The 60,948-nt window shown below is 40.3% G+C and overlaps 1 protein-coding gene across 1 annotated transcript; it reads right to left on the bottom strand.

Annotated features, from left to right (window-relative positions):
• Nucleotides 1-1,272: 1,272 nt before the first annotated feature.
• On the bottom strand, nt 1,273-26,714 carry LOC118896153 (placenta-specific gene 8 protein-like). Its single transcript, XM_036853990.1, has 5 exons — nt 26,639-26,714; nt 10,605-10,733; nt 8,911-9,035; nt 3,542-3,656; nt 1,273-1,482 (listed from the first exon to the last, which is right to left on the bottom strand). Exons 2-4 carry the CDS (start codon nt 10,702-10,704, stop codon nt 3,552-3,554), a joined length of 330 nt encoding a protein of 109 aa, XP_036709885.1. The 5' UTR covers nt 10,705-10,733; nt 26,639-26,714; the 3' UTR covers nt 1,273-1,482; nt 3,542-3,551.
• Nucleotides 26,715-60,948: the final 34,234 nt, after the last annotated feature.

Genomic DNA, 60,948 nt, shown 5'->3' with positions numbered 1-60,948 from the left:
CCGTAAAACAAAACAAGCAATTTAGAAAATGGTATGGACAATATCATCACATAGTTTCATAAGGAAAATGACTAGAAAAAATACCTCCAAATAGTTTCATTTTGCACAAATGTCTTATCTGATTACTCTTCTTGCCACCTTTTATACTTTTGAAATTCATCTACTGACCTCTTAACCACAATATCTTCCATGTGCTGGGGGAGTAAAAAGGAAATTAGAACAAATATGATCTGTCCCCGCTTTCATGATGCTTATCAGTTACCATCGATGCAGGTGTTAAACAAACCAAAAAATAGAAAAATGAAGACTGCTAGGAAGGCAACAGACAGGGTATTCTATAAATTTATAATAGCAATCCTTGGAATCCTAAACCCTAGGGTTAATTTTTATAAGACAATAAATAAATAAAAAACACTTCTGTGTACTGTCATGAACAATGAAATAGGACCTGCTTTCTAGACTCAGCACTGCCATTCTCTATACATTGGTGACCTTGTAATGCCATTTAAGTTTTCTGTCTTGCATATTTGAAAGTTGCCAAGAGAGTAAATCTTAAAAGTTCTCATCACAAGAAGAAAAAATCTTGTAACTGTGCAGTGATGGATGTGAACTAGAATTATTGTGGTGGTCATTTTGCAATATATACATATATCAAATCATTACATTGTACACCTAAAACGAGTGCAATATTATACGTCAATTATATCTCAATTAAAAAAATGAAATAAAATGCCAAGTTAACCTAGAAAAAAAAGGAAAAATAAAGGTATGTGGAGCCCCTGTGGCTGGCTTGCTGCAGGGGATGACTTTGGGGAGGACAGAGATGGGTGATGGGAATGTTAATTAGGTGGTTTGCTACATGGCTTATGACAGAAATCCTCCCTTTGTGTATAAAATCTACAGTAAACTCTGCATTGCTAGGCAATTAACTCCTGGAGTAGATTTACTTTATGGGGCTGTGAAGACGTGCCAAAAGACATTCAGGCTCCCTGAGGGAGGAAACCACACTTTCCTGGGGTGAAGGGCCGTGCAGGGTAACACCTAGTCTCCCAGTGCACGGAAAATCCAAAATAACAGAAGGCTTTTACTTGACAAAATTTAAAAAAACTTCTTATTCTGGACATTTTCAAACTTACGTAAAGGTAGAAAAGTAGAATGAAGAATCTCTACGAACCCATCATTCAACTTTGACATTTTGACAAGCTTGGGCTCATTTTTAAAAGAAGCATATTGTAATTTTCCATGAAGCAGTATTTGAAGACACAAGAATCGTTGAGGAAATTCATTTTTTAATGGCATTCATCTTAGAGAACAGCAGTGGAAATATATTTCTTTCAAAATAAACCAAAAATTAAAAATGTTTTGAAGCCATTTGAAACCATATGATTAGCTGAATTAATTTCTAAGACTTGAGGTGAGATAGCACTGAATAGATGCAGTATTTCATTCCAGCATTTTCTTTCACTACTATGTGAATTTGACCTGTAGAAATCAGAAAAAGAAAAGGAAAGAAAGACTAAATCGATGAATGAATTAGGACTTATCAATTCTATCTTTACATTATCTTGTTCCAAGTATCAAAACTTTCATTCCACTGCTACCCTACTGCCAAATTGCTGCATATTTAAAATCTATATCAAATAATGGCCCGTGGTTCAGTACAACCTATTTGGAAGAGTCACAATCACTACTTAAGATTAGATGAGTCTTCTAGGTTGGAGCCTCATTATGTTTCCTTGCTTGAAAGTTGCATTTATTTATTCATCCACATTAGTTATTAAGTGCCTACTATGGATCAGACACCATTGCTAGGTGGTTGGGTAAACCAACAGAATGCTCTGTAGATTGCCAGAGCTAACCTCTCTTATCAAATGGCAATGACTCATCAAACATGCTAAGGTAAGAGACTCCTAAAGGCAGAGACCCCAAAACAATTTTTTTCATTAACTGGATGACTAGACCAGTAAACTGCCACATTCTAAGTAGGGGACTAGGGCTACTCCGGCAAAATTCTGAGCCACATTGGTAACAAAGGGCTTTAAAGAAACATCAATGCTAGGGAAGAGAAACAACAGCCAATTCTCAGGAGGTAGGGTACAAGGAGGAAAAAGAATAAGAAAACTCACCATCTTGACTGCTTGTAAATGAGTAAAGCACATTGAAGAAAGCAATCAGAAGACAAATACTAGGATACTAAAATGGTACTAGGGGCTTCCCTGGTGGTGCAGTGGTTGAGAATCCGCCTGCCCATTCAGGGGACACAGGTTTGATCCCTGGTCTGGGAAGATCCCACATGCCATGGAGCAACTAAGCCTGTGCTCTAGAGCCCGTGAGCCACAACTACTGAGTCCGCGTGCCGCAACCACTGAAGCCCGCATGCCTAGAGTCCGTGCTCCGCAACAAGAGAAGCCACCGCAATGAGAAGCCCGCGCACCACAACGAAGAGTAGCCCCTCCTCACCGCAACTAGAGAAAAGCCCGCGTGCAGCAGCGAAGACCCAACATGGCCAAAAATAAGTAAAATAAATAAATTTATAAAAAATAATAATAACAAAATAAAATGGTACTAAAATGCAACATGAAATGAGCTAAGATGTTCATGAAGAGGACATCATTTGGTGCTGCATGTGGGCAAAATAAGTAAGAGGGAGACAGACTGTGCCAGTGCCAACCAGTCATACTCATGAAGGCACCATCCTGACCAAACACTTTTGAAGACTTTTTGGGAGATAAGACTTTGTAGACAATAGCTATTTCCAGGTGAAAATAAAACTTTGATAACAAATTCAATGGGATTGGCAGTAAGTGATGGAAAGGCAGGACTGAGTAAGCCTTTGCCCTCTGGCCTGAGAAAAATATGAAGAACTGAGAGGATTAAAAATGTGACCAGGAGAGCTTAGGAAACCAGGTAAATGAGTAGCTGCCCAACTTTGACCATACTGCCACCAAAAAGTCAGTACTCTTCTTCCTAAACAGGAGCTTTGGGCATTTTGGATAACTGGGTGAATTGTCCACACTTAATTTATAGAGACTAAGATAGCTTTCTACCACTTTGGAGAATGAATTATTATTTCAATATTGTGGAGTTGACAAGAACATATAACTAGATATGTTACCCAGTCACACTTAGTGTAACATCTCAATGGGTTACTGTTGGCAGCAGTGGACCTGTGATCTAGGCTTAGGGAAATGAATGTTCTGTCATACACGTATCTCTACTACCTTAAATCATGATGTAGTTAAGATAGGTATGGATGAGATGTGGTATGTTTATTTGTTACATCACACGGCCACTCCACCTGTGGCAGACATCCTAACAAATCACAGAATTCTTTCCCATCCAATCAGGGTTAGCCCTCCCTATCCAGGCTCTGGGAAGCTGACTCCCAACTGATTGGTGTAGGCTGGCCATTGAAAGTCATTTACCCCCCATTTGGTAAGGGATATCTCATGTATCTGTGAGACAGAGTGCCAAAGAAATCAAAGATGTCTTTGAGAATTTGTTTTGATACTCACAAATCAAAGAATTCCCACCAACTTACCAAGCATCTTTTACAAAGCATTCATTGCTTTTCTTTTTTCAATATCTCGCTTGAGTTGACAAAGGGTGCAATTAGGGAAACATGCCAGCCACAGGAAATCATTACAAATAGACCCCTGTTAAAAAACAAACAAACGGATCAACATGTAGCCTATAAATACAGTCATACAATTCCTTGCATTTGTTTAACTTTTCATACCTCTTTAAAACATACATTTTATGTCACTTGTTTATCATGAGAATTCTGTGACGTTATCCCTATTTTTCTGATGACCAAGTGAAGTTAACTGACTTGCTAAGATCACATAAATTGGTAGCAGTGATTGGTCTTTCTCTTCTCAAGCCAGTGCCCTTTTCATAATAACATACCATTTCAAATGATCTGCAGGTTACAATTATAGCCCCAGTTCTCTATCATCTGTTGTCTCTTTTTTTTCCTTTTTAAGAAAACTTTGGTTTATTTATTATTTTTATTAACGTGGAATGGTTCCCTTTAAAGCCAGTTGTGTAATGCACCAATTTTTCCAATTGCTTGTGAGTATAGTGCCAGATGAGGCCTCACCTTGTATCCCTCTAGCCATTTCCATTGACATCCCTCATGCTATTCTGCAAGGGAGGAAGTCCATAGTGAGGGAGGGATATATAAATTATGGGGAAAAGAAGAAAGAAGATAATGAATAGTGTCTGGAAAAGCCACTATTCATTCATAGAATGGGCTGCTTTGCAAAGTTTTTTTTTAAATAAATTTATTTATTTATTATATTTATTTTTGGCTGCGTTGGGTCTTTGTTGCTGTGCGTGGGCTTTCTCTAGATGAGGCGAGCAGGGGCTACTCTCCGTTGCGGTGCATGGGTTTCTCACTGCGGTGGCTTCTCTTGCTGCGGAGCGCGGGCTTCAGTAGTTGTGGCTCGCGGGCCCTAGAGCGCAGGCTCAGTAGTTGTGGCGCACGGGCTCAGTTGCTCCGCAGCATGTGGGATCTTCCTGGACCAGGGCTCAAACCCGTATCCCCTGCATTGGCAGGCGGATTCTTAACCACTGCGCCACCAGGGAAGCCCTTTGCAAAGTTTTGAGGGCCCTCTCCATGGTAGGTCTAGTTGGGTCTTAATGACCCTTGGGTAGAGATGCCCTTGAAGGGACTCCTGCTCTGTGTAGTCGGCACTGAGTGATCTGAGGGTTCTAGTCTGACAACCAGATTCTATGACTGTGTGTCTTGACTGATTGAAATAATTTTGAACTCCATTTTTGGAGAGCACTTATTCTTTAAAATGTTGCATTTAATACAACTCCCAATTTACAGTGTGAGCAGAGACAGAGAGAAACAGAGAGAGAGAGCAGGAAAGAGAGAGAGAGATCTATAGTAGATTTAGTTTATAAGGGTTGGGAGCTCCTAAATGGTGAGATTATAAGTGATTTATTTTTCATAAAATCTTTTTTCTTTGCTACAGTGGTTTTGATTTTCATCTAACAGAGAAAGCATGTGGGACAAAGAGTGGACAACTAGATAACAATGTTAGAAATCTTCTAATGTTGTGACCTTCATCAGATGGAGGAATGGATATTCAGCTTGAAGACAATTCAGTCTCTTGGCCTTCTCTTTTTCCCTGATAAAGCATCCAAATCCTCTAACCCTTCCTCAAAGTACTTGTTTTTTTCATTCTTTAGTTCATTGTTTATTTTTATTCTTTTTATCTTTTAAACCTTCGTTAAACCAACACTTGCTGAATACATATTATACGCTACAAAGAAGAAAATATTCAACAAGGATGTAACCACTTTTCTGTTCCAGCATGTCTGTGCCTGTCTTTGACCTCAGGAAGTTTTTAGGGGGGAAAAGTCCCACTATTATTTGCTGAGAGACCTAGGGAAACCTTTAGAAAACACACCCTAATTCTAAGTCTGTTTCATAATACAGATACAGAGAATATAAAAAAGAAAAAAACATTCCTTTTTCAAATGAGAGGAAATGAACTGCAGGTTTATACCATGCTGAAGTTAATAAGGGACATAAACGCCTTGACCAGAACAGCTTCTTGGGAAATGGGTGCCAGAAGCAAAGATTTTGCATTCATCATTCTGTTTGGGAAAGGGGACTGGTGCTTCATTTTTTTGGAAGCCGTTAAAAAAAGAAGTCTCGTTATGAGCACTATTTGCAGAATCGTTGAGCAAATAAACGAATGGATTGTGGTACATGGCTGAATACACTTGGATTTGGGAAGACAAGATGGTCAAGTGGGAAAAACCAGACCTGACTCCAAGTCAGAATAAACTTGAGCCCGAATTTCAGCATTTACATGTTCTGTGACCTTAAGCCTTTCTCAGTCCTGGTTTTCATGTCTATAAAGTGGAGATAACAGTCCCTGCACCGTAAAGAGTTTGTAAGTAGTAAATGAGCACATATATGTTAAGGTAGTATCCCAGCACCTAGGCGTTCAATCAGTGGTTGTTTTTTTTCTTTCTCCTCTGCTGCAGAGGTTGTGGCCCTAGCCAAAGGGATGCTGTCTTGACTGTGTCCTGCCTCTGTGTCCAGGGTCAGGTCAGAGAGGCTGTATTGGAGCAGTTTGCATAGATGCAAAAGTTTGCATAGATGCAAAGGGGAAACAAAGCAAAGAACCTGAATTATATAAATTATATTATTATATAATAATATAATATATAATATATATTATATTATTATTTATATAAATTATATAAATCAGTCCTAGGATTTACTAGCCATTTCTGAAGTCTGTTCTAAGGAGGAAGAAGAGAGATACATTGTCTATAAATACACTTATTTAATGTATACCAAGGAAACTTATTATAGCATAGAATCCCAGACCCTAGAAGTGACCTTAGAAAGCATCTTGCACAACTTTCTCACGACAGATGAGAAAATTGATGCTGACAGATGACTTCTCAGAGAGTCCAGAAGTTAGCTATTTTCTGAGCTGTTCCCAGAACCTTTATCTCCAGAATCCAGCTAAGCACCCCTTCCTCTACGCCACTATGGTCGGGCCACTTTGAGAGTCTCACCCTCACACCCATGTACACAGCTACATACACCCAACACTTAGCGTACAGTTTTGGGAAGTTTATGGGACAGTCACAAAGTTAAGAACCCCTGTGTTAAGTTATGCTGGCATAAATGAGTGGCGTAAATGAGAGCTGCAGGGAGTGCTGAGAGACAGGCAGCTGAGCAAGCCCACAGGAGGAATGCAGCCTGCCCGGAGAAGACAGCTGAGCTAAGAACAAAGATAATAACAGTTACCTGCCAGGCCCTGTGCTAAGTCCTTTCCATGCATGATCTCATGTGACTCTTACTATGCCACCTTGGGGGGAGGTATCATTCTTACCATTTCATCAGTGAGGGAGCCAAAGCTTAGTAAGATGAGTAACTTGTTCTCGGTCACAATGAGCGGGGCAGAGGCTAAGTTTTCAGGAACACAAATCCGTCCTGTCACTTCTTTGTTTAAAAGAATTTTAATGGCTTTCCAGCTCACTTAGAATAAAAGCTAAAGTTCTTATAATGGTCTGCAAGGCCCTAGAATGTCTAACTCTTGCTAATGCTCTGATGTCATCTTCTTGTATTATCTCTCCACGCTCCCGTCTCCCTCCCCCCACCCCCTCCCCAAACTATTTCTGCCTCTCTGGCTGCTTGCTGTGTCTGGAACATTCCAGGTAAGCTCTACTTCAGGACCTTGGCTCTAGCTATTTCCTCTGCCTGGACTTTCGCCAGATGAGCCATCCTCTCATCCTTGTAGGTCTTTACTTTCTTACTGAGGTCTTTCCTGATAACTCTATTCAAAATTAGAACCTTTCAACACGCTATTCCTCTTCCTTGCTTTATTTTTCTCTGTTGCACTTATCGCCATCCTATAGATTATACTCTTACTTAGTTATATTGCAGCTATCTTCTTCCATTAGTGTCTGAGCTCTACCATTGATAACCATCATAGTAGTAATGGATGCGGGCAAGAATCTCCGATGGGTGAAGGTTTGATGAGGAACAGGGTATTTACATCTCTCTAAAAAGTCCTTATCCATTATAAAGGGGAAAATAGCAACTTTGTGGTGGAGAATCTTGACAGATGCTATCTTAACCAAGGAATCAAAGTTAACATCACGCATAATGAGATAAATTGATGTCACGTGCTTCCTGATGTGATGCAAAGCAAACATAACATCGCTTCTGTGGAGTTTCTGCCAAAAGTGTGTAACCTAAATCTAATCATAAGGAAACATTTGACGAGCCAAACTGAGGGATAGTCTACAAAATAACTGATCTGTATTCATTAAAAAAAAAAAAAAAAAGACAAAGACTGAGAAACTCTTCCATATTGTAGAAGACTAAAGAGGCATGACAACTGAATACAATGTTTGCTTCTAGATTGATTTTCTTTTCATCTAAAGAAAATTATTGGGATAATTGGTGAAGCTTAAATAATATCCATAGATTACCTAATAGTACTGTATCAATGTTAAATTCCTGGTTTTGATAATTGCACTGTGGTAATGTAAGAGAATGTCCTTGTTTTTCAGAAATACACACTGAAATAGAGATAATAGGGTATCACGTTTAGAACTTGCTCTCAAATGATTCAGAAAAAAATAGAATAGATACATAGATAGATAGAGGAAAGAGAAAAAATAAAGCAAATGTGGCAAATTTTTAATATTTGGGGAATCTGGGTGAAGCATATTCAGGAAGTCTTTGTACCATTTTTGCAAGTCTGAAATTATGTTAAATAAAAATCTCAAAAAAAAAAAAAGAATGTAAGCTCCATGAAGACAGCGATTTTGATTTCCTTTATTCACTGATGTGTCTTTAACACCTGTAATAGTACTTTGCATGTTCTATGTACTCAATAAATCCCTGTTGAATGAGTGAACTTCAGCTTACGACCTAACTACGTTCCAGACGCTCAATAATCCCTTTTGAATGAATGAACACTGGTTTATGAGTTACCAGTGAGGTAACTGTCTCACCAATGTGCCAGCTCTGAGGGGAGCTATCACACACCCTTTTTTTACCCAAGGCTTTCTAAGCAACTGTCACCCACCCTGCAGGGTCCTCTGTCTGACTCTGAGTAAAGCCAGGAGAGATTAAGGACTCTGTGCTGACCTCCATCCCTCACCTGCTCACCGCCAGCAACTTTTTCAGAGACATATCTATTGGATCAATAAAAGATTTTATTATGAATATATTCCAAAGGATAGATAGCCACATGGTCTCTGTAAATCACTTAAAAAATTTAGGTTGGTAGTGGAGAAAAGACTAGGGTCAAGTCATGATGGTGGGGAAGGCAATCATGGACATCCAGTCAGACTGAAGGAAGACCCTCGGGCTGTCCTGTCTGGGTTACTATTTCACAGTGGACATGGGTGACTCACCGAGATGCCGTATCGGGTCCGATACATGGTCCTCATGGCGACACTTGCTCCACACAGGCAGCATTCGTTCATGTCAGAGGCAATCTGACACGAAAGGCACAGGGGAAAGAAAGTCCCACAGAGGCCTGAGGGCAGGGTGAAATCACACAGAGGAATCAGTCAGGGTCATCGTGAGTTTGACTTAATCACACCGCTTTCAAAAAGATGCTCACTCAGGAAATGGCCTTAATGGACATTCAGAGAAAACACTGGGGTCCCCTGGCTCTTTATGTCTTGCTTCTGGACCCTACAATCCTGGAGGTGGGGAAAACTGACTTGTCATATGCCAGGTCAGATTTAATTGCAAAATCTCCTGCCTTGCCGATCTGAGCACGTCCAAATTATTTCTTCCCTACCCTTGTTTACATTTGGATCATCCTTGAATAGGAAGTTTGTGGCGTCAGGAGGTCTGAGAAACCCTCTGAAAACTGTGGGAGGGTGTTTAGGGTCAGAAAACATTGAGTGAAGAAATAATTGGAAAAATGAGAAAAGCAGTAGGAAACAGATTCTAGATGGTTGTTCTGGCAAAGAATAGAGGCCTATTATTGTTATGAGGATTGAAGCAAGTAAAAGTTAAGGGGTATTGGCATCAAAAGCTTAAAAAGCATACTGAAATTTCACTTTAAAGAGTCTGTATAAGACAAAAAAGGGCCTAAGAAAATAGCAACAAACAGGAAACTGTTCACAAACATGCTGAGTACAAGTCTATTTTGAAAAGTTCTAGGGTAGAGTTTTGATATGGCTGTACCCTACATGAGATAAGAAAGGTCTTGTTTTTTGATTGATGGCGTTAAGCAAAAGGCTATCTGCACTGAACTTGGAACTTCCATCATATACAAAAAAAAGAGGCTGTTTTTCAAGACAGTGGAAAGACCAGCCACACAGAGAATGTCTGCAACTCTTTCGGCAATAGACTCTGAAACAAGGAAATTGTCTTACACAAAAGTGTGTTGGGTAGTGTGAAGGAATTAAACGTCAGGAAAGCTAAAAACCTGAAAGCTTCCTGAAATGGAACAGCCACAAGAGTTACAAGAATACTGAAAACCAGAAACACAGACTCACCACTGTAGGGAAAGGAAGAGGTAGAGAGAAGACTGGAGAAACACATCAAGAACACAGGGATACTAAAGAGGTGAAAAATATAAAAAGAGGTGATTGATCTGGACAAGAATCACAAACTCAAGCCCAGGCAAGTAAAAATGAATGAGTAAAATAGTTGGAAAAAACCCACGAAATAGCCAATAGTGGATGGTGGACATAAATATGGCAAACTGTAGAGTGATGGTCCCTTTGAATGGGTTTAGCTAATACTTGGTAGCAACTGACTTCTGCCAGTTGAGAATGAGGGATCCTCTTTTCAGATTTTCCAAATTTTTAAGAGAAGCTGGAAATCTAGATTGGAAAGTTAGATTTTTATGTGGGTTCTGATTTTTGTATGGTTCCTACTATTTGAAAATTAACACAGCAAGAGGGGTCATTATATACAGGGCAAACAAAACACATCCTGTGGCAAAATCTGCGCAGTGGTTCCACCTTGTGACCTCTGAGTTCTAGAATAAAACGTGGATCCCTTGAGAGGATAAGCAAACAACTTTTGTGATGTCAGCAACTGCACGACTGTAGCCCAGGAGAAAGCAACAACGATGTGCATTTACAAATCCCCATGTCATCACAGCAGTCAAACACGCCGGTTTGCCAGTCACTAACTGTCACACCTCCTGCGCCATATGTTGGCTGCAAAACAACTGGATTCATTTTTAAGACTAAGTTCAAGAAGGTACTGCCTGTGAAAACAAAACCAAAACAGTATTCAACACCTAACTGTATTGGATATAACGCAGATACCAATTCAGAAGACATTTCATTGCACCCCTCCGGCCTCGGGTCATTCACATTCAGCTAACTTAGCATAACATTTCCAGACTATTGCCAATATTTGAGAATTAAAAACATAAAGGAAAGAAAAACAACATAAAGGAGAGGGGATGAGGATTCCATTCTCAGGTTGTCTGGTTGTGTGTGTTGTTTTGTTTTTTTCCTTTTTCTCCTTTCACCAATCTCTCTTTTCATCAGCAATTTTCAAGACAACCATCCTGAACAATGTCTATTTTGCATTTGAAGTGTTTCTATTTAATAGTAATTATAATCAATTTTTACAAAGCTATTCCATTAGCTTTGTAACTAAGACATTGTCTTAGTTGCTCTGTAAGAGAACTCTGTGAGATAAAGTTCTTTACTTCTGCATAAAATTATTATTAAAACAGATGCTTCTAGCTAATGTCAGCATTAACTGCTTAATTATTAGTGGTGTCCTGATAGCTAAAGTTTACTTGGAAAAAGATTAATTTCCCTTTGTGAGGGTATCTCTGAAAAAAGAGGCTTCAAGTCCCACAGAAAAACCCAGTGGTTGCAAAACCAGTAGGAAGTAAGTGTCCCTCAAACAAAGTGGTGCCTATACTTCTCATATTTCATCCAGCAATCAAGTTCAGTCTTGTGAGCTGCTACCCCGTCAGAACTCTCAAGAGGGAAAATGTCTTCACTAAAATGATTTCACTAATGACTTCACTAAAATGATTCACTAAAATGATTTCACTAATGACTAATGTTAAAAATTTCTCCTTTCTTAGCTGTTACAGTGGAGGATTACTGGACTGAATGTCAATATTATGACATAGTATGAGTGTGTTTCATGTTTGGTAATTGCAATCATTGTTGCTTTTGTTGTGGTCATCCATGTACAATGCTTGGTGTCAGTCTATTTATGTCTTGTAAAAATAAAATACAGTGTGTGTGTGTGTGAATAAAAAAAAAAAAAAAAAAAAAAAAAAAAATTTCTCCTTTCTTATTTCGAATCTAACCGTAATGCTGTGCTCCATAGTCCTGGTCCCTGGTCACTTTCAACACTTCCCTTGACTAGTTACAGGGCATCCCCCCAGCCCTATTATCTCTCTGCTTTTGCTCCTTCAATATTCCTCCGCTATGTTGTCAGGAAAGGCCCCAGTCAAAGGTTCTACCACAAGGCTTCCCAATCCCTAGTGCTTGGTTAAAAATACAGATACTTGATTCTGATTCAGCAGCCTGGGGTGGACCCTGGGTGTGTAAAAATTTTAAGAGGTGATTCTGATACAGCCAGTTCTGGAGACCACTGTGTATATGCCATATCACTCTTCCTCAGTCCTTCCTAATCAGCCTTCTAAGCTCTTCACCTTGCTCTGCATTTCTTCCTGACTCATTTGTCTACTCTGAGATCCCTGACTGTTATCAGTTGATTCCCACCAACAGCCAACTCCCCATGAAGTGGAAGTTCGTGGAATAACAAATGCCAGAGCACTTTGAACTGCCTTAGAAAGGTGCCTCAAATATTTATTATCAAGAACTTGCTTTATGACACAAAGAGAAAAACACCCAGATTGAGAAGGCTATATAATTATGGTCAAATCACACCAAGAATCATGTTTGAAACTGCAAACATTTAATAAATATAAATATTTAACTAGAATTAGAAGGTCTTTCTCCTTTCTGACTAACTGAGAGGGCAACAATGCCTTTGCTGATAATGCAGGAAAATATATTGCTATGTGGTGGTACGGACTATTAACTGACAAGCTAAAGTAATAAAGGGCTGACCAGGCAGTCTTACAGCAGTGCCTGACACACAGCAGATATGCAGTAGAATATTGTTGAAAGAATGAATTAGCAGAGAGGTGGTGGTTAGAAGTCATCAGAATGGATAGTATTCCCTCGTCTAATAGGTTGAATGTAAATTTGTGCTGGGGTAAGACACAAACTTTTCAGTTTTTGTATAGACGTGTTTTGTATTTCTCATTATAACGGAGTCTTTATGAATTAAACTATTCTCCATAGCAGTTATTGTCAACTGGTTTGTTTATAGATATTCTGTCTTAGGAAACCGCTGTCATATTGTTAGCTAACATTTGTGATATGACTTATTTAAATACAATACAAAACTTGCTTATAACTGACCAATTTTCCTTTTATTGTTTTAAACTTTAGTGTAAGAATCACTTGAGGGGGTTTTTAAGAATGATACATCCCTAGAAATTTGGATTTAATCTAATAGGTCTGGAAAGGGATTGAGGAATCTGTATGTTTAATAAGTACCCAAGTGCTTCTTAAGGGAGAGGGGTTAATAAAAAGTAAGAGTGGTGAAGGGGACCAGCTGTATTATTGCCTAATCTGACTGCTTTAACTCTAAATCATATTTGTTTGACTCCTTTCCCAGACTAATGATTCCTCTGAGAACCAAATCAAAAGGGGACAAGAAGAGAAAAGGATAATTCATTCGAAGTCTTTTTATCCAGCAAGCCTGGCTTCATTTTGGTATTGGGTATAGTTACAAAAGCAGAGGGGGGGTATCAGAACTTTGAATAAGGAGGAGAAACTAAGAAGAGAACTCATGAGGTGGGAATCTCTAGTAGTGAAATTAAAGACCTAAAACTGCAGAGACACTTGCAAAGCACCGGATGGACAAGTATAATTCACAGAGGAAGTGGTGGTATTTAATTTCAATCAAAACAAGTCCGTTCTGTGAACCTCTTTGACCCCGTGGGAGGTGTAAGAGAAGCATCTGACTCAGGGCCCTGAGCTGGAGAAGTCCAAACATGCGATCTGGGAACAAGTTTTGTGTTTTTTGTTTTTTTTTCCAAAGTAACAGAAGTAGAATTATCATTCGTTTTGGTGAAGTTGGAGAAGGCTGATTGGAGGGCATGGGATTCTTGTCTAGGCATAGATAGTAGACATTCTAGGCAGGGGAAATAATGTGAGGAAATGCACAGGGGAAAGAAAGAGGGTGGAATGCATGAAGAACAGTAAAGACATTAGCTTTTGGGAACAGGAAGCAGGGTCGGAGTGTAGGGATAGAACTGCACGGCTGTACCTCAAGGTCTCCTTCCCACACCTGCAGCAGACATTTTCCACCCTCTGTGTGTCCTTGGACAAATAAACTAACTTCTCTGAGCCTCAGTTTTAACATCTTTAAAACGAGTATAATGTGACTTTCTTCTTTGAGTTGTCGTATTAATGTGATCAGACTATGTCTATGAAACACCGTGTTTCCTGTGTGTCAATGACCTGACATATGCACCACTGTGTCTGTTTTAAACTAAATGTTGCCAAGTAGCAGGGTCTATGCCTGATTTAATGGTATGGAAAAGCGCCTGGGAGCCCAGCACCCCGAGGCTAACGACACTGTGATGATAGGACGATCAATGCCTTAGGAATCAGAAGGCTTGAATTGTAGTCACTGCTAGTATTGGGGAGGCTCAAATAAGATCACATATGTGAAGACATTTTGAAATCTGCAAATCACCATATACATGGGAGACAGGTGCCAGTGAAAGTTGATGGAAAAAATCTGCACGTGATATGTTGCCAATATCACAATGGCTTACACACGTATAGAGTGCTGTGCTTTTCATGTTTGATCTCTACTTAACATTGGTCTCTATTTAATATTCACTGCAGGCCAGAGCACTCAGGGAATTAAGGATGATAAGACCCTTTTTAATGCAGACAAGAAAACTGAGGCAAAGTGGTCAAGTGCCAAGGCCAAGGAAAGATCATGATCGCCATGGCCAACCTCTTTGTAGAAGAGAAAATAAGGCTTGTCTCAAAGACTTAGTGTTGGTCCCACATCCTCTTCTTAGTCTCTCCAGGGAAAAGATATGGTGAGCACCTCGCAGGAAATGTTACAGGAACCAAAAGATGAGAAAGTGGAGAGCACGATCGAGTGGTTAGGTCATGGACTCTGGCCCTAGGCTCCAGCTCTCCCAGTGACTAGCTACATGGCCTTGGGCGAGTTACTTCACCTCTCTGTGCCTCAGTTTCCTCATCTGTGAAATGGGATATTAACAGTAACCAACTTACAAAGTTGTCACGAGGATTAAATGAGTTAAAATTTGAAACGTCCTTCGAGTGATTCTTGGCAGAGGGTAAGTACTTCATGAATGTTAGTTAAATGAAAGAGAGTAGTACTTGGCTCTGGAGGGAAACACAATACTCCTCCCACCCCATACCTCCTTTACACCCCTAGGAATTGTAAGATGTGGGTAGTTCTCCCACAAGGCTACAGAAGAAAGGGAAAGAAACAGAAAATAGCCACATGTTCAGAGTGACAAAGTGGCAGGGCTGGGATTTGAACTCAGTTCTACGGAGCTCCAAAGCCTTTATTCTTCTTTCCATTGAACTCTACCAATCAGGGACTATAAATCTTGGCCAGCAGAAATGAGCAAGCCTTGTTCAGGAATAAAAGGTAAGCCTTCTCCTAGAATGTCCCTTCTCATGCAAATTTTTGGGACTACCGGAAGCTAGACAGCTTGTGACTAACCGCTTTCTTTTTATGTCCGTACGTACGTATGTACGTGTGTATGTATTTTTAATATCTTGAAACCAGTCAATAAAAGCTTGCCCAAGGGTTCACAATACATGTGTAGAGAACTGGTTCTCAACCAGAGATTACTTCAACTCCCAGGGGACATTTGGCAATGTCTGGAGACATTTTGGGTTGTTACAACTGGGGGTGAGGACTACCTAGTGGGTAGAGGCCAAGGATATTTCTAAACATCCTGAAAAGCACAGGGTTTTTTTTTTTTTTTAAGAAAAGAATTTTCCATCACCAAATGTGAACTGGGCTGAGGTGAGAAACTGTGATTTAGAGAACATTTCCAACATCATGAAACAGGGGCATCGGGAGGGATTCTGAAGGCTATCTAGTGTAGTTTCCTAGCAGATACAGATGTCGTGTCTGCAGTAGGCCCGACGAACTGTCCTGGTGAGGAATGAAACCTTACACAACGCTTTTGAGTTCAAAAAATGTTCAAAGTGCAAGTGCTGGAACTCAGGGATCAGGACAGGAACCCCGTGCCCCCAAAGATTTGTTCACGTCCTGTCTGAAATGCCTCTTCTGTGTGGCAAGTCCTGCCGGGTACCCCACTGCCCCCAAACTTGCCTCTTCTCTCTTCCTTCTACTTATTGTTCCTCTGTTGACAGTTTAATCTCCCCAGTTCTATTGTTCTTTTCTTCTTTAAATAAACTTTTAATTGAAATGAACTATATATACAATATAGAAATTGTAAACATGATTGATGAATTTTCACCAAGTGAACAATTCTTGTAACCACAACCTGATTCAAGAACTAGAAACTTACAGAACCCCAGAAGCCCTCCTTACTCTCAAAAGGCGTCTAACCCTCCACCCAGAGGCAACCTCTACCCTGTCTTCTAACACCAGAGAATCATTTTGCCTGTGTTTGAGACATATTTATTGAATTATATACATTATTTATTCTTCTATTCCTGGCGTCTTTTGCTCAAAATTATGATTGTGAGATTCAACCATGTTGTGTGCCGCAAGAATGAATGTGTTCATTCATTCTCATTGCTGTATAATATTCCATTGTATAGATATACCACAATTTATTTATCTGTGCTACCATTGTATTATCTCCAGTCTGGACTATTATCAATAGTACAGTACATACATTATGTACGTTCTTGTACATAACTTTAGGTGAACTATGTATGTATCTCTGTTGTGTCTATATCTAGGAGTGGAATTGCTGGGTCCTAGGGTTCATAGATAGTGCCAAACAGTATTCCAGAGTGGTGGTACCAATTTACACTCCCATCAGTAATGTATGAGAGTTCCAGTTGCTCCACATCCTAGCCAATACCTGCTAATTCCACTATCTTTTTTACTCATAGATTGCTAAAGAATCTGGGAAGCAGGCACCTAGGTTTAAAATTGAGAAAAACAGAAATTATGGTTAAATGATTAAATAGAGTTGCTGCATTTAGGGAAAAAACACAGGATATTCAGTTAAATTTGGATAATTATGTCCCAAGCATTATTTGAGATATACTGAAAAATTATTCATTCTTTATTTGAAATTCAAATTTAACTGGGCATCCTGTATTTTATCTGGAGCGTTGGGGGAATGATTTTGGTATGAGGTAATACCAATGTGGGGCAGTTACTGCTCCCTGCGTTTCCAGGAATGGGAAGAGGGGGAGGAAGCAAAAACAGCGGGCTTTCCAAGGTTGCCCTTCTCTCCACCCCCTTCCCCATAGGGTCCCAAAGCACACTAATGGCGGCAGTGATTTATTTGATTTCTATCTAAATTCTTTTAAGAGCATTTCCTTTGGGAAAACACAATTGTTTATTCATGGATAGAGGAAGGAAAACTGAAATTTCTTGAGCAGTTGCTATTGCCAGTTTCCATGTTTGGCAATCTTAAGGCTGTTGGATTCTAGCCTTATAACAATCTTGCCTTCTATTTTGAAATCTGATACCAGGAGAAGTTAAGCAACTCAGGCTGGTTCAAAGCCAGACGAGCTAAAGCCAAAGTCAGAGCTCTTCCATTCTACCAAGTCTTCTGTCTTGTGGAAGGAGTTTCATTGACTAGCCCGGGTCCTGCTTGGGCTCTATTTCTCTCAGCCAGTCTGAGCTATCCTGATGGCATCGGGCGAGACCACTGCCTATCACTCACTTGGGCTTCCCAGGGCTCTTCATTCCCTCGATTTCCATCCCCTCCTTTCTTCTCTGTCCACCTCCTTCTGGCTTTCAGCTTCCTACCAGATAATTCCATGGGTTATATGCAACCCACTTCTGGGACAAGAAAGTAAAATAAAGTCAACTGAGAAAGGCCTGCTTTTGATCATTTTGAGCTTCTGCAGCATCTACATGCCGCAGCAGGCCTGTCTTCTACTCCCAGGTCTGAGTCTGCATCTGGAGCAGGGAATGACCCACTCCATCCCTCCAGCTCCTGTGTGTCTCAAGCAGAATTCTGCAGCCTCTGCGTCACACTAGACCAGTTATGTTGTAAACCAGAAAATGCCATCCGCAAATATGCCTCGTTAGGATAACGGTTATTTTGAGCTGATTATTTTAAGAAACAGCAGACACAGGAGAAGACTGGAAAACAGAGTAGAAGTCACCCTTTAAGGTGACTAATTTATACTTATAAAGGAAACGTCCATTTGTAAGGGTGTCTCCCTCTCCTACCAAGAAAAGAAGGATGACTGTAAATCACAAGAAACCCTTCAGTGGAGTTATTTTCTGCATAACAAACCTTACCCTTGTTTACCCAGCCACCTCCCCATAAATGGCTTATCCCCACCTTCTCTCTTTTGCCTTTAGCTGAAGATGGTATTTAAGCCTGAATTCTTATTTATTTATTTATTTTGGCTGCACCTGGTCTTCGTTGCGGCATATGGGATCTAGTTCCCCAGCCAGGGATCTAACCTGGGCCCCCTGCATTGGGAGCTTGGAGTCCTACCCACTGGACCACCAGGGAAGTCCCTAAGCCTGAATTCTAAGACACCTCTGAGAGTTAACAGTTTTCCCTGGATATCTCCCATGTATATGAGATACACGTGTTAATAAACTTCTGCTTTTCTCTTCTTTATCTTCTGTTACAGGGGCCGAGGACATAGAAGAGTAGAGGGAAAATTATTTTTCTTCCCCTACAATGTCATTTCTGAAATTTTAGCCAAAACAATACAAACTTTCAGTTATCAGGAAATTAAAAGATGATTTCGTAGAGTTGAAGGTATGGCATTTCCTAATTTAAACTAAATCATTTCTATAAACAAAAAGCCTCTGGTCACCCACTGGGGGGTGGGAGGAGGGCTTCCTGCCCAACCTAGGAAAGCCCCCATGTAGCCCACAGCTGAGGAAATGGTCCCTTCTTTTCTATAGACTGGGAGTAAAGAAAGAAGATTAGTCACTCATCTGTATCTGGCTTCCATCCCCCTGCAGCCTTGTCCCCCAGAAACATTCAGATCCTGCACCTATCAAGGAATCCCCTTTCTTGATCTTCTCCAGCACCCAGACACTCCACAGCAGGCCTGCCTTTTTAGTCCCTGGGTCTGAGTCTGCACCTGGAGCCAATTATCTGGATCTCATACAGAGTTCGGTATTGTCTGTATGCCAATAGGATTCTGCCTAATGTACCACCGATTATGTCATTTCTGAAATTTTCATCAAAACAATGAAAACTCTCAGTTATAAGGAAATTTTAAAAGATTATGCATAATTGAAGGTATGGCATTTTCTAATGGAAACTAAATTACTTTTATTTAAAAAAATGCCACTCAAAACCATTTTCCCTTATGGTTAAAATGGTGCTCATGCCTGATAATGCTTAAATGAGGAGCCCTCTTGTATTTTTGATAGTGCAAGACTGGGAACTTTTCGGACACCAGGAGAGTCCAATAACCCTCCTTTCATCAAGAAAGTGAAGGGGACTTGGCTCACCAAAGTGTGCAATTTGGGGAGAGGGTAGGGGATAAGGAGCACATGATACATGTGCTCCCACTGTCATTCTACCATCACTAATCTCTCTGGGGACCTAATTCATTAAGCTTCTTCTCTACTTTGATCTTATAATTTGTTAAGGGGTGTCGGGCACACACGATTCTAGGGAAAGACTGCCTTTGCACACCCGCACCCTGTAAGCCTGCCCTCAGAAGCTCTTCACAACTTGACCGACCCTGTTTTCCCAGTCCTTCCCTGACCATGTCCTTCCCATATCCAGTCAGATTCCTCACTGCTCTGCAAACTTTCCATCTGTGCTGTTCCTGCTGTGAATTCTTGCCTCCACTTTCCCCATCGACCTGTCAACATCTCATCTCAAATGCCACCTCCTCCCTGAAGCCATTCCAAATCCTCCAAGTTGGCTTTGCCTCTCTCCCTCCTTTGAACTTGCTTAACCCTTTGGTGGTGTGGTGAAGAGCCCACTGGACTTGGGTCAGGATACTGGGCTCTAACCATAGCATCAATACTTGGCTATCTCCGTGCCTTTTCTGTAAATGACAATGATAGTATCTTCACTTCCTCCTTCCCACAGTCATTAAGAAAGCTACAGGAAGTTATAGTAACTTCTCTTCACTTCCTCCTTTCCACAGTCATTAAGAAAGCTACAGGGAGTTATAGTAACTTCGGATATGAGATATCTGTAATTATGTGCATTCTGAGAACTTAAGTTTTCTTTCCCTTTTTTTTTGGCTTTTCTGAGGGTGGTCACTGGGCTTCAATGATCTTGGTTTTTCCCAAAGACAGTGGCCTTCACATAGCCTAGAAACTACTAAGTGCTTGATGGGGTTCAGGACCAGCTACCCTAAAATGTGGCATCTTGGCATATTGAATATCTTAAGCTGAAGGAGTTTGAGAAAATGGCAAAAGCAGGAAGGTCTCTCCCTTCACCTGTCTTCCCTGAAAGCAGGAGATAAGTGTTTCATGTGAAAGGTAACCTCCCTGTACCAGAAGGGAGGCAGACACCTTATCACCAGAGATGGAATTTAGGGTCAAGAATAAACAAACCTTGGGACTTCCCTGGTGGTCCAGTGGTAAAGAATCTGCCTTACAATGTAGGGGACGCGGGTTCCATCCCTGGTTAGGGAACTAGGATCCCACATGCCGTGGGGCAACTAAGCCTGCGCGCCACAACTACGGGGCCCACACGCCCTGGAACCTGCACGCCACAACTAGAAAGAAGCCCACATACCACAACGAAAGATCCTGCGTGCCTCAATGAAGTTCCCGCTTGCCGAAACTAAGACCCGACGCAGCCAGAGATAAATAAATAAATAATAAATAAATCTTTAAAAAAAAAAAAGAGTAAACAAACCTTGTTACTTTTTCACCATTTAGTACCCCTAGAGCAAACCCCCTTGTCTTGTCAATTCTTCACAAGTTTACTGTTTCTTTGTCTAAAAGTATGAAAGTTTCCCCTCTGGTCACTTCTTTGGGTCTTCAATTCTCTTACAAAAGTCCCCATGTACATATGTAAAAATTTAATAAAATTTGTATGCATTTCTCCTGTCAAACTGTCTTAGTTTAATTTTCAGACCCAGCCAGGGATCCTAAGAGGGTGGAGGAAAACGTTTCCTCCCCTACATGTTCAATATCAGATTATTTATTCATTTAAACCAGTGAGTTTCAATCAGGGGTGATTTTGCCCACAGGGGACATTTGGTAATGCCTGGTGACATTTTGGTTGTCACAACTCGGGGTGGGGGGACAACTGCTATTGGCACGTAGTAGGTAGAGGCCAAGGATGCCTCCGCTCCCTCCTCCTCCCCCCTGCCCCCCATTCCCACCAACAAGGAACTATTTGGCCCAATAGTATCAAGGCTGAGAAATTCTGATTCATACTCTTGTCCTGTTTTTTAAAAAGATTTGAGCAGTTTACAAGCTTACATACATAACAAGATACAAAAATGAAGAAATCAGGGAAAATAAAACCTGGAGTAAATTTGGTGCTTGCTCTAAGGTTCCTGTACAGTGTTCAACATGGGCTGCAAATTAGACTCTGAGATTCCTACTGAGGTAGGAGATAGATGGGCCCCTGGGCTGGACAGCTGGTGTCTGTCACGTGGAGTAAAATTGAAGCTTTGTTCTCCCCCAGACACTCTAAGGACAAAGCTAGTGGCAGAAGCTGAGCTCTGCTGAAGCAAAGAGATAAGATGACCACTCCTGAGGTCAGGAAAACTTCCCTTTCTGCACATGCGCAGGAAGGCTCCTTGGGGGTCAAAAAGGTAGGTGGCACCACCCAATAAAAAGTGTGGACATGCACCCACAGGGCTCTGCAGTGGGATCCATCTTAACAAAAATTTGCACACGCATGCTGGGGAGCATCCTAGGACCAGTCAGGTGTGAACAAAGAAGCAAGATAATTGGCCAGATGTAAACAAAGACCTGGAAGGACTGTCCTATAGAAGGGAGTTAAATCACCTCTTCACTACGCTCCTCGTTCAGGACGCCTGCACTGCTCTCTGGGTGTGTATTTCTGTAGCTTCTGACTTACTGCGCTCCTCCTCGTTAGAGAGGATACCCATACCCTTTCTCTCTGGGTATGTATTTCTGCCTTGCTTCTGACTTAAATAAGTAAACTGTTTCTCTGTGTGCTCTGCCACATGTTACGCTGTGTCTCTAATAATAAACTTTGTACCTGTTTTTTACAGTTTTTGCCTCCTTGAAACATTCTTGCTTTCAAACAGGGGAAAGAGCTAGGGCCACCTTGCTTCTAGCCTCTAGCCCCTGGTGGTCTAGCAGTTAGGATTCCTGGTTTCCGTCCAGGCTACCCAGGTTCAATTCCTCGCAGGGGACTAAGATCTCTCTTCCGGAGGGAGGGCTGACTGCTGTCCCTCTGAGATCACTACCAGGCAAAGCAAAGAGGGAGCATAAACATTTAGGAGATTGATCATGTCCATAAAATGAAAACAGATTGAGACCTAGAGAAATTTCTCATCAAGCTCCTCAAAAAGGAGATTATTTGTGACATGCAGTGGCTAAAGCCTTTATCAGTATCTCTAAAATAAACAGAACAATGACTTTCCCAAACCTATACCCTAATATAGCACAATGCTAGGGTAGAATCACTGAAAGCAATCACCGAGAAGCTAAAATGATCCCATCTAAGTATTTACCCCTCTGATAATATGGGATGATTCAAGATTAAAAATCAGATTTTTTAGATTGTTCAGTGAAACACATGGATGCATATTCTTTCATAAACTTCCGTGAATAGTATTTTCACCAGCTGGGGCTTGATAAGATTTGGGCAGAAGTGAGGCTTAATTAGAAGCCTCTGGCAAGAACCTGAGTTCAGATTCCCAACTAGGGTTGCTTATTATACATAGCAACAGGTACACAGAAGGAAAGGTGTATAAGGCAAATGCATTGTTATAAAAATTAAAAGATGCAACCAGGACATGTACCTGAATAAAAGGCCATCCTAGTGTAGCATGGAGGTGAGCTAATGGCCATCCTAATTCAACACGGAGATAAGCCAAAGGCATGGCTGCAGAAAAGTCTGTGTTTTTCTCAGAAACCCATTCTAAAACTGCTTTAGCAAGTGACCAGTGGGGACGCTTAGAAAGGAGACTTGGCTGACACAGAGTAACCCCGGTATTTAAATACCCATTTAAAACAAGCTGATGGTGTTCTGTTAAGCAGTACATCTTGTGCACGAACCAGTGAATCATATCTGACTGTATGACTGATCAAAGTCCCAAGTTCTATGCCCTAGAGCTGGAAAACTTTTATATCAGATGTTACCAAAACCCACCCATTCTGACAATAGAAGAAAGCAGTAAAATGCCCGTGGAGTCTAATTCTAAGTAATGTAACTTCCTGATCAACCTTAGATTATGTAATGAGTTGACCTGTTAAAAATACCAACCACTTGGCTCCATTCTGATTCTGGCCCATTGGTCTGGCCTTGGAACTGATATTTTTAATGCTTCCCAGGTGATTCCAAGGTTCAGGGAGGGTTGAGAATTAAATTATTATAATTATTAAAGGAAGTCTATCCAAAATGATGATTTGAGTATTGAAGTAGTGGAGCTTAAGCCTTTTTTCTTCTTTTTAATAAATTTATTTATTTATTTATTAATTTATTTTTGGCTGCGTTGGGTCTTTGTTGCTGCGCGTGGGCTTTCTCTAGTTGTGGCAAGTGGGGGCCACTCTTTGTTGTGGCGCATGGACTTCTCATTGCAGTGGCTTCTCATGTTGCGGAGCTCGGGCTCTAGGCGCGCGGGCTTCAGTAGTTGCAGCACACCGGCTCAGCCACTCCGCGGCATGTGGGATCTTCCCAGACCAGGGCTCGAACCTGTGTCCCCTACGTTGGCAGTGGGACTCCTAAACACTGTGCCACCAGGGAAGCCCGTGGAGCTTAAGTCTTTTACACAAAAATAAAACACACATTTCCCCTCTAATTTCAAATTTCCCCTCCCACTTAATTTTCACCCCAAACGTGTATAATTTTAAAAACTTAGCTCAACTAATATGATCAATGAAGACATGTCTAAAAATCACAAAAGTGTCAAAAGAAAAAAATTTCTATTAAATCCAGCATACAAAGTTAACCACTATTGACATCTGTGATTATATCCTTCCATTTAATCTAACAAAAAATTTTTTGTGTGCAGGAACACATTTTAATGAACATACCAAATGTGGCAATAAAACCATTTATCCTACAGTGAAGAGAAGGCTGCTTCCCTTTCTGTTATAACTGGGGAGCAAGCATTTATCTCTTTCAGAAGTGGGATCCAATCATTGTGCTCTAGCTCAGAATTATTGTCTAATTAGTTAAGACCTCTACCATGACTCTTGAGTTGGTGTAAAGGAGCAGAAAGAGACTTTCCAAGAAAGAGTTTAATTTGAGTTCTTCCAGCTCATCCCACAGTTTATTTCTGTTTGCAGAATTAAAGGTTGAAATATTATTGGTTGAGTGAATGAATCTTGGAGTTACCTTTGAAGTCTCAATACATATGCAACTATGAAAACTCTCAACTAAAATCATATTCCTCACTTAGGCAATTATTTATCTCCCCAGACTCATATCTTGCCTTCATTCTGTTTCTCTCTTCACATCTTTCTTAGAACCCTTTGTCTCCAATAGGAGCTCAGCAGGGGGGAATCCCAAAAAGAGAAGAGGGTATCACCAGCTCCTGGACTTGCAGAGAGCTTGGCTCTACCCATGCCTGGCATATCTAGTATCTGGTCATAGCAGTATAGCAATCCTGCAATTGTCTCAGATTTAATATCTTGGCTAAAAGAACTAGAAGACCTATGACGTACAGGACTGTATTTTAAATCTTGCTGCAACTCAGTTTTGAATTGGAATCATCTGTCCTTTGAATCATGGGGCTGAAGATCACTTACCTGGTAAAAGACAGCTAATAGCTGCATCCACTTCAGCACAAACATCTTGAAGGGACTTAGTTGATTTTTTTCGAAAACTTTTTTGGTAAACAGTCAACTTTGTTAAATAATTTTAGATTTTGTACTATTTGCGAGGGATGGGGTGGAAGAGCCCCCCATCCCACCCAATGCCAACAACTTGTACTGGTGATGGAAGTAAAGAGGGTTAAGATAGTGCTGGTCCTTAGCCATAAAATCAAAGGTCAGAAGTTACAGAATGGTGAATTTGGGTGGTGTCTGTAATCTGTAACTTGAGCCAGTCCCATCCAATACTTTCTAAGAAGATAACAAAACCATTTGTGAGTGCTCTAGTCAGTATAAACGGATCTCAAAACTTCAGTGAAAATACAATTACCTGGTGGCCATGAAACACTTAAATGCTGACAAATTTAATTCAGGAAAAAAGCAGCAGCCTATACAAACATTTAATTATACAACATTTTTTTCTCCCCAAAGCCTCTAGATGTATTTTTCCAGAGCATGATCTATGCGCTAAGAGGGGCAGCCATTAAAAGCACATACATTTATCTCCGTTTTCATCCCCCCTCTCCCCCGCCCATCCCCATAACACCCAAATGAGTTTGAAAGTAGTGTTAAGTGCTAATTTCTCAATAAAACTGATGGCTAACCAATGGTGCTTGCTCAGTCCTTCTGGATTCCTCTGCATTTTGCTAATGCATTCAAGTGCATTGGGGTTGTTCTTAGGGTTGATTGCTTTGCAAGAGGTAAACTAAGCACATCCTTAAGGCACCAATAAAGTTGGGGCAATAAAATGAAATGAAATAGTGAAAACTTTGAGGGAAATCATCACAATTACATCAGACTTCTTTACATATGGAGGGGTGTGCATGTAGCACACCACACATTTTCAGTGTGTTTAAGGCCTCTCAAGATGCCTGTCTGGTCCTGGTTATATTTTAAGGTCAGTTGTTTTCGGGTCCCTCACCTCTACTGGAGTCTGAGCACAATGGGTCCTAGCCACTCATCTTTTTATCCTAACAACACAGTGCCTGGAGCAGAGTAAAGGTTCAATAATGAGTGTTTAAAAAAAATAAATGAATGAACAAATGTATGAATACAGAAACTGTTATGTCCCATACACACAATTTCAAAATCTCTAGACTATACATCTATCTAGATGTCAGAAATACCACCTCCCAAACTGCACATGCCTTTTATCCACCATCTTTAAGAAATGTGTTTGCCTTAGGGACCTGGAAGTAAGAGGGAGAAAAAAACCTTCTTTGTTCTCCTTTCTTTAAATCATACTAGTGAGAAAAGCTAATCATTCCCTTAACAGTGAAAATACTGAGATCTGCCTTGGTAATACTGCCCATAATAACAACGATACAAATCAGGACAGGCGACAAGTGGCCAGATTGTGATGATCTCAAAAAATTGTTTTTGTTATATAAAAACAGAGACATTTAGAATTAACTTCAGACAATAAAATAATAATAAACCTCAAAATGACTGAAGCAGACGTCGTGTCCCCCTGCCCCACACTAGCAAAAGTAATTCCAACAGCAAATCTTGAAACCAGCTACAAACTAAACAAGTTTCTAGAAGGAATTTTAGAATATTCTGCTTAAACACACCAGTCTTAATGATGATACGATAATTTCTTCTTTCATGTCTAAGAACATTTTTTCCTCTTAAAAAATGTACCTTCATTTTAAAGAAACTGTCATGATATACACAGGCTCTAATGAATCACCACTGTGTCTAATTTAATTTAAAAGACAATTACATGTTGCAGACATGTGGGTTTTAACACAAATTCACCGAAGCAAATGATTAATACCTATTATTCAATTCTGCCTTGTGTTATTACCCGTGGTAAGATTTTACTGGCTCCAGAATTTGTTACTTTTAGAATAATTTTTTTTTTCTTTTGAAGGAGGACGAAAGAGAAAGACAAGAGGTTTGCAGCACTGAAGTTATTGCAACAATACTTACCACACGCAAGTTAACTTGAGAGGACTGCAGCTCAGACCAGCCCGGAGAAGCATCTGGGAACATCGTTTTGTTGCTGCAGATAGGGCTGTAATCAGCAAGGGTGGGGTTCGGGTGTGGAAAGTTAGGAGGTGGGATTGGAGGAAAGAAACCATGACCTGCCTGTCTTTACTGCCTGGTGCGGGTCACTGTTTCTCTGTTTCAGAAAGCGGACACTCCATTTTTACCTTTTTCCGTTTATTTTATGTGACATTCGCCTGACAACACTGCCCCCTTAGAGGGCAAGATTTATTTATGATTGGGCAACAACACATTTTATGAGGGTCCAAGGCTTGTTTATTTATTTAGGATTTCTATGATTCATCTACTTCCTAAGGCACTTAAGGGTCTTGAAACACGTTTAAAAGTAAGCATTGGGCAGCTGGTCTTAAGACTCAAAAAATGCCAAAGACATAATTGACCTTCCTTCTTTTTTTTTTTTTTAAAGCATTTCTTAATTAAAAAAAAAATTATTCATTTTTGGCTGCACTAGGTCTTCATTGCTGTGCACGGGTTTTCTTTAGTTGCGGCGAGCGGTGTGCGGGCTTCTCGTTGTGGTGGCTTCTCTTGTTGCAGAGCACGGGCTCTAGGCGCGCGGGCTTCAGTAGTTACTGTTCGCGGGCTCTAGAGCGCAGGCTCAGTAGTTGTGGTGCGCAGGCTTAGTTGCTCCGTGGCATCTTCCCGGACCAGGGCTCGAACCCGTGTCCCCTGCATTGGCAGGTGGATTCTTAACCACTGCGCCACCAGGGAAGCCCCTTGACGTTTCTTCTTGTCAGGTTGTTGAGACTTGTGTTCTAAGCTAAAGCGCTGTATGGCAGGGGGGGAGACAAGGGAAGATATTGAAGGTTAGTGGGGCAGAGTGGGACATGGTCAGTGGCATTTTGGAGCCGCCTATCTGGTGCCAGTGTGGAGCCTGGATTCTAGAAGGTAAGACTGTCAGTGGTCGGGGAGACCACTGCAGGGACAATTTTGTAGAGAGGGAAGGATGCAGAGGGCCTGAGCAGGGATGGAAAGCAAAAGTGTGGCTTTAACAGAAAATCATAACAGGAATGGGCAGTTCTTAGGGATTGGGCATAGGGATGGGAGGGGGAATGAATCACTTCATGAATCAGAAGATAGGTACATACATACACAATACTGTATATAAAAACCTCAATTGTTTCCAGGTTGCTGACTAAAAATTTGTTAGTTTAGCAGAGGTTAAGATGTCCTTCATCCTTCTTGGTGTGACTCTGATAAGTTTTATTTTCTTTCACGATGTTTGTGCATAAAACATGAATGAGTCACATCACTGAAACTGTTTTATGCTCTCCTTGGTTAGATGTGTGTACAGAGGGAGTTGTTCTTCAAGGTGGAGGATAAGGGGGGCAGGGATACCTGGGTGCTGACTTATTTCAGAGGACCATTTGCCTAGTCTATCAATATTCACACAAACCACTGAGTAGAAAACCCAATTATCAGCATAATCCATGCTATCTTATTGCAGGAGACTGGAGTGTGAGTTATAACCACTGCATATATAGGCCACTAAACCAAAAAAGAGGTGATACCATCCCTGTCCTGGGAGAGCTCCTGACCTGGGAAATGAGACAAACCATATGGCCTGTAGAGGAAATATCCTTAGGATCTTACAAAGCAGGAGGTCATCAAGTTCCAGGCCACTTATTGTGTGACTCTTGGGCAAATCTCTTAATAAAAAAGGTTGTGATATATTGAGTCTCTAGTATGTGCTGAGCACAAAATCACTTCAACGAATGTGTCATCTATCTTCATCATTAGATAGTCATAGCACCTGTGGTTGTTACTAGCCTCATAATAAAAATAAGGAAACTGAGCCCAGAGAAGTTAAATAGCTTGCCCCAGGGCCCTACAGCAGCTAATTTGGGAATGGGGGAAATGTGAACCCAGGCTAATCTGACATAAAAGCCCATATTTTCCCACTACAACTCTCAACTATAAAATGGTGGTGAAAACATCCATATCACAGGACCATGGTGAGGATTAAACGAGATAATACGGGAGAACCCAGATACACGGAGGATATGCAGTAGAGTCGTGTGTCCCCTCCCCTGTCACCCCTGCTCTTCCTCAGGAAGAGGCTCTGATTTTTAGGTTCTTCCAGAGCCTGCTGGGTACCCCTCTCCTCCACAGTAGGGGATCTCACCTGCCTCATTCCCCAGCTGGACGCTGTGAGCCCTTTGAAGGACAGGTGGTGGCCTCTGTCATTAACATGACTTTAAAGCTGAGGCCAAGCCAGACACAGGCATGAGAGAAAGTCAGGGACCGGTGGTATCACATTAAAATGTCTTTGTAGAGTTATGGTCTAAGCCAGCTACGTAAGAATAGGAAAAGAATCATTCGGGGATCAGTGGAATTCTATCAAAAGGAGAAGGATCCAGGGTTTGGGGACTTTACCCATTCTGCCCATTTATACCAATCAAGTGTTTTAAAAGGGGCCCACCAGGTGATCTGTGATTGGAGTGAAATCAGACCCCCCCAGGTCCTATGTTCTAGTCTCTGGTTCTTTTATTCATTCACTCAACAAACATATATATAGAGAGAGAGAGAGAGAGAGAGACAGAGTACTTGCTATACATCAGGCCTATGTGAGATACTAGGGATACAACGGCAACAAACAGGTTTCCTGCTCTCAAGATGCCTGTTCGGTTTCATTCTAATAAAGGAGAAAGATGAGGAAAACACATGCAAACACAAACAAACCCCACGTCAACATACAAGTGAATAAAACAGTTGCATGTTGTTCTAAGGGTTGGGAAGAGAGTCGTCAAGGGGCTGAGGTTCTGAATAAGGCGGTGGTGGGAACGCAGGACCTACCTTAGGTAGGGTGGGCAGGAGAGGCCTCCCTGAAGCAGACGTCCAAGGAAGAACAGGTGCTGGCTCTGTGGAGACAGGTGGGAGGAGTGTCCCGGTGGAGGGCAAGAGTCCCAGTGTGAGCTCAGCAGATTTGAGGAACTGAAAGGAGACATCTGTAGTAGAAGCAATAAGCATTCTAACGGACTATGTGAGGAATGGTGGCAGAAAGAGTTTTATAGGACTATTCAGGAAAGACTCCATGAAGATATATATATATATATATATATATATATATATATATATATATATATAATTTATTTATTTATTTTTGGCTGTGTTGGGTCTTCGTTTCTGTGCGAGGGCTTTCTCTAGTTGTGGCAAGCAGGAGCCACTCTTCATCGCGGTGCGCGGGCCTCTCACTATCGCGGCCTCTCTTGTTGCGGAGCACAGGCTCCAGACGCGCAGGCTCAGTAGTTGTGGCTCACAGGCCTAGTTGCTCCGCGGCATGTAGGATCTTCCCAGACCAGGGCTCGAACCCGTGTCCCCTGCATTGGCAGGCAGATTCTCAACCACTGCGCCACCAGGGAGGCCCAAGAACTATATTTTTAAGGAGACTGATGAACTGGCGTGTGTGTGTGTGTGTGTGTGTGTGTGTGTATGAATTCCAGCTGAGAAAATCACCAGGCCATTTGTTTGTCTTTTCTTTTTTTTTCAAAGTCTTTACTGAATTTGTTACAATATTGCTTCTGTTTTATGTTTTGGTTTTTTGGCCACGAGGCATGTGGGATCTTAGCTCCCTGACCAGGGATCAAACCTGCACCGCCTGCATTGGAAGGCAAAGTCTTAAACACTGGACTGCCAGGGAAGCCCCTTGTTTGTCTTTTTATGATTGAAAGATGCGGCATGGCCACAACCTAGCTGGTGTTGCTCTTTTCTTTGCAGACAGGCTCCACAAAGTTTGGGGCTGAGAATGGGTAGATTTAGTGGTTGATGACCAATTCCCTGAGAAAAGTGATCAGGTTGGGTGTGTGTGACTCCTGATATTGACTAGACTGCTTTAGAGAGGGTCATTGCCGCTTTCAAAAAGGATTAAGTAGCCACTGGCCTGTGTCATGTGCGCACTGCCTGGGGTGGAGTTCTGTAGATATTGCTCCTGGGGTTAGTCATTCAGTAAATGTTATCAAGACAGTATGGCATAGTGGTGCCAAGTGTGGCCTCTGGAGTTGGAATCACCACCCCTGGCTCACTGTGTGACCTTGGACTAGTTAGTCACCATCTCTGTGCTTCGAATTCCTCATAGAGTTACTGTCAGGATGAAAAAGTGAACATGGGGCTTCCCTGGTGGTGCAGTGGTTAAGAATCTACCTGCCAATGCAGGGGACACGGGTTCGAGCCCTGGTCTGGGAAGATCTCACATGTCACGGAGCAACTAAGCCCGTGCACCACAACTACTGAGCCTGTGCTCTAGAGCCCACGAGCCACAATTACCGAAGCCCACGTGCCTAGAGCCCATGCTCCGCAACAAGAGAAGCCACCGCAATGAGAAGCCCGTGCTCCGCAGTGAAGAGTAGCCCCCGCTCGCCGCAACTAGAGAAAGCCCGCTCGCAGCAACAAAGACCCAGCGCAGCCAAAAATAATAATAAATAAATAATAAATAAATAAATTTATTAAAAAATAAAGTGAACATGTCCTAGCAGTCTATAAGTACGTGATAGGTACTCAGCAAATACTGCTCTTTTTTTTTGTTTTTTTTCCTCCCTTGAGTTAAGGATGCGGGAAAAAGGAATCATAATGAAAAGAAGTTGAGGAAGTATTGGATAGAATCTGCAGACTTGCTATATGGAATGTAGACAGTGAGAGGGAAAAATTGAAATGGGTCTCAAGTTTCTAGCTTGGCATACTGCTTGACCATTGTATCATTTGACTCTTTCTGACTCCAGTCACAGAATATTAGGCAAAAAAAGGGATTTATTGCCTCACGTCTGAAAAATCCTGGGTACAACCAGCTTTGGGACCCAGGCCCAATTCTGTGATCCGGCCCAGTGATCTTGGCTCTGCTCTGCTTCATGCCGACTTCATTCCTTCTCAGATTTCGTGTGCCCTATAGTGGCACAGGGGCTGCCAACAGCTCCAGGCTTGTCCTCCCAGATGCTGTATAATAAATAGGTAAAGAATAACAATAGTTAACACCCACATTTTCTTTTTTTTTTTAATTTTTAGCAAAACTTTTTACTCTCACTTTTTTTAAATTAGTCATCCGTTTTATACACATCAGTGTATACATGTCAATCGCAATCTCCCAATTCATCACACCACCACCCCCACCACCCCCACCACTCCCGCGGCTTTCCCCCCTTGGTTTCCATACATTTGTTCTCTGCATCTGTGTCTCAATTTCTGCCCTGTAAACCAGTTCATCTGTAGCATTTTTCTAGATTCCAAATATATGCGTTAATATATGATATTTGTTTTTCTCTTTCTGACTTACTTCACTCTGTATTACAGTTTCTAGATCCATCCACATCTCTACAAAAGATCGAATTTCATTCCTTTTTATGGCTGAGTAATATTCCATTGTATATATGTACCACAACTTCTTTATCCATTCGTCTGTCGATGGGTATCTAGGTTGCTTCCATGACCTGGTTATTGTAAATAGTGCTGCAGTGAACATTGAGGTGCATGTGTCTTTCTGAATTATGGTTTTCTCTGGGTATATGCCCAGTAGTGGGATTGCTGGGTCGTATGGTAGTTCTATTTTTAGTTTTTAAAGGAACCTCCATACTGTTCTCCATTGTGGCTGTATCAATTTACATTCCCACCAACAGGGCAAGAGGGTTCCCTTTTCTCCACACCCTCTCCAGCATTTGTTGTTCATAGATTTTCTGAAGATGCCCATTCTAACCGAACACCCATATTTTCTTACATAATAGGCAACTGCTCTAACTTTTTACATATATTGACACTTGCAATTTTCACAAGAATGAGGTAGGTAAGAAAACTGGGGCAGATTAAGTACTAGCTCAAAGTTAAAATAAGAGACAGAGCCAGGATCTGAGCCCAGGTGGTCTGGTTTCCAAGTCTGCGCTCTCAGATGCCTCTTCTGAAAGACAGCCGCCCTCTTTTTGATTCTGGTTGCAGTGCATTAGTTCTGTTTGGGTACCTAAGGCTAGGAGAAGGTGATGTTTAATTGTCAAGGCTGTAGTAACATGCCCATCCTGAAGTAGGCATGAGGAAACGCCATCCAGAGCTCCTGGGCTGGAAGCGAGGGAGGGATGGTCCAGCAAAAGGATATCTGGATACTCTCTTCAGAACAAACAACAGAACAAGAGCTTTCTATCACAATTGAGATAGAAAATAAAGAAGAAGAAAGAGTTTTAGGGGGGAAATGATGAACTCAGTGTTAGAATGCTAAAGTTTGAAGTATAGAAATACATCAGTATGAAGATGTGGCTCACTGGACGTATTGATTCATACTTGAAACAAGGTGATAATAAAAGCGTGAAAATAAAATGATAGGCAGAGAAATACTAGACAAGTGAAAAACGAATGAAAACAGGAGCGGTAACATTAATATCAGATACGATGGAACTGCAGAGGCTAAAAGCATTTAGAGTATGAAGAACATTCTTATATAGTGATAAAAGACAAACAATAAAGAAGATGTAGCAGTCATAAAGTAGACATCAAAGGACTTAGAAGCTAAATACATGTAGGCAAGGAAAACTTGATAAATACGCAATTATAATGAGAGATTTCAAAATACCTCTCACAATTAGCCAGAATTAATAGTTTAAAAAAATTCATTATGCTGTATACCTTAAACTTATACAGTGCTGTTTGTCAATTTTATCTGCATAAAACTGGAAAGGACTTCCCTGGTGGTCCAGTAGTTAAGACTCCGTGCTTCCACTGTAGGGGGTGCGGGTTCTATCCCTGGTTGGGGAAGTTCCACATGCTGTGTGGAAAAAAAAAAAAAACTGGAAAAAACTCATTCAGACCAACAAAATAATACAATGTTACTAGTTAAAACATTATTCAGATGAGCCAAATAACATAATAAAATAACTTGATATAGTACATATAAGGACTTCTTCCATCCTACAAATAAAGAAAATACTTTTTTCATAAAAATGAAAAGTTATAGATACATGATAAAAGGTGACCTAAAAACTGTAAATAGTTAGAAATTAAGGGAAAAACTCCCTGCTAAGTCTTGGATCAAAGTGGAAATAAAAGGGAACTCATAACTCTCTGGAAACGAATGAAAAAGAATCCACTTCTTTTGAGATTTATAGGACCCTGAGAACAGTACTAAGAGGAGCATTTAGAGCTCTAAAATGCCTTCACAATTTAAAAGTAAAACCAAAAAAATAAAGGAACTAAATATTCATCTTAAAAATTTAGAAAAAGAAATCAGGAAATTGAAATCAATAAAGGTAAAAGTTGAAATTAATGTTATATAAAAATAATAGAAAGAATAAAATAGTAAGAAGGATAAATTAGTCAAAATCTACTGGAAATAACTCTGAAAGTTTATTGAATAGATTAATAAACTATATATTTATATAAAACAGACAAACAATGTGCAAGGTTGAAGAGAGGAAAAAAAGAGAAAAATATAGAAGAAGTTAGGAAAGAGAAAAGAGTCATAACCACAGGCACCTGAGAAATTTAAAAATCTGAGAGACTCACTCTAGGCAACTCTACAGCAATGACTACAAAAGCCTACAGGAAATGTATGATTTCCTGGCAAAATACAAACTATTAAAACAGACCTCCAGAAGAGAGGGAAAACATGAATGGACCAACGATAAGGTGCATGGAGGTCAACAATGAGAAGACTCTAGGACCAGATGGCCTCACAGCTGAGTTTTAATTTACCTCTAAAGTCTGATAATTCCAGTGCTAAGTAATTTAGACCCTTGCTACTCAAAGTGTGTCCACAGGCTGGTAATATTAGCACCACCTGGGAGCTGGTTAGAAATGGAGGTTTAGCTACTCCAAGCCATAGAAAAATCTTTTAAATTCATGTTTTGAAGCCAATATAATTTTAATACCAAAACTTAAGAAAGAAAAAAGTATAGATTACTTACAATTATTAATTACAATTATAATTATAGATTAATCTCACTGATGATTTACAGAGGACAATTATAAATAAAATATTAGATTATAGAAGACTTCATTACATCAAAAAATAAAAAAACAGTAAATAAGCAAGTTTTATTTCACAACCGCATGAGTGGTTCAATATCCAAATCCATCACCATAATCTATTACACAGATAAACTAAAAAAGAGAAAACATCAGTAGATATTCCAACAACACTTGCTAAAATTCAGCAACCATTCAATCTGAATAAAAATTTTAAGTAGATAGGTATAGGAGAAAATTATTTAAATAGGTAAAAGACTATTTACCCCAAACCAATAGCAAATATTATCTTAAGAGAATGTGATAAGGTGGACGGACGCTAGATAAATATACAGGAATAAAAAGGTTTTTTTTCTGCTCTAATAAGAGCCAGCAAAAAATAAAAATGGGAACATATTTTTCCATATATAATAGTGATAAAAACTATAAATTACTTAGGAATAATTCTAATAAGAAAGTAACAGAAAATATAGAGAAAAAAACTTACTGTCTTGTTAAAACACAAAAAAGAGCTGAATAGCTGGAAATGTCTTCCATGTTTTTAGATGAGAAATCTTATATCATGAAAAAGTCAATTCTTTAAAAATTGATTTCATGCAGCTTCCATTAGGATAAAAACAAGGTTGCTTTTTTTTTTTTTCTTGGCATTGGTTAAAATGATCATATAGTTCACTGGGGAAAATAAATGTCCAATATTAGGTTAAGGAAACTATGAAAAAGGAAAACAGTACCAGATAATCAGAACCTAAAGCTACTGTAATCAAATCAGTACAGTGTGGACATAGACTCAGATTCCAATGAGGCATTCATATAGGGAAAAGGTGGTAGTCTAATTTGGGGGAAAGAGGTAGTTTAATTCCGGGGAAAGAGGTTTATCAAATGGGCCATTTAATAAACAACTGACTTCTTTCTGGAAGAAAATAAAAATGGACTCCACCTTATGCCATATAAGAAAATAAGCTGCAGATGAATTAAAGGCTTAGATATAATCTTAAAAATCTAGACAACTGCATGGACAATAGAAGCCCGGAAGCTATAAAGGTAACCGTATTTGATTGCATGAAATCTGTAAAAAATTTAAAGCAAAACCTATCATAAGCAAAGTCCACAAGGCCAACAATAGATCTGAAAATATTAATAATGCATACAATAGAAAAGGAATTGATTTGTTTTAATATACAAAGAGCTCTTACGAATTGATAAGAAAAATGATCAACAACCCAACAGAAAACTTGCAACTGATATGAATTGGCAAAATGCAGAAGAGCAACTCCAAAGACCCACAAAGATGCTTAAATCCACTAGTTCCAGGGAAATGCAAACTAAAGTAACAGTAAGATATTACCTGACACTCATTAGATTGGCAAAAGTGAAAAGGAGTCATACTGTTACTTGCTAGTGGAATATAAGAAATATTTCCTATTGGTGGAAATGGGAAGTGTTAGAGCCTTTTTGGAAGACAACATAGCATTAATAAATGAGATAATATTCATGAAATGCTTAAAACTGTGTCTTTCACATAATAAATGATATATTTTTTTGTTACCTGAATGAAACTTCTCTGAAAAATAAAATACACGTATCTGTTGACTCAACAATTCCCCTCCCAGGACTCTATCCTATAACAAACATGCAAAGATGTTTTTATAGCATTGCTCATAGTGGCTAAGAGCTAGAAACAAAATTAATGTCCACCAAAGGAGAATGAATAAATAAACTGTGACAAATCTGCACTATGGAACATAATGTGGCCTTTCAGAAGAATGAAGTAGAAGTTTAACAGATGACTTGCTGGGATTTTTGCCTTGTACTCTTGAGTGGGAAAAGCCAGATGCAGAAAGTAGATATGGTTTCAGTTTTGTAAAGTCGTGACAAAAAGCCATATCCATGTATGAATATGTAAATCTGTAGAGAATTGTGTAAGAGAAAGGTATGGAGAGACATACGAAGTTGTTAACATGACTTACTTGGGGTGGAGATGGAGGGCAAGATGCTGCTATGAAGGGACAAAAGGAGAGACGAGAAAGAAGTATCCACAATAAAAATAATGTGCGAAATGATCCCTTTTATGTAAAATTATACTAGATGTATGAATATATAATGAGATGCATCAAAATATTAATAAGGTTTATCTTGAGGTAAAGAGTTCAGGTGACCTGAAGGTGATGGGGGTGTGGATGAGGAGTGGTATTTTGGGATTGTAGCCAGCTGGGTTCAGTGAACATTTACTCAGGTGGATTGATGGGGTGAACCCACAGAGAACCTATTATCATGAGGATTTAAAGAGCTCCCTGGGCAATAACTCATCCCCAAAGAAAAAAGAATCAAGGATCACATGGTGGGGTTAAGAACAGTTGGTCACTGTGGGAGGGGTGGGAAAATTTTGAGTGTATGTATCGCTCTTGTAAACTAGTAGCTAGTCTGGTCTCAATTCACGCTTGTGTTCTAGGTGGGGACCTTTGAAAAAGAGCAAAGTGAAGCCAGAGGGCTGTTACAGATGAGCTCACCCATTCATTCCTTCACTGAATATTTCCTAAGGCCCTGCTATGTGCCCAGCAACATTCTAAAGGCTAGGGATATGGCAATGAACCAAAGCAGACAAAAATCCCTGCCCTCATGGAGCTTACACGCTGGTCCTTCCCTCCCTCCTCAGCTGTAAGTCCTCTCAAGCACAGAAAGCATGTCTTATTCCTTTTATCCCTGTGGCTCGAAAAGTTCTTGACACATGTGAAGTACTTTTTTTTTTTTTAAACTTTTTGGCCACACCTCGAGGCACGTGGGATCTTAACTCCCCAACCAGGGATCGAAACTGCACCTCCTGCAGTAGAATCACGGAGTCAACAGCTGGACCGCCAGGGAAGTCCCGTGAAGTACTTTTTAAGTATTTATATAATGATATAGCACTTTGGATGTTTGTGATATTCTGATCTCTGGATGTTTGTAGGTGTGTCTTATCTTCTCTTTGGATTGTAAACTCCTTGAAGGCAAGACAGTGTCTTACGCACAGTAGTCACAACAGACATTTGCTGCCTGATAGGTCTGAAGAAACAGTGACAAAAATAAAGGGAATGGAATTGGAGACGACATTGGAGAAATAGATGTACAAGTCTTTGTGAAGGGACCCTCAGTGGATTGGATGACTTACCAAAAGCCAAGGCAAAGAAAAAGAGAATGAATCCAAGATTCTGACACAACAATATTATTAGAACAAATGTAAGAAACTTTAAAAGCAAAACTGGTTTTTGTAGAAGACTAGTAGTTTTCAATATTTCATTTAAGTGATACTATTGGGATGCTCACATAGACATATCCAGCTGCTAATGTGAAACATGCATCTGAAGAGAAGGTATAACCAGAGAAGTGGGTCTGAGAACTTTCTGTTGCAGTCATGCGAGTGAGTCATCAAGGAAAAGAAAATGGTATTCCCAGGACTTAGGGTTGGAGACCTGGGGTCAGTCCAGTGGTGCTACTTACTGACCACGCGATTCTGGGTACACCGTTTAACGGCTCTGAACCTTGTGTCCTCAATTACATGAAGAGCTACTAATGCCTGCCCTCCCCTCCACAGAGCATCAGCGTGATGTATGTGTGGTGTGTGGTAGTGGCTGAAAACTGGCGAGCACCATGCAAATCAAGGATGTTGGTGATGATGGAGCTGCCTGAGACTGAACAGTGGGGTTATGGCCTCACCTCTTCACCTGGTCCACAGACGCCTACCCATCCTTCAGATCTCAACCCCAGTGGCCTTGCCTAATCTCCCCATGGCCCATTGCCCCTGTCATTGCAAGTCCACATTTTTTTTTCTTTAAAAATTTTTTTGATTTAATTTTATTTATTTTTTTATACAGCAGGTTCTTATTAGTCATCAATTTTATACACATCAGTGTATACATGTCAATCCCAATCTCCCAATTCATCTCACCACACTCACCCCCTCGCCGCTTTCCCCCCTTGGTGTCCATACGTTTGTTCTCTACATCTGTGCCTCAATTTCTGCCCTGGAAACCGGTTCATCTGTACCATTTTTCTAGGTTCCACATATATGTGTTAATATACGATATTTGTTTTTCTATTTCTGACTTACTTCACTCTGTATGACAGTCTCTAGATCCATCCACCTCTCTACAAATGACCCAATTTTGTTCCTTTTTATGGCTGAGTAATATTCCATTGTATTTATGTACCACATCTTCTTTACCCATTCGTCTGTCGATGGACATTTAGGTTGCTTCCATGACCTGGCTATTGTAAATAGCGCTGCAGTGAATATTGGGGTTCATGTGTCTTTTTGAATTACGGTTATCTCTGGGTATATGCCCAGTAGTGGGATTGCTGGATCATATGGTAATTCTATGTTTAGTTTTTTAAGGAACCTCCATATTGTTCTCCATAGAGGCTGTATCCATTTACATTCCCACCAACAGTGCCAGAGGGTTCCCTTTTCTCCACACCCTCTGCAGCTTTTCTTCTTTGTAGATTTTCTGATGATGTCCATTCTAACTGGTGTGAGGTGATACATCATTGTAGTTTTGATTTGCATTTCTCTAATAATTAGTGATGTTGAGCAGCTTTTCATGTGCTTCTTGGCCATCTGTATGTCTTCTTTGGAGAAGTGTCTATTTAGGTCTTCTGCCCATTTTTGGATTGGGTTGTTTGTTTTTTTAATATTGCGTTGCATGAGCTGTTTATATATTTTGGAGATTAATCCTTTGTCTGTTGATTCGTTTGCAAATATTTTCTCCCATTCTGAGGGTTGGCTTTTTGTCTTGTTTATGGTTTCCTTTGCTGTGCAAAAGCTTTGAAGTTTCATTAGGTCCCATTTGTTTTTATTTCCATTACTCTAGGAGGTGGATTAAAAAAGATCTTGTTGTGATTTATGTCAAAGAGTGTTCTTCGTATGTTTTCCTCTAAGAGTTTTATACTGTCTGGTCTTAAATTTAGGTCTCTAATCCATTTTGAGTTTATTTTTGTGAATGGTGTTAGGGAGTGTTCTAATTTCATTCTTTTACATGTAGCTGTCCAGTTTTCCCAGCACCACTTATTGAAGAGACTGTCTTTTCTCCATTGTATATCCTTGCCTCCTTTGTCATAGATTAGTTGACCATAGGTGCGTGGGTTTACCTCTGGGTTTTCTATCTTGTTCCATTGATCTATGTTTCTGTTTTTGTACCAGTACCATATTGCCTTGATTACTGTAGCTTTGTAGTATAGTCTGAAGTCAGTGAGTCTGATCCTCCAGCTCCATTTTTTCCCCTCAAGACTGCTTTGGCTAATCGGGGTCTTTTGTGTCTCCATACAAATTTTAAGATGATTTGTTCTAGTTCTGTAAAAAATGCCATTGGTAATTTGATAGGGATTGCATTGAATCTGTAGATTGCTTTGGGTAGTATAGTCATTTTCACAGTATTGATTCTTCCAATCCAAGAACATGGTATATCTCTCCATCTGTTGGTATCATCTTTAATTTCTTTCATCAGTGTCTTACAGTTTTCTGCATACAAGTCTTTTGTCTCCCTAGGTAGGTTTATTCCTAGGTATTTTATTCTTTTTGTTGCAATGGTAAATGGGAGTGTTTCCTTAATTTCTCTTTCAGATTTTTCATCATTAGTGTATAGCAATGCAAGAGATTTCTGTGCACTAACTTTGTATCCTGCAACTTTACCAGATTCATTGATTAGCTCTAGTAGTTTTCTGGTGGCATCTTTAGGATTCTCTATGTATAGTATCATGTCATCTGCAAACAGGGACAGTTCTACTTCTTCTTTTCCAATTTGTATTCCTTTCATTTCTTTTTCTTCTCTGATTGCCATGCTAGGACTTCCAAAACTATGTTGAATAACAGTGGTGAGAGTGGACATCCTTGTCTTGTTCCTGATCTTAGAGGAAATGGTTTCAGTTTTTCACCATTGAGAATGATGTTTGCTGTGGGTTTGTCGTATATGGCCTTTATTATGTTGAGGTAGTTTCCCTCTATGCCCACTTTCTGGAGAGTTTTTATCATAAATCAGTGTTGAATTTTGTCAAAAGCTTTTTTTGCATCTATTGAGATGATCATATGGTTTTTATTCTTCAGTTTGTTAATATGGTGTATCACATTGATTGATTTGCGTATAATGAAGAATACTTGCATCCCTGAGATAAATCCCACTTGATCATGGTGTATGATCCTTTTAATGTGTTGTTGGATTCTGTTTGCTAGTATTTTGTTGAGGATATTTGCATCTATATTCATCAGTGATATTGGTCTGTAGTTTTCTTTTTTTGTAGTATCTTTGTCTGGTTTTGGTATCAGGGTGATGATGGCCTCATAGAATGAGTTTGGGAGTGTTCCTTCCTCTGCAATTTGTTGGAAGAGTTTGAGAAGGATGGGTGTTAGCTCTTCTCTAAATGTTTGATAAAATTCACCTGTGAAGCCATCTGGTCCTGGACTTTCGCTTGTTGGAAGATTTTTAATCACAGTTTCAATTTCATTACTTGTGATTGGTCTGTTCATATTTTCTATTTCTTCCTGGTTCACTCTTGGAAGGTTATACCTTTCTAAGAATTTGTCCATTTCTTCCAGGTTGTCCATTTTATTGGCATAGAGTTGCTTATAGTAGTCTCTTATGCTGCTTTGTATTTCTGCGGTGTCCGTTGTAACTTCTCCTGTTTCATTTCTAATTTTATTGATTTGAGTCCTCTCCCTCTTTTTCCTGATGAGTCTGGCTAATGGTTTATCCATTTTGTTTATCTTCTCAAAGAACCAGCTTTTAGTTTTATTGATCTTTGCTATTCTTTTCTTTGTTTCTATTTCATTTATTTCTGCTCTGATCTTTACGATGTCTTTTCTTCTGCTAACTTTGGGTTTTGTTTGTTGTTCTTTCTCTAGTTCCTTTAAGTGTAAGGTTAGATTGTTTACTTGAGATTTTTCTTGTTTCTTGAGGTAGGCTTGTATAGCTATAAACTTCCCTCTTAGAACTGCTTTTGCTGCATCCCATAGGTTTTGGATCATCGTGTTTTCATTGTCATTTGTCTCTAGGTATTTTTTGATGTCCTCTTTGATTTCCTCAGTGATCTCTTGGTTGTTTAGTAACGTATTGTTTAGCCTCCATGTGTTTGTGTTTTTTACATTTTTTTCCCTGTAATTCATTTCTAATCTCATAGCATTGTGGTCAGAAAAGATGCTTGATATGGTTTCAATTTTCTTAAATTTACTGAGGCTTGATTTGTGACCCAAGATGTGATCTATCCTGGAGAATGTTCTGTGCGCACTGGAGAAGAAAGTGTAATCTGCTGTTTTTGGATGGACTGTCCTATAAATATCAGTTAAATCTATCTGGTCTATTGTGTCATTTAAAGCTTCTGTTTCTTTATTTATTTTCATTTTGGATGATCTGTCCATTGGTGTAAGTGAGGTGTTAAAGTCCCCCACTATTATTGTGTTCCTGTCGATTTCCTCTTTTATAGCTGTTAGCAGTTGCCTTATGTATTGAGGTGCTCCTATGTTGGGTGTGTATATGTTTATAATTGTTATATCTTCTTCTTGGATTGATCCCTTGATCATAGTGTCCTTCCTTGTCTTTTGTTACATTCTTTATTTTAAAGTCTATTTTATCTGATATGAGTGTTGCTACTCCAGCTTTCTTCTGATTCCATTTGCATGGAATATCTTTTTCCATCCCCTCACTTTCAGTCTTTATGTGTCCCTAGGTCTGAAGTGGGTCTCTTGTAGACAGCATATATATGGGTCTTGTTTTTGTATCCATTCAGCAAGACTGTGCCTTTTGATTGGAGCATTTAATCCAATCACGTTTAAGGTAATTATCGATACGTATGTTCCTATGACCATTTTCTTAATCGTTTTGGGTTTGTTTTTGTAGGTCCTTTTCTTCTCTTGTGTTTCCCACTTAGAGAAGTTCCTTTAGCATTTGTTGCATAGCTGGTTTGGTGGTGCTGAATTCTCTTAGCTTTTGCTTGTCTGTAAAGCTTTTGATTTCTCCATCGAATCTGAATGAGATCCTTGCCGGGTAGAGTAATCTTGGTTGTAGGTTCTTCCCTTTCATCACTTTAAGTATGTCTTGCCACTCCCTTCTGGCTTGTAGAGTTTCTGCTGAGAAATCAGCTGTTAACCTTATGGGATTTCCCCTGTATTTTATTTGTCGTTTTTCCCTTGCTGCTTTCAATAATTTTTCTTTGTCTTTAATTTTTGCCAATTTGAATGCTATGTGTCTTGGTGTGTTTCTCCTTGGGTTTCTCCTGTATGGGACTCTCTGTGCTTCCCGGACTTGGGTGGCTATTTCTTTCCCATGTTAGGGAAGTTTTTGACTATAATCTCTTCAAATAGTTTCTCGGGTACTTTCTCTCTCTCTTCTCCTTCTGGGACCTCTATAATGCGAATGTTGTTGCGTTTAATGTTGTCCCAGAGGTCTCTTAGGCTGTCTTCATTTCTTTTCATTCTTTTTTCTTTATTATGTTCCACAGCAGTGTATTCCACCATTCTGTCTTCCAGGTCACTTATCCGTTCTTCTGCCTTAGTTTTTCTGCTATTGATTCCTTCTAGCACAGTTTTCATTTCAGTTATTGTATTGTTCATCTCTGTTTGTTTGTTCTTTAATTCTTCTAGGCCTTTTTAAAACATTTCTTACATCTTCTCGATCTTTGCCTCCATTCTTTTTCCGAGGTGCTGGATCATCTTTACTATCATTATTCTGAATTCTTTTTCTGGAAAGTTGCCTATCTCCACTTCATTTAGTTGTTTTTCTGGGGCTTTATCTTGTTCCTTCATCTGGTACACAGTCCTCTGCCTTTTCATCTTGTCTATCTTTCTGTGAATGTTGTTTTTGTTCCACAGGCGGCAGGATTTGCAAGTCCACATTTTTTACTGTGATGATTCGATCCACATCTGTCTCTCTGTTCTCAGGGGCACCGCAAGAAAGCGGGCTCCACATCCATTTTGCTCCCTGTTGGGAGCACAGTGCCTGGCACATTGCAGTCCCTCCAGAAATATTCACTGAGTGAACAGAGGAGAAAACCAAGTGAGAAAAGGCAGCAGGAAGGATAGAGTTAGAGAAGGAGGAGGAAAAAACAGAAAACCACAGTGGGAGACAAAGCAGTAGAGAACTTTTTTGTAAAGAGGCAGAGGCAACGATGATGAATGCTTTAAGAAACAAAACTGAGTGAGGAATGCAAGAAAGCCCCGGATTCACTGTACTTTGCTATGATTAGAATGTTGCCGTCATTGAAAAAATTGTTTAAATATGACAAGTGGCAAAGCCGTTGGATGAAAGTTATCTCTAAAGATAATTTTCTAAAGAAAATTTCTAAAGAAGGGAAATGTAAATATTGAAACCCTTCCTATTTCTGTTAGGCATTTAGTAACCTTGCCCTGTGAAACAAGAAGAAAAAAGGCATGCAAATTCCGCAGAGTAACTTGAATGGAGCTGTATAACATTAACAGCCAAAAACCAGGTGTGTATATTCTACCCCACTGGTCTGTAGTTGTTGCTAGAGAAGTTTCTAGTTACTAAACTTTTGTTCAAAACCCAAGGGCTGCTAATAATACCGTATTATATACTTGAAAGTTGCTAAGAGACTAGATCTTAAATGTTTTCACCACAAAAAAGAAACGGTAATCGTATGATGATGGAAGTGTTAGCTACAGGTGGTAATCTTTTTCAATATGTCAGTGTATCAAATCAACAGGTTGTACACCTTAAACTCACAAAATGTTGTTTTGTTTTTTAATATTTATTTATTTATTTTGGCTGCACCAGGTCTTAGTTGTGGCACGCAGGATCTTCGTTGCGGCATGTGGACTCCTTAGCTGCGGCACTTGGGATCTAGTTCCCTGACCAGGGATGGAACTTGGGCCCCCTGCATTGGGAGTGTGGAGTCTTACCCACTGGACCACCAGGGAAGTTCCTCACACAATTTTATACGTCAATTATATCTCAATAAAGCTGGGGAAAAAACTCTAAAATGTCAGAGTTAATTTGGGTCCATGTTTTTTGTGCATTTAATAACTTTTATACACTATTTTATACTGTGGACACACTTTTCTAAACTCAGTTTTCAGTCTGGGGATATGAAATATTTGGATGATATTCAATATTTTATTCCCATTTGACCCTATAGATCAGTGCTTCTATGTATCAATATCTGTAAGAATTCCAGAGGTGATAAGAACACCTAAGCTTTATATACAATCTGTTATAAAATAGAATGCAATATCTTTGTCCCTTGAGGGTCTTACCCTCTTTCTTGAGTGTATGGTGGAGACTTCCAGTGATTACAGTTTTAAATATTGTGGTAAAAATACACATAGCATAAAACTTACTGACTCACTTATTTTTATATGCACAGTTCAGTATTATGAAATATATTCACTTTCTGTGCCACCAATCTCCAGAAGTTTTCATCTTGTAAAACTGAAACTCTATACCCACTAAACAACAACTCCCCGTTTCCCCCTCCTCCCAAGCCCCAGGCAACCACTCTGATGGTAACTTTTCTTATTGGGCCAGTTTCCTAGAAGTTCTGCCTGGATGGGTGTCCTTATGACATCCCTGGGAAATCAGAATCTGTAGGTATCCATAGAAATTAGTGTGTCATTTGGCTAATCCAGAGGATTTGTGATTAGGTATAATTCTATGTGAAGAGGAAACAAAATTCAGGGGTGGATTCATAAACACTAAAAGCTGGACAGAGTTTGGATATAGGTAAAGAAATTTACTTCCCGGGCATTAGTCACACGCCTTGTGCCTGAAGGAACAGGTGGCTTCAACAGCTGGAGGAAGTGTAGAGATCATTTAGATCAGGTAGTCATTCATTCAGTAAACATGTGTTGAATACAGTTAGGCCTGACCCTGACCTAGGACTTGGCACTCAGTGAACTCCCTGGCTTCAAGGAGCTTGCAGTCAAGTAGTCGGAACAAGAGAAGGCAGATAATAAACGTGTGTTTGTTTGCTGCCACTTCCACAAGTTCCCATATGTGATGAATGTCCTTTTTATCTCAAATAAACTGACTTCGGATGGCAAAGACATAGATGGCCATATGTGCAATTTTTAAGTTACCCATTTTCTACCATCTTTTATAGCATCAACACTGAAATGTTCACCACTTAGCTGAATTTGGCTGATGTGCTTTGAATGTGTACTAAGCACTTACAAGTCCATAATCACATTTGCTCCTTGGAAATGCCCCAGAGGAGGATATAATTATTATCATTCTCATTTTGTAGATGAAGAAACGGAAGCTCAGAAAGCCTGGGTGACTTTCCCAGAGTCACAAAGCTAGAAAAGGTAGAGTCAAGATGGGACTCAGGTGCTCTGATTAAATGCGGTGCTTTTTTGACTTCCCCATATGTGAATCACAGCTAGAAGGTTGTCAGTCAGTTGGTCTTTAATACACATAGTTATTGAGCACTTACTGTGCCAGGCATTCAGGATACTGTAGTGAATGTGACCCAAGTGAGCCAGTCCCTTCCCCAGCTGATGTTGTACCGTGAGAAGACAGATAATTACAGACAATCACAAAGGCTAAGCATTGCAAAGGGGTGCTTTGGGAGAGTAAACCCAGGAACCTCACCCAGGCTGGGGCGGGTTAGGGGGTGGGAGAATCATGGTGGGGAGGGGAGTCACAGACAAGTATTTTCTTTCCAGAAAACAAAGCTTCAGGACCCTGCCCTTGATTGCTGTTGGCTGCAGCCAGACACATTCAAGTTTGTTTTGTTTTGTGGGAGGATTCAGTTATTGCACAGGTGGGTGCAACTGAACTGTGGGTAGAAAGTCCAACCCCACCCAGACCAGTGAAACCGGTTTCAGTGTTTTTACATCCTGTGCAATACACACTCTGTGAAATGTTTGTTTAAAAACACTCATTTTGGAGCAAAAATTAAATTTAGCCCCTGGGTGAGGAATTAGCACCTATTCTGTTAGAGCTACTTTAAGCAAGGGAAGAACATCTCACCTTAATGGGGAAAAAAGTGCTGTTTGACTTGATGCAAATCTTGAAAAACTGATTTCTGCACTGCTCTCTTCCCGTAAATTGACACAATCATAGAAACATTTGACAAGAAAGTGATTTCCAGACACAATTGCAAAAGACAGTAACGCTGGAAGGAATTCACTACTGTTAAAAAAAAAAGGGGTGGTGCGGGGGGTGGGGGTGGAGAACATGTTTCTTCAGTTACTTGCATTCTGGTTGTAACTAATTAAGGTTCATTTTAACATACTGTATGAACCACTGTCATTGGATGTTGCCAGGCTCAGAATATGCTAGACAACATGCTGAGTGGGTCACTGCACTGGCCCCTGGGTTATAAAGATGCACCAAAAACGTTATTCTTGCCACTCTTCTACAGATTATAGTCTAAGACTACAAGAATCTTGCTTTCTGGACGTTCTGGGACTGTCCCAATTTCAGGTAATTCAGTTCCTGGTCAAACCACAGCTCCTTGGAGATAAGGGACTCCCTTGTCTCATATGTTGCTCTATATCTACCTCAAACAGAGAGCTTGTGTGTTGCACATAATTAATGGGTTATTTGTGTAAGGGAGGAGGTATTTTCCTCTACCCTTCTAGGTTCTTTTGGCCGGCCCGTTAATTAGATTGACATAAGATAGATTAACAGGAGGAAAACAAATCTAGTTATGTTTGTGCAGGAGCCCCACAAAAACAATGAGACCACATATAAGCCACAGGTAATTGTGGCTTATATGTCATCCTGAGCTAAGGAATGGGATGGGGCCTGGGGCTTCAAAGGGGAGGCGGTGATTTATAGAATGATAAGAAAGGCAGATGTTTGGTCATTAGATATTTGTTCTGTCATGCAGTTGGGTCATTCAGATAAAAGTTATCTCTGGTAAGAGCTCTCTTTCTGGGCAGGTTCCCTAACTAAATTCTTTTAAGCAGTTAAGGGAGAGGTAAAAGTTCTTCTTGAGTCTGCTGGGTCTTGATTGTCTTCAGCTCGAAATAATCCACATGCCAAAGTGGCACATTTTGGGGAGTCTTGTTCTGAACCCCTTTAGTGGTATATCTGATGGTACAGAAATCATAGTCATCACAATTGTGAGAAACATTTAATAAGACCAGAGATGTTAGAGTGTCAGTGGAGAATCACCATTCATTCATTTGCTAACTTATTAATATGTTGAATAAACAGTTACTGAATACCCACTTGATGCCACTCACTATTGTAGGCGTTGGGGATACAGAAGTGGAAAAAACAGGAAAAAAATCCTGCCCTCGTAGAGCTTAAGGCCTGGCAGGGAAGAAAGATACGTATGAAAACTAAGTTAAATACATGACATATTAGATGGCAGTGGAAGATATAAAAAACAATAAAGTAGGAAAGGGGAATATGAAGTATTGGAGTGGGACTGCTTGCAGTTTTTCAGGGCAGGTACATTTGAGCAGACATCTGAAGGAGTTTTGGAGTGAGCCATGCAAACACCTGGAGAAGAGTCTTCTGGGCAGAGACACTGGAAGTTAAAGGCCCTGATGTGTGGGCTTGCCTGGCTCTTTCGAAGAAGAGCAAGAGGTCAGGGTGGTTTGAATAGTGAGGGAAGTAGCAGCTAATTGGGCACAGATTGTTTAAGGGTTTCGCAGCCATTCTTCTGTAAAGAGTTCAGCTTTTACTCTGGGTCAGAGGGGAAGGTATAGAGCATTTTGATTAGAGGATATTAATGCTGTTAATAGTTAACCTTTGCATGGCATTTACTAGATGCTGAGCACTGCTCTAAGTACTTTACATATATTGACTCATTTATTCCCTATATCAACCCCATGAGATAGGTATTATTCTCATTTATACAGAGGAAACTGTGGCTGTAAAAAATTGAGCAACTTGTCTGTGGTCACACAACTAGTAAGTGATAGAACCATAATTCAAACCCAGGCAGTTTGGCTGTGGCCCATTTCCTTTTCCAGGCCACACAGTGAGACTAAATTTCCCAGCCTCCCTTGCAGTTAGGTTGTGGCCATGTGACTGGGTTGTAGCCAGTGGAATGTGGGCAGAAGGGAAGGGTGCTACTTCCAGCTTCCACATGCAAACCTTCATCCCCTTCCCTCATCTTCCAGCTGAATGCAGAGAACTTCAAGGTCCTAGTGGAAGATGGGGCCACAAGATGAAAGGAGCCTGGGTTTTTAAATGATCACATGGAAGCCTTCCTGCAGATCAGGAACTGTCTTTTGGAATTCACAGTAAGCATCCATTATGTTAGCCACTGAGAGTCAGGCATTGTTTCAAAAGTCTTGAATTTAGGGATGAAGGTGGCACGCCTGCACATAGAAGTCTATCCATCCTGTTAGGGAAGACACACTTATAAATTGTGGCAATTGTGCCAATTGTGGCAATTGTGGCAATGCATCCTCTAATACAAGCATTAAGAGAGAGGTCTGCTGCTCACCGAAAGGAGTTCTAAACACTACCTAGGCAAGTGGAGGTCACCTCTACCTGGTGATGTCTAAATAAGGTGATAAAGGGTGCATACGAGTTTAGGGTGAGGAGGTGTGGGGAATAGTGGCGGAGCCATTTCAGTAACAGTTGGTACAAAGGCGTGAAAGGGCAGAGGAGTCTGAGAGGAAAGAGATGTTCTGTCATCCAGCTTATCTCATTTTGTGCCAACTCCTGCTTTCCTTCCTCACGTCTGTTTCCTCATACCTTAAGCCCTCTGACCTAAGAAGGCACCATACCCCCCATGGTTAGGGATGTTAAAGAAAAATTTATTCTGACACTTGTTAAAATGGTAAGGAGGACTTTATTCAGGACAATTGTGATAGGTGTCAAGACTATTACAATAGGGAAGAGAGATGGGGCGCAACTCTCATACAGAAAACACAGCTGGGGATTTATAGCCAACAAGCAGTCTGAGGAGGTCAGCAGGTAAATGGAAAAATACTAAGAGAAGACATTACAGGAAGGGGGATTCTTGCTAAACTGACTTAACAGGATTCTTGCTGAAGACAGGCCAGGGTGATGAGATATCTATGGGAGTGAAACAGGAGGGAAGGGGACAGGGCACAACCTTTAAAAGAATGACATAGCCATAGGACATGACAAAGACTGGTTAGAACCAACTGGGTCCAAGATGGCGGGAGATTCAACTTCTAGTAGATATTGAGCCTCATTATATGCTCATTGTAATACATTAGCATGCTAAGTGACACACCCACAAGCACCATGACAGTTCTGAGGATGACCATAAAAAGTCAGAAAGTGGGTGGTGGCCCATTTCCTGGAAATCTCCACCCCATCCCAGATATAGTTGGAATAATACTCCCACTCATTAGCCTATAAAATTACCCAGCCCATTAAAACTAACCATGCCATATTTCGGGGCTCTCTCACCTTCTGAGATGGCCCACACTCTGTCTGTGGACTGTGTTTCTCTCTAAATAAATCCACTTCTTACCTATCACTTTGTCTCTCACTGAAATCTTTCTGTGATGAGGCATCAAGAACCTCAAATTCACTGGCACCAGGGCGATGAGGAATTTGATCAGACAGCAAGGGGGATCAGATATCAAGGGTGGGAAATTCTCTCTAAACTGACTTAGCAAGCTTCTTGTTACAACTGGACTCAGCAAGGATAGGATGGGGACAAGGTTGAGGCCTGGTGGAGAAGAGGGCTCAGAGGAGCCTGACTAAAGTTGGTTAAAGAGAACTGGGTCTTTATCAGTTACTTGGGCTCTTGAACTGGAATGACTGTATCTGAACTCTATTCTGTATCATCTTGAACTAGTTGCTCAATCTCTCTGTGCCAGTTATATAGCGATAATATTAATACCTACCTCATCAGGATACTGTGAGAAATAAGTTATTAAATATACAAAGCACTTAGAACCTGGCACAAGGTAAGTGCTCAATAAATGTTAGCTGTTGATGCTGGTGTGGCATCTTCTTACTACTGTTATTAACTTCTTTGACTGTAGAGCAAACATTCAGAATGCAGAGGAAGTGAAGTGTTGTCAAAGGCCTTATTTGAGTCTCAGCAGGGCCATTAACTTGGGTTATCCAAGGGAAATTACCTGAACTATATTGAGTCTTTTGTTTCCTCATTTTTAAGTGAGATCAATGACTCATTCCCTCTCCCTGAAAGCTTCCTATAAGAGTCAATGGAGACAACATTTGTGAAGTTGTAAAGCTCTATTCAAATGGAAGGGATTATAAAACTCACCACTCCTACCCTTGCTTCACTTCCTAGCCCAGTCTACATTTCACAGGCCTCTCAACAACCTCTCACCAGCATCCCCCTTCCTTCATCCTCTGGACTTCACTGCAATCTACCTTGATACTCACTTTGCTAGGCCTCACTCTACTGTCCCACCCACACCCACCTGCTGCCCACATGCCCATCAGCCACAACCCAATCTAGACATCAGGTTACCCTGATCCCTATCCTCGTATACTTCCTTAAGTTTTTTAGGAACTCAGACTGAAGGGGTCCCAGTAACATTGCCGGATAAAATACAGGGTCCCTAGTTAAGTCTGAATTTCAGATAAACAATGAATACATTTTTTAGTACAAGTATGTCCCAAATATTTCATGAAACATACTTATACTAAAATAATTATTTATTGTTTATCTAAAGTTCAAAGTTAACTGTGTCCTGTATTTTTATTTGCTAAATCTGGCAACTCTACACCCCTTCCAAAGGGGAACAGGGAAAAATATATTGGAGGAAATGGAACTGGGAGGGCAAGTGAGAAGGGAATGAGAGAGTTGTGTGAAAATACCCAGACCTCCTACTTTCCTCATCTCACAAAATCCAAAGCCCATAGGTCTACCATGCTGCAAATTTCCCCGAGCTACTCCAAGGAAAAGGATAGTGAGAACATAAACTCTTTCTTTTACATTGCCCAGAGAGTTCTTTCTAGAACAAAGATTTGATCACTTCCCTGTTTTAATCACTGATTTGCAGGGCTCTGCAAACTCTGGTACCTAGGCAAAATCCAGCTGCCTTCTTGTTTTTGTAAATTAAGTTTTTCTGAACACAGCCATGTTCATTCATTTTCATTTTGACTGTGTCTGCTTTGTGCTACAGTGGCAGAGTTGAGTAGCTGCAACAGAGACTGTCTGGCCTGCAGACCCTAAAATATTTACTGTCTGGCATTTTATTAAATAAAAAATTCCCCAAACTTCTTCCTCCTCCTTTTTTCCTGGTGAAATCCTTCCCTAAATGTGAGATGTCTCTCTACTTATACCCTAGAATCCCTGCTTCTTTGTGCTCCCATAGTATTTACATATCTGTAGCAGTTTGTTTTTTTTTAACCTGTTGTAATTACAGGTTTGGTATCTATCTCCCCTACTAGGAGTGGTTTTCTTGGATGCCAGGAACCATATCTTGTTTTTCTTTGTAGCTTTCTGAGCTCCTAGTACAGGGAAGCACATACTAGGTATCTGTTGAATAGATAAGAGAGGTAGCTACGATGGGAAGGGTCTGGGTGTTAGATCCAGAAAGACCTATTTTGAGGTCCAGTCTTTTCCTCTTACTAACTGTCTACTTATTCAACACTGATTGAGCAAATAACTTAAATTTTGTGAGGTTCAGTTCTCTCAGCTATAAAATGGGCATAGTAATACTTAGTAAGAGTTCAATGAGACAATGCATTTAAAGTACATAGTATATTATTCACTCTCTTTCTCCCTTTGAATGAGAGAAGAGAGAGAAGAGAAGAAAGGAGAGCAGTGGACCTACCTCCAAGGAAGAGGTAGGTAGAGGAAGTGATAAAGAGACCAGATGGACAATTTACCACTCAACACTGGAAACCTCTGAAGAATGTGTGTTGTTTGATGGGCCTCTTTCCAGACCATCTCTCTGCCTGTGGTTGATTCTCTCTGAGCATGTGAACAAGATTAGGTACAGACACAGCTGTGCTGGGCTCTGGAGATAGTCACTGCACCACAAACCAAAGATCTGTCTGGACAGAACCAAAAATACACACAAAATCTCAGGTAGACATAATGATCAAGATGCTTAACAAGCTCCATGGTCTCCACAGCTGATTCTGATGACCCTTCTCCAGACTGTAGGCATCATAGTGCCTGAGCCTTCCAAGTCCATGCCATGCATGAGGAGAGCCCTGCCCTGCTTTGCTCCTGATCTATAGCCTCATTTAGACAGAAACTTTCTTCTCATAAAACTGGGAGGTTAGCCCTTGAACCAATGGTAAGAGTAAATCACAAGGGAAATTAGGCAATATCTTGAGACAAATGAAAATAAAAGCATAACATACCAAAACTTATGGGATGTAGCAAAACACAACTAAGAGGGAAATGCCTATATTTTAAAAATGAAGAAAGATCTCAAATCAACAACCTAAATTCACACCTCGAGGAACCAGAAAAAGAAGAACAAACGAAACCCGAAGTTATCAGAAGGAAGGATTATTAAAGATTAGAGCAAAAATAAATGAAATAGAGAAAAGAAAAAAACAATAGAAAAAAATCAACAAAATTGAGTTGTTATTTTTTTTTTAAGATCCGTAAAATTGTCAAACCATTGTTAGACTAAGAGAAAAAAGAGAAGACTCAACAAACAAAAATCAGAAATGAAAGAGGAGACATTACAACTGGTGCCACAGAAATAAAATGGATCATAAGAGACTATTTTCAACAATTATATGCTAACGAATTGGATAACCTAAAAGAAACAGATAAATTTCTAGAAACATACAACCTGGCAAGACTGAATCATGAAGAAACAAAAAACCAAAACAGACCTATAATTAGTAAGAAGATTGAATTAGGAATCAAAAACCTCCCAACAAAGAAAAGCCCAGGACTAAATGGCTTCACTGGAGAATTCTACCAAACATTTAAAGAAGAATTAACACCAATTCTTTTCAAATTCTTCCCCAAAAGAAAGAGAAAGGAACACTTCCAAATTCATTTTATGAGTTCAGCATTACCCTGATACCAAAATCAGACAAAGACACTAAAAGAAAAAAATTACAGACCAATATCCCTGATGAATACTGAGGTAAAAATCCTCAACAAAATACTAGCAAACACATTAAAAGGATTATACACCTTGTCCGAGTGGGATTTATCTCTGGAATGCAAGGGTAGTTCAACATACAAAAATCAGTCAATGCAATACACTATATTAACAGAATGAAGGAAAAACTCTTAAGATCACCTCAACTGATACAGAAAACGCATTTGACTAAACTCAATACCCTTTCATTCACTCAAGAAATCAGCATTAGGAGGAAATTACCTGAACATAATAAAGGCCATGTGTGGAAAGCCCATAGCTAACATCATACCCCATGGTGAAAAACTGAAAGTTTTCCCACTAAAATCAGGAACAAGGCAAAAATGCCTACTCTAACCACTTCTATTTAACATAGCACTGGATGTCCTAGTCAGACAATTAAGCAAGATATAGAAATAAAAGACATTCAAATTGGAAAGGAAGAAATAAAATACTTCTATTCACAGATGACATTATCTTATATGCAGAAAACTCTAAAGACTTCACCAAAAAACTGTTAAGTCTAATAAAGAAATTTGCAGGATACAAAATTAATACAAAAATATCAGTTTCATTTCTATACACTAAGAACAAACAATCTGAAAATGAAATTAAAAATAGAATCCCACTTAAATAGCATCAAAAATAATAAAATACTTGGAAATAAACTTAACCAAGGAGTCAAAAGACTTATGCACTGTAAACTACAAAACACTGCTGAAAGATACTTAAAAAGACATAAGTAAATAAAAAGATATCCCATGTTCTAAGACTGGAAGACTTAACATTGTTAAAATTTAATACTACCCGAAGCACCCCACAGATTTAATGCAGTCCTCATCAAAATTCCAATGGCATTTTTTGCAGAAATAGAAAAATCCATTCTAAAATTCATATGGAATCTCAAAGCACCCTGAATAGTCAAAACAATCTTGAGAAAGAAAAACAAAGTTGTAGGCCTTATATTTTCTGATTTCAAAGCATATTACAAAGTTACAGTAATCAAAATCATATAATACTGGCATAAAGGCAGACATATAGACCAATGGAAAAGAAGAGAGAGCCTAGAAATAAACCCTCATATATATGATCAAACAATCTTCAACACTACAATGGGGACAGGAGAGTCTCTTCAACAAATTGTGCTGAGAAAACTGGCTATCCACATGGAAAAGAATGAAGTTGGACCCTTACCATACACTATACACAAAAATTAACTCAAAATGGATTAAAGACCTAAATGTAAGACCTGAAACTATAAATATTCTAGAAGAAAACATGTCATACATTATGATATTGTATTTGGGAATGATTTCTTGATATGATGCCAAAAGCACAGGCAACAAAAGTAAAAATAGACAATGCAAATACATCGAACTTTAAAATTTCAGTTCAGCAAAAGAAACAATCAACAGAGTAAAAAGGCAACATACAGAATTGGGAGAAAATAATTGCAAATCATAAATATCTAATAAGGGATTACTATTCAGAATATATAAAGAACTCCTACAACTCAACAACAAAAAAACAAAATACTCAATTTGAAAATGGGCAAAGGACTTGAACAGACATTTTTCCAAAGAAGATTTACAGATAGCCAACAAGCATATGAAGAGATACTCAAGATCACTAATCATCCTGGAAATGCAAATATAAACCACAATGAGATATCACCTCACACATTTAGTAGTGAATGGTTGCTACTAAAAAAAAAAAAAAAGAAAAGAAAAAGGGACTTCCCTGGTGGTGCAGTGGTTAAGAATCTGCCTGCCAATTCAGGGGACATGGGTTCAATCCCTGGTCCAGGAAGATCCCACATACCATGGAGCAACTAAGCCCATGTGCCACAACTACTGAGCCTGCACTCTAGAGCCCACGAGTGACAATTACTGAGCCTGCACACCACAACAACTGAGCCCATGCACCACAACTACTGAAGCCCTGGTGCTCTAGGGCCCTCATACTGCAACTATTGAGCCTGTGTGCTGCAACTACTGAACCCACGTGCCTAGAGCCCGTGCTCCGCAACAAGAGAAGTCACCACAATGAGAAGCCCACGCACCACAATGAAGAGTAGCCCCCGCTTGCCGCAACTAGAGAGAGCCCGTGTGCAGCAACAAAGACCAAAAAATAAATTAAAAATTAAAAAGAAGAAAAGAAAAGAAAAAGAAAGTAACAAGTGCTGGCAAAGATGTGGAGAAATTGAAACACTTGCACATTGTTGATGGGAATCTAAAATGGTGCAGCCACTATGAAAAACAGTATGCAGATTCCTCAAAAAATTAAAAATAGAATTATTATATGACTCAGCAATTCCACTTCTGGGTATATATCAAAAAAACTGAAAACAGGATCTCAAAGAGATATTTACACATCCATGTTCATTGTAGACTATTTACAATAGCCAAGAAGTAGAAGCAACCTCGATCTCCTCTGATGGGTGAGTGCATAAAGAAAATATGGCATGTATGTAAAATGAAATATTACTCAGCCTTAAAAAAGAAGGTAATCCTGCTATATGGTACAATGTGGATGAACCTTGAAGATATTATGCTAAGTGAAATAAGCCAGCCACAAAAAGACAAATACTGCAAGATTCTACTTTTATGAGGTATCTAATGTAGTCAACTCCATAAAGACAGAAAGTAAAATGAAGGTTGCTAGGTGCTGGGGGAGAGGGGAATGGGGAGTTATTGTTTAACAGGTACAGAATTTCAGTTTAGGAAGATGAAAAATCTGTAGAGATGGATGGTGGTGATGGCTGCACAACAATGTGAATATACTTAGTGTCACTGAACTGCACACTTAAAAATGGTTATGATGGTGGATTTTGTGTTATGTGTATTTCAACATACACACACACAGAAATATATATTTGAAAAAAATAGATAGCCCTGAATGTCATCCCCAGAAATCCTGGTTCAGTAAATCTGGGGCCCAGGAATACGCATTTTGAACATGCAACTGTGGTGATTTGATAAGCGTAAACAAGCAGTAAGAGACACAGGAAGGTCAACTCTTACTCATAATCTGGGGAACCTCTTACGTGAGCACACCTGTGGAGCTCTGGATGACTAAGAGACACTTCCTGCAGCTCTGCTGGACTACTCATTTTCCCTATGCTGATAAATTGTGGTTGAACACCACCTGTGTATAAGGTGCTGTGCTAGGATTTGGGTGGTGAATACAAAATGCAGTTTTGACCTCAGAGGAGACCGTCAAACACAAGGAAGAACAAAGAACTATAGAACCCAAAAGCTCAAATGGGTCGTTGGTAACTTGCAGCACTTTGACTCTTCTTTCCTCTTCTGGGCAGTGGGACAATGATGCCAGGCTCACCGGGTTGTTCTGGAGACAAAATGAAATAAAAGGTGTGCAAATGTTTTTAATTTGGCAGCCAGGTTTGAGAGCCATCGTGCTATGAAACGCACAGGAGGGAATGGTGAGTTCAAGCTGGTAGGATGGGAGAGGCTCACAGAGCAGCTCATGTTGTGCTGGACCTTCGAAGGCTGTGTGAGATTGGGGGATAATATCTTTGGACTAGGTACTATGTACACACAATATAAAATTCCAGAAGTCTGAAAGGATCTATCTTGACAGGCTTATCTTCCTTTCTCTCCTGGGCCCCTCTCCTGTCTTCCTCTCTGGGACAAATACTCTTAGCAGTTCTTGTTTATACCACCAGAGATATTCTTTACAGTCGCGCTGAGGAACTTGTCAGTTTGGTACGGGGAAAGGAGAAGAGAGGCACAGGTGTCATTTTCTGTTGCATGACCTTCCACTTGGCACAGAATAGCATCTATATGGGTGTAGCTTGACTGAGGAAGTTCGTCTAACAAAATAACAAAAAGGTGATTTTTCAGAATGGTTTTTTTTTTTTTGGAGGTGCGGAGGTTCTTCTTTCTTACTTCCTGTCACGGTGCATTCTGAGTAGCTCCATTTTTTAAATTACACTTTTTATTTTGAGATCATTGTCGATTCACATCAATTGTTAAGAAATAATACAGAGAGATCCCATGTACCCTTGGCCTGAGTGGCTTAATTTTAATTCCAGTGCTAATCAATATACTTCAAATCAAATTCTCTGGTATGGTTTTGAAAAACTGTACCCGGGAAATGAGAGTGAGGTTGCAGGGGAGGGGTGGGGAGTAGAGAGGAACAAGGTATTTTCGGTTTCCTCTCATGATTGCTGGGAAATCAAAACTAACACCTAATGTGCTTACTTCTCTGTGGTGACAGATGCCCCTTCTTTGTAACTTGATCTGCGTGTGTGCTGGTGAGTCAGGGTCACACCAGGTGAGGAACACTGGCTGGGACAGAGGTTTCTTTAGTGCGGTCCAGCAATTTTTACCTGCATCCAGGTCCCGGGTCAGAATGTGTAAGAGTGCTGGGCCTGCCTCTTTCAAATCCCATCTTCCTGGTTTTCGTATTCCCAGGAACTAACAAGTGTAGAGGGCAAGTCATTCCTGACTCTCTCGGGTTTCCAATTCCCTCTGTTAAAAGAATTTCACAAACAGATTACATGGTAACGGGGTAGCTGCGATCCCTTGCCTGCCTCTTCCTTTCTGAACCGCAATGGCAGGGAGGAACAGCTAGTTGGAAAGACTGATCTTCCCTCAATTCTCCTTCCACTATTTACCCGTGTCCTGCATAGCCGATGTTCTACTGATTGAAAATGCAAATCATCAGCCTTGAGATTCTGTCAGTGAGAAGCTTCTGAGTTATGCATCCCCTCCCAGTGGACAATTTTGGCCCAGCATCTGCTTCCTATGCTGATGTCATTTGTATTCATACTTCTGGGTACAATAATACTTAGTATTTTACATGGGCCTTTTTGGTGCAGGAGGAGGTACAGCCATTGGGCTTCATCACATATGTTCCTTAAGATATTTAAGGTATACAACAGGGGGAAAGAGTGGGACACAACCATCAGTAAACAGGACCTTGGGCTTTGTAATGATGTGAAATAGAAAACTATGCAAATGTGTGAGATTCAGATACATTCTTTTCTATACTGATACTAGCTATCATTTATTGGGTGCTTAAGATACTCAAGCAGAATGTTGATGTTTTATATGCACGATCTCATTTAATCTCTACAACACATCTGTGATACATACTATTATTATCTTTATCTTATTGTTGGAGCAGCCAGTGCTTGCAAAGTTGAAGCGATTGCTGAAGGTCCGAATGGCTGGTAGATGAGGCAGGGTTTGAACCCTTATCTGTCTGGCACTAGAGCAGGGTCTCAACTTATATATGCTATGTATAGCTGGAGAAGCCTTTGGACCCTTTCTTAGGATGGGTCTTAGCATTAATCATTTCTTAGCATTAATGATTTAAATGCAGGAAAAAAAGTGCATTGAATTACAAAGAAAAGCAATTGGGTTGAAATATAGTTATCAATTATGGTAGGTAGCCTTGAGGGCGACCCCTAATGATCTTGCCTTTGGTATTCATGCCCCCTCCCCTTGGATTTGGGGTGGACCTAGTGACCCACTTCTAATGAATAGAATATGGCAGAAATTATGGGACGTCACTTCTGAGATTAGGTTATAAAAAGACTGTGGCTTCTTGGGGGCTTCCTCGCCCTCTCTCTTGGGTGACTTACATCATAGGGAACCAGCTGCCCTGTCCTGTGGTAACTCTGTGAAGAGACCCACGTGGCAAGGAACTGAGGCCTGCCCATAACCACGTGTGAGCTCAGAAGCAGATCCTTCCCCATCCAGCCTCAACAGCACTGAAGCCTAGGTTGATGATCTCTGACCCAGAACCTTCTGGCTAAGCCGCACCAGAATTCCTGGCCAGGGACACTGTGAAATACTAAGTGTTTGTTGTTTTCAGTCACTAGTTTTGGGTTATGAGCAATAAATAACTAACACATCAACACATTAAGATAAAACAAATTTTGGGTAATACTTAGCTGCTACTTAGCAGCGAGAAAGTATGTTTAAAATTTAGGCAAATTAAAGTAATAACCACATTGTCTGGTTTCCGTATTTGACGCTTTGACATCTTGAGGCTTTGCTGATCCTGGAGAGGCTGCCTCTCCCAGCGCTACCCAGTTCCTAGAGCTGGTATGTGACATGCCTTTCATATGCAAACCAATCTGCCCAGAGCCCATATCCTCTGTCAGGCTCCATACTTTGGGCTACTGTCCCCCTGCTCTAATCACCCCAGGGCCAGGTACCAGACAACTGGGGATGGCCCCTATGCCTCACAGCCTTACTCATACTAGCCAATCCTAAACCTGTTCATCCTGCCTCACCTGTTCCTTCCCATGGAAGCCACAAAAGGCTCTTGTCCATGTTTTCCCCTCAATCACTCTGCCTCCTGATCGACTCCAGCGCTTCCCTTTGACCCTAGCCCCCACCCCCATGGTGTGACATCCCTCTTCTGTGAGCATAACTGTTATGGACCGAATGTTTATGTCCCCCCAAATTCGTATGTTGAAACCCTAACCCCCAGTGTGTCTGTATTTGAAGATGAGGCCTCTTAAGGAAGTAAGTAAGGTTAAATGAGGTCATAAGGGACTTCCCTGGTGGTCCAGTGGTTAAGACTCCACGCTTCCAATGCAGGGGATGTGGGTTCGATCCCTGGTCGGGGAACTAAGATCCCACACCCCGCGTGGTGTGGCCAAAAAATTAAAAAAAAAAACAAAACAATGAGGTCATAAGAGTGGGGCCCTGATCGGATAGGATTAGTATCCTTATAAGAAGAGGCACCAGAGAACTCTTTCTCTCTCTCTCCTTGTGTGCACACAATAAGGAGGTGACTGTCTACACCCCAAGGGGAGAACTCTCATCAGACACTAACCCTGCTGTCACCTTGATCATGGACGTTCAGCCCTCCAGGACTGTGAGAAATAAATTTTCTGTTGCTTAAACCACCCAGTCTGTGGTGTTTTGTTATAGCAGCTGAGCAGATGAATACAATAACCAACTATCTTGTCAATGGCAGTCTTCTCCTGATCCATTGGCCTTGCAATACCTGAATAATAATAAAACACAGGTTTTAAAACAAGGCAATATGCATGTCATAATAGACATTCAGTCCATTTTGACATTTTGTTTTAATAATTACAAGGATTAAGAAGACTGTTCCACAAAAATATATTGTTGCAAATGAAATGACAGCTCCCATAGCTCATTTAACAAAGCAAAACACCGGAGCCTTCTTGCAAGAAACACCAGAATTACCCGACTTTTAAAGTACAACTCTATTTTGTTGTTGTTGTTTTTTGAGCCACACCACACAACATGCAGGATCTTCCCCGACCAGGGAGCCAACCTGTGTCCCCTGCACTGGAAACATGGAGTGTTAACCACTGGACCACCAGGGA

This window comes from Balaenoptera musculus, chromosome 5 (genome assembly GCF_009873245.2).
Source record: "Balaenoptera musculus isolate JJ_BM4_2016_0621 chromosome 5, mBalMus1.pri.v3, whole genome shotgun sequence".
Classification (NCBI taxonomy): Eukaryota; Metazoa; Chordata; class Mammalia; order Artiodactyla; family Balaenopteridae; genus Balaenoptera; species Balaenoptera musculus.
The sequence above is the reverse complement of the archived record's forward strand: the minus strand, read 5'-3'. Positions and strand labels throughout refer to the sequence as shown.

Coding starts and splice junctions, on each gene's coding strand:
- LOC118896153 (XM_036853990.1), bottom strand. CDS start 10,704: ATGAATCCAGTTGTTTTGCAGCCAACATATGGCGCAGGAGGTGTGACA. Junction 9,036..10,604: donor CTGTGATGACATGGGGATTT/GTAAATGCACAT, acceptor CCCTGCCCTCAG/GCCTCTGTGGGACTTTCTTT. Junction 3,657..8,910: donor GGACCCGATACGGCATCTCG/GTGAGTCACCCA, acceptor GTTTTTTAACAG/GGGTCTATTTGTAATGATTT.